The sequence below is a fragment of the Cynocephalus volans genome, chromosome 3, assembly GCF_027409185.1.
Source record: "Cynocephalus volans isolate mCynVol1 chromosome 3, mCynVol1.pri, whole genome shotgun sequence".
Lineage (NCBI taxonomy): Eukaryota > Metazoa > Chordata > Mammalia > Dermoptera > Cynocephalidae > Cynocephalus > Cynocephalus volans.
This window is the reverse complement of record NC_084462.1, coordinates 21,261,059-21,320,321: the sequence shown is the minus strand read 5'-3', so window position 1 is coordinate 21,320,321 and position 59,263 is coordinate 21,261,059. Positions and strand designations below refer to the sequence as shown.

At 40.6% G+C, this 59,263-nt stretch overlaps 2 protein-coding genes and 1 long non-coding RNA gene across 3 annotated transcripts; 1 reads left to right on the top strand and 2 right to left on the bottom strand.

Moving 5' to 3' along the window:
- Positions 1-21,000: 21,000 nt before the first annotated feature.
- Positions 21,001-22,761, bottom strand: FAM220A (family with sequence similarity 220 member A). The gene has a single exon (XM_063090556.1). The coding sequence runs from the start codon at positions 22,759-22,761 to the stop codon at positions 22,027-22,029; it is 735 nt and encodes a 244-aa protein (XP_062946626.1). The 3' UTR covers positions 21,001-22,026.
- On the bottom strand, positions 22,752-37,808 carry LOC134373085 (small integral membrane protein 10-like protein 2A). Its single transcript, XM_063090557.1, has 2 exons — positions 37,414-37,808; positions 22,752-22,841 (listed from the first exon to the last, which is right to left on the bottom strand). The coding sequence occupies exons 1-2, from the start codon at positions 37,597-37,599 to the stop codon at positions 22,821-22,823; spliced, it is 207 nt and encodes a 68-aa protein (XP_062946627.1). The 5' UTR covers positions 37,600-37,808; the 3' UTR covers positions 22,752-22,820.
- A 105-nt stretch (positions 37,809-37,913) lies between these two features.
- On the top strand, positions 37,914-58,570 carry LOC134371567 (uncharacterized). The gene is made up of 3 exons (XR_010022863.1): positions 37,914-38,051; positions 46,396-46,465; positions 58,329-58,570. It is a non-coding gene; the product is annotated as an uncharacterized LOC134371567 (long non-coding RNA).
- The last annotated feature ends 693 nt before the right edge of the window (positions 58,571-59,263 follow it).

Genomic DNA, 59,263 nt, shown 5'->3' with positions numbered 1-59,263 from the left:
CTTGCACATGCTCAGTTTGTCCCCTTTTGGAGCATGTTCATTGGTCAAACCCTGTCACATGCACCAGACATATTCAAGAATATTCTGTGCTCTCTAGCACCTCTAGTGGAAGGTCATTCAACTACCAGGGTTATATAATCCTTCTCTACTGAGCATGCCCAGACACTGCATTTGCACAGGCCAGCCCCTTGGGGTTTCATTTTCCCCCTGTTGGTGCTGAAAATAGGTCTAACTGGCAACAGTAGCTTTCCTCTAGGGGAGATGCCAGAGGGATTTGAGACCTTGGAGAATGGCTATAACCCAGGGATGTGTCCTGAAACCTGAGCCCAAGGAAACTGAGCACCTTCTATACCTATAGGATAGTGGTATATACAATACCACTGTCTTACTTGACAAATATACTATACTTAAAGTATATATTTAATCTTTGTCTTCTTTTTTAGAGAAGTGACTAGGAGCAAAACTTGAAGAGGGTGGGAGTGGGCCACATGGGCTTCTGTGGAAAAGCAGCCCAAAGAGAGAGTCACAGGGCAAAGCTCTCGGCCAGCAGCTCACCTGGGCTTCCGGAAGGGCTCAGAGGCCTGGAGGTTGGTATGGCTAAAGCCAGTAAAAGAGGGAGGCAGGAGAGAAGGTCACAGAGTAGGGCATAGATGTCACTGGGCTGGAGGCACTGTTAGGACTTTGATTTTTAACCTGAGTCACAAGGGCAGCCAGGAATTTTTGTGCAGAACTTCAGATCAATTTCAACAAAGTAGCAAAGAAAAGATCCCAGATCTCTGTTCTCAAGGTTGATGGTAGCTTGAAACCAGGAGCTGTTTTCTTTTCTGTTTAATTTACACCAGGAATAAGAGGCTCCTGGAAAAAAAAACTGGGGGGAGGAGGGGTTATAGGCTATTAAGAAAACTCTGTAAAAACTTAATAGGTCATTAGCCCACATTACTAATTTCTCAGTTAAAGCATGAGTTCAATTAAACTTAGGAGTTGTCTTGGCTGCTAAGATACTGAACAACCATATACTTAAGGAGGATCTATACCAAACATAAATGAAGCATAAAATACGCTGGGAACTTGCCTGCCTTTTCAAGTGAAGGCTTTCATGGTGGTGCCAAAGTCTTGTATGTATAATTGAACTATTATGCATATATTAAAAAAGTATGAGATAGATCTCTAACAACACACATGATTCATGATACATTGTGAAACTTTTTTAAAAAGCAAGTTTAGGACTGGCAAATTAGCTCAGTTTGTTAGAGTGTAGTATTATAACACTGAGGTCAAGGTACTGGCCAGCCACCAAAATCAACAAATTAATTAATTAAAATAAAATAAAATGAAAATAGGCAAAAGACATGCACAGATATGTCACCAAAGACAATATGGGGATGTCAAATAGGCACATGAAAAGATGTTCAACATCATTAGCCATTAAAGGAAATGCAAATGAAGACCACAATGAGCTATCACTATCCATCTATCAGAATGGCTAAAATAAAAAATAATTCATAGCAGCATCATTCACAATAGCTAAGAAGTGGAAGCAACCCAAATATCCACCTATGGATGAATAAACAAAATGTGGTATATCCACCCAATGGAATATTAATCAGCCTTAAAAAGGAGGGAAATTCTGACTCATGCTACAACATCGAAGAACTTTGAGGACATTATGTTAAGTAAAATGAGCCAGTCACAAAAAGACAAATACTGCATCATTCCACTTACATAAAATATCTAAAGTAGTCAAATTCATATAAACAGAAACTAGAATGGTGGTTACCAGGAGCTGAGGGAGGAAGAATGAGGAGTCGTTCAACGGATAGAGAGTTTCGGTTTTGCAAGACAGAGAAATTCTGGAAATTGGATACACAACAATGTGAATATACTTAACACTACTGAACTATACACCTGAAAATGTTTAAGATATTAAATTTTCTGTTATGTGTTTTTTACCACAATTAAAAGGAAACATATGGGGGTAGGTGTAAATGTCCTCAGAATTAAGAAAACCTACCTTCTTCAAATTTTTAAAATATTTCTTTCATTTCACTCAACATACATTTTATGGTGATGTGATCTTTGGGATTTTAGTGAATAATTTTCAACATATCTTTCAGCTTTTTATGTCCTCCCCCCGCCCCCGCAAAAAAAAGAATCTCCGTCGTCCTATCTGATAGACTTATTAGATGACTCACGATACCATTACAAATACTACTGAGCCATAAAAAAGAATGAAATTCTGCTATTTGCAGCAGCATGAATGAGCTTGGAGAAAATTATGTTAACTGGAATAAACCAGGCACAGAAAGAGAAATACCACATGTTCTCACTCATAAATGAGAGCTAATAAATAAGTTTTTTTTTAAGAAGAAAGCAATAATAATCACAATAATACCTTGAACTTTCTTTCAGAAGCAGAAAACAGAACTGTGGTTAATAAAAGTGGAGAAGGGGGAATGGAAGAGGGTTTGCGAGAAATTGGTTAAAGGACACAATGAACAATTACGTTGTGTAATGATGAGTATGCTGATGACTCTGATTTGATCATTATACATTTTACACAGGTATTGATAATCACCTCTTTACCCCACAAATATGTATAATCAATTACATTTCAATTTAAAAAAAGACATCAGTATATACCACTGTTTCACCAAGTGTAGTCTATAATCCACCTGGGGTGCCTGAAAAGATGCAGATTCCTAGAGCCAACCAGCCTTTCTAAATCAGGCAATCTGGGGAGCGGACTTGGCTATCTGTGCTTTTGTTAAGTATTTCCAGTGATTCTTATGACCAGTTGAGCTTGAGAGCTACTGGTACAGTTTATACAACTGAAGTTAGAAAATGCTCCAAATAAAACAAACATTTTGCATGGTTTGGAATACAATACTAGGCGATTGACTAAAGTGACAATGACCTTATGTAATTTTCTGATGTTAAAAGAGCACAAAGTCTTCCAAATGTCAAATACAAAAATGAATCCTAAGAGACTTAAAGTCCCCACAAGATAATCATTTACAAATCCCAGACCTAAGAACTTAAGTGAAATTCATTTTCATTCACTTAATTTCACATATGATGACTATTCTGGCACATAAAGAAGAAAATGCTGGAAGATGTGGAGGCATTTCGGTTTTGATATTTGCCATTATTCCATCAGTTCCAAGGCCAATTGGGCCCATCAGTCTGTCTAGAAACAGCCCAATGTCCATGCATGGATGAATGGATAAACAAATTGTGGTACGTTTATACAATAGAATATTATTCAGCCATAAAAGGAATGAGGTACTGATACGTGCTACAACGTAGATGAAATTCAAATACATCCAAGTGAAAGAAGCCAGACACAAAAAGTCACATATTGTATGATTTCATTTATAAGAAATATCCAGAATAAGAAAATCTATAGAAGAAGAATGCAGATTGGTGGTTACCAGTGGGGCAGGGGTGATGGAGGTTTACTGCTTAATGGGTATAAATTTCCTTTTAGGGTGATAAATATTTTGGAACTAGATAGGCATAGTGTTTGCACAACATTGTGAATGTACTGAATTCCACTAAACTGTTTACTTTTAAGTGGTTAATTTATGTTACGCGATTTTACATCAATAAAGAAATGTTTAAAAACAATGTAAGGGAAAATACTGTGGTACACAAATTAATCTGAGTATCGTGATCAATTGAAAAGATGTGTTGTGAACTGGGGAAAAGCAATTTGTTTAAGGAAGGCATATGCTCACACCTCAAACTCCTCAGACTGAAATTAAACACATGCCTTAGCCCTAAATAATTCTATCAGACGTTAAAGCTTAATTAAAATTAATTTCTCCCAACTTCTACTAGTTTTATTGGAAATGCAAAATGGAAATAGTGACAGACCCATCATGCTGATAGCTTATTAAACGTTGAGTTCCGTTTGCAAACGTAGCTGGTCAAATCAAGAAAGTTGATTTACTTGTCAATCATACCTCCATAGAGCTAGAGAATAAAAGAAAGAAAGTCAAACCAAGGTCAAGGGTTTGGATCCCTGTATTGGCCAGTTGCCAAAAAGAAAAAGAAAGCTGAAGGATACAATTCCAGTAAGCACGGACACTAATAACTTGGCCAAGAACACAAATGTCACATTAAGCAGTTTTGGAGTCTCATAGCAGGCCTCAAAGCTACTGTCCAAATAAATTCAGTGACCTTCTTCAAGCCCATTAATGAGTTGTCCAAGATCTTCAGCACCACAGTGGGCCATGGCTGGTGAGGGGTAGAGCTGGGCCTGTCACCCAGGTGGAGAGAGAACTCACACACTCAAGTTGTACTAAGGCACTCAGACACTGCTGGTCGACCAACTACATGAGCTTTTTATTTTTACCTTTGAAATCTTTATAAACACATATAAACAGCATATTTATTTCACCTACTTCAGATTCTCGTCCTTGACTACTCATCATGAATCTTCCCCTCATAGTATTTTGTGTTTTAACCACCAGTGCCGATGCTGATGACAATAACCAGATCTGGACTTTAGCCATCCAACAGCACTTCCCACCGTCCACAACGTACACACTCAGTAGTTAAGACATGCCCGCATTGGGGATTAGCAATCATGAGACTGAAAATCAGTCCTTAATCTTAATTTTAACCAGACTGTTAACTAGAAAGTTAAAAAAAAAAAAAAAAAAGAAGTCTTAACATTATTAGAGCTAGTTATTATTTCTAAACTGCTATTAACTAGTATCTCAATGAATTTAAGTTCTCATTAGGCAATGATTACACTGTCGATAGTGTATAGCATCTGTTGGGTGCCTACCATGTGCCAGGCATACATAAGCACCTGTGATCCTCCACTCTAGCCCTGATGACATAGATGTTAGGAAAACTGTTTTATAAAGAGGGCAGCTGAGGATCAGAGAGGGTTCAATGCCTGGCTGTGGTCACAGGAAGTGGTAGAGGCAGGATTCAAAGCCTTGCTACTGAGCCCTGCCCTTAGTGTCATACTGGCTAATGGTGTGTGTGTGTGTGTGTGTGTGTGTGTGCGTGCGTGCGTGCGTGCGTGCGTGCGTGCGTGCGTGTGTGTGTGTGTGTGTGTGAATTTTTTTATCATGATAAAATACACATGACCTAAATTTACCATCTTAACCATTTTTAGATGTACAGTTCCGTGGCATTAAGCACATTCACATCATTGCGAAGTCATCACCACGATCCATCTCCAGAACTTTTTCATTTTCCCAGATTGAAACTCTAAACCCATCCCCCTGCAACCACCATTCTGCTTTCTGTCTTTATGAATTTGGCCACTCTATGTACCTCATGTTAAGTGGAATCATACAGTATTTGTCCTTTTGTGTCTGGCTTATTTCACTCAGCATAATGTGTTCAATGGTGCATTTGTATTCTAAGTTAAAAAGCAACTTGGTGCACTTCCCAAGAGGAAATACTCTGTTTACTTGTAACCTTTGAAGACAAAGCTCACTCTGGGCCTATGGCTGCTGGGATTGAGGGAGGCTGAGCCCTGCTCTTTTCAATCTGTGCGGAGAGCCCTGGGACTGAATGATTCCCAAAGACCCCAAATGGGATCAACCCTACTGAGTTCAACCAGCCTATGTACAGGGTTGACCCAAAAGTTAAAGGACTGTTTCTTAATATAACTTAAATTTCGGCAGATACAGTTTTGGATCAGGTATATGCTATTTATCACTGATGAAGGTAAACTTTCTGGCTAAAAAAAAAAAGAAAAATCTTGATTCCAGTAAGGAATTCACCATTCATAAACGAATTCTCTTTTTCCTTCTTTCCTTCTCTCACCCTGAGAGGCTCACTAAACAGAGTGTATTGCCTGTGTTTCCCAGATTTGAGCTATTCAACAGTGGTTATTTTTGCTAATCTTTTGGATTAATCTTTATAACTGTCAGAAAAACACCACCTTAAAAAGGAAATGTTTCTGCCATAGAACTTCTACTCAGTTGAAAATAGTCACCATCGGTTAAAAAAATAACACTGCGTAAGTTCCCAAACAATTTACCTCGAAACTGGTTCCAGAGGGCTAAAAATAACCTCTAAACAAATAGCAAAACCTGAGCCTGGCCCAGTGTAAGAAACCAGGGCCAATGGAATCTTTGAGAGGTAGGGAACCCCTGGGCTGAAGGGCAGATCAGCTTTTAGCTTAGTTTGATCTGGTGCAAGGATCAAAGCTGATGCAGAGATTTATTCCCATGGTTGCCAAAGTGCAACAGAGCTTTTCAAGCCTTGCGTAGCAAAGCACTAAGATGCATGTCTCCCCGGGCAGTGTTTTCATATAAGGGAGGGGTTAGGAAATGGGGTGCTCTTAGGTGGGGCAATTCTTTTTTTTTTGGCAGCTGGCCAGTAAACCCTTGACCTTGGTGTTGTCAGCACCACGCGCTACCAAGTGAGCTAATGGGCCAGCCTTAGGTGGGGCAATTCTTAGTGTGCAAGACTGACTTGGGCTTTGTAGGATGTTTAGTTTCCCCAGCTATCATCCCCTAAATGCTGACAGCCCTTCCCAGCCGTGACTCAACCAAAAAACACCCACACATATTTCCAAATGCCCCTGCGAGTCAGTACAGTCAACCCCCACTAAGAACCACTGAGTATAACACGTCTGCACGCAACTCAGCCTGGCCTAACTCCCATCCCATGTACTCCCTTTATTTCTCCTTTAGCAGGCTACAGCATGGAATTACTGGAATATACTTAAATAGCTTTGTTGAAATATAATTTACATACTGATATGGATTGTGTCCCCAAGTTTTATGTATTACTAGCTTGATCCCCACTGTGATTGTTAAAAGGGTGGGAAATCCTATTATGGTAATTGAAAGGTGAGGACTTGAAGAAGCGATTAGATTCTGAGGACCACGCCCTAGTAAACGGATTAAAAATGATGGTCAGGGGCATGGTTCTGAGGACTTTAAAAGAAGAGCACATGAGAGGTTAGGCTCTCTCTGCTCCACCATTTTCTGTCATGTGAGACCCGTGTTGCTGTAAAGCCACCACCAAAGAAGGCCCTCACCATAAGTGTTCCCTGGACTTTGGACTTCCCAGCCTCCAAAACTGTAAGCAACAAATTTTGTTTTCTTATAAATCACTCAGTTCCAGGTATTTTGTTATAAGTAACAGAAATGGACTAATACACACACCATACAATTCATCCATTTAAAATGCCCAAATTGATGGCTTTAGTATATTCAGAGTTGTGCAAATATCACCACAATCAATTTTAAAACTTTTTCATCGCCCCGAAAAGAAACTCCTACCCCTTAGCCATCATTCCCTCAGTCCTCCCATCTCCACCCCAGCCCCTGGCAACCACTAATTTATTTTTTTGTTTCTATAGATTTGCCTATTCTGGACAGTTCATATAAATGCAATCATACAGTCACGTGGTCTTTTGTGACTGGCTTCTTTCATTTCGCACAATGTTTTCAAGGTTCATCTGGGCCATAGGGTACTCATACATCAGTAATTCGTTCCTTTTTATTGCCGAATGTCTTAGCTTGGGCTGCTATAACAAATTACCATAGACTGGGTGGCTTAACCAACAATCACTTCTGTCCCATAGTTCTGGAGTCTGAAAGTCCAAGGTCAGGGTGGCAGCATGGTCTGGTTCTGATGAAGGCCCTCCTCATTCACAGATGGCCATCTTCTCATTGTACCCTCACATGGCAGAGAGAAAAGTCATCTCTGCGGCCTCTTTTGTGAGGGCAGTACTCATCTCCCGAAGGCCTCACCTCCTAATACCATCACACTGGGAGTTAGGATTTCAACCTATGAATTTTGCAGGGGCACAATTAGCTCATAACACTGAGTAATATTCAATTGTATGGATAACACCACATTTTTTTTTTATCTGTTCATCAGTTGATGGACATTGGAGTTGTTTCTACTTTTTGGCTAGTGTGAGTGATGCTGCTATGAACATTCATTTACACGTTTTTGTGTAGAAATATGCTTTCGATTCTCTTGGGTATACTGTACTCCTAGGAGTGCAATTGCTGGTCAGATAGTAACACTTACGTTTAACTGTTTGAGAAACTGCCAAACACTTTCCCAAAGTAGCTGTGCCATGTTGCATTCCCACCAGCAGTTTCTGGGGTTCTAGTTTCTCTACCTCCTCACCAACACTTGTTGCTATGTCTTGCTGATTACAGCCATCCTAGTGAGTGTGATTTGTATTCCCCTAATGGCTAATGATGATAAGCATCTTTTCATGTGAGTTTGTTATATATTTGACTAGTTTTTGTTCCTTATTCTTACTGAAAAAGTAAATGAGTACAATAGTCAACATTTCCTCTCCCTGAAGGCTCTGCGCTCATATATACTTAAAAATGTTGTCTTGTCCCTCAAGGTTAGGGAAGGGAAGAAACTAAATTGGTCTGGCATCCATTAGGTAGATGTCACTCAATCCTCTCACTTAATCTTTCCAACAAGTCTTGGAGGAAGAAGGTATAGTCTGGATTTTGCAAATAAAAAAACCAGGGCCAGATCATTTAAGTGTCTGCCAGTGAGTGCTCAGCTGACATTTAAACCATGTCTATGTGACAGTGTTTTCCTTGTGATCCTTCCCCATGGTCCTCTGCAGCAACAAGGTAGGAGGCGATAGTCTTGGCCCTTTTGCGGTACACTCTCTAAGAAGCACAAAATAGTCCTTCAGGTACCCTTTCCTCTGAGAACCAGAGGGCTCAGAAACAGGAGCCCCAGTTCTGCAGACATTCTTATGAGTGAATTACCCATTGGGTCTGAATATATCTTAGTCAGCTTGGGCTGCTATAACAAAATACCATAGACTGGGGGGCTTAAACAGCAGACACATTTCTCAGTTTCCTGTGATCCCCAAAGAGGAGGCTAGAGGCTGGAAAGTCCAAGATCAAGGTGCTGGTGCTGGCTGATTCAGTTCCAAAGTGAGGGCTCTCTTCTTGGCTTGCAGATGGCTACCTTCTGCTGAGTCCTCATACGACAGAGAGAGCAAGCTTCAGTCTCTTCCTCTTCTTCTAAGTACACAAATCCCATCATGGGGGCCCTACCCTCATGGCCTCATCTCCCAAAGGCCCCATCTCCAAATATCTTCACCTTGGGGGTTAGGGCTTCAACATAAGAATTTTGGGGGATACAAATATTCAGTGCAGAGTTAAGGTCTATAGCTGGGGAAAAAGAGAGTGGGAAGAGCTTTGAGACACCCCTACCCTCAGGAATAAGGGAGAGACAGAGAAAGAGAGTGAGAGAGACAGACACAGAGGGCTAAAAGGTCTTCCTATAACCAAGTCATAAAGGAAGCTAGATCTAGATACACTTCATCTAGATACACCTCAAAGACCCCAGAACATTTGTTATTTCTCCTTTAAATTTAAAAAAAAAAAATATTTTTTGGTAAAATACATGTAACATAAAATTTACTATTTTAACCATTTTTAAGTGTACAGTGGCATTAAGTACATTCACACTGCTGTGCAACCACCACCACTATCCATCTTCAGTGTGTCTTCACCTTCCCCATCTGAAACTGTCCCTATTAAACACCAGCTCCTCGTTCCCCCATTTATTATTTCTTGCTATCTCTTGTTCTTCGTTCTCCTCATAGTAATTACAATGAAATCTTTAATAGGATGAGCACGTGTTATTCGGGATCACAAAAAAACCTGGGGAAACTGTGCCTGCTCTGAAGAAGGGGGCTCAAGAAATGAGAGTTGGTGCTGGCAGCTTGGAAAGTAAAGGAAAAGTAGACTAAATCCCAACACGCCTGGAAGGAAGAAAGGGAGGAAAAAACGGGCCTGTCTGCAACCAGGCAGAGGACTGAGAGCCCCATGGAGCCAGACCAGCTGTAGGGCCTGGGAAGCCTCCGGGAAAAGCCTCAGGGCTGCAGCTTCCAGGGGGAGCCAGAGCATTGAATGGTCCCTGCCACCACTGCCGAGGACACTTTCATTTTCACTCTAAACGTTCCCAGTAATTTGCTGTTCCATTTGGTAGAAATACACCCACTTACTAGCAAATCCAATTAACATGGATTTTCCCCATTTGTCTTCTTAAGTAACTGGGGTTTTGCTTGCATTAGAACTTAGACGATAAATTACTTCAAGCAGCAAAGCAAACTCTGACTCTAATTTCTTATTCCACATCCGTTTCTGCATCTCATTTGTTTTAAACAATTGGGTTGTGATGATAAGGTTCTTTCTTGGGCAAGGACCAAAAATGGAGGGGAAAGCCCACTGCTCATACTATGGGCTGCGATAGGAGCTGGACCATCGGCCACAGAGGAGAGGGCTTGGTCTTTGACAATGTGGTGAGGGGCTGTAAGACACTGGGAGAGGACAGTGGCTACTAGTCAAGACCTGCGACAGTACCAGACTTCCAGTCTGTCCGCTGCTTACAGGGAAGAGATGAGGAATGGTTGGATATATTGGAGACTGGAGGGCTTCTGAGCCTGTGAGTTGGAAGGACAAGGGGTTCAGAGGTTCTGAGGTCTCTGCCCAGCCAGCGAAACCCCATTTCTCCAGTCCAGGAACTGGATCTCAAATGTTTATTTCATAAACTGCAGCTCCGGTGCAGGGCTGGCTGGCACACTGTTGCTACTCAGCTAAACTTAGTGAACCAGTTAGGTAGGGCCAACATGGGGCTCCTGGGATAGAAGCTTCCACCCGAGGAGCCAGAAGTGGAGTCTGAGAGCCACTTTCAACACCTGTCTCAGTACTTACATGCAGCTGCACGTTAATGACTGGTTTGGGGTCACTTACCTCTCCCATCTGGGGGTGGGCTTCTGTCTTGCTCACCTGTTTATCTTTAGAGCCTGGCACACCATCACAATGAAATAAAGACATTCAGTTCTTACTGCAAATCCTGGAAAACCAAAATTACTGTTGCCGAACATCTCGAGCCTTGCCTGCCTGCCGTGGTCTGTTGTACAATTCTCAATCACACGTGAGGTCCGCGAGCCAAATTCTGTTGCCTGCTCTAATCATTTGAAGGAAATGAATGTGTTTCTCTAATGAGACAACTTCACTGCTTTTATGAGGCCCACGGAGAGAGCCCAGGACAGCATCCAAGTGGATGGAGGGCATCGTTAATATTTGACCTCGGGTTAGCTCAGTTGGTTAGAGTGTGGTGTTATAACACTGAGATCAAGGGTTCGGATCCCCATACTGGCCAGTCACCAAAAAATAAATATATATATTCTTTAAGTTAATGTATACATAATGTAAACATATACATTATAAGTTCTTCTTCTTTTTTTTTTTTTTTTTGGTGGCTGGACAGTATGGGGATTCAAACCCTTGACCTTAGCAATACAAGGCTTGTGTTTTAACCAACTGAGCCAACCAGCCAGCCCAATATTGCAAGTTCTAACACAAACTTTGACCAAACTTAGTTTATGAAGCAGAAACAGCCAAGAGCATCCAAATCTAGCCAGTCTAACCTCTTTGGCTGCATCATTTGGAAGAGCACACTGTGCTTTCAGACTGAAGAAAATCACCTTATAAGTGTGCTGATATTCTACTGTGAAATAGGACAGAGAAGGAATACCCTTCCCAGTCCATCTCCGGGGACTTCACAGGCCTGGCAGGAAAATATCCACTTCCTGCCTGTGACTGTAACATGCATTATGCCACACGGGAAATAAGTTTCAAATCCTATTTTTGGAAAAGGAGGTAACGTTGGAGGTAACGAGGGGAAGGCTAAGCCCAGCCTCGAGCTGGAAAGAGCTCAAGGGGTCCTCAGTAAGCCCACAGTTGTCTGGGGACAAATGCTTTCAAAACCCCCCTCCATTCCTCAGGCAGTTCCGCTCTCACGTTTCCAGGCCCCCAGTGGTTCTAGAGGGAGGGGGAGGTACAGGATGTTCTCATGAATCATCTCAAGTTCAATGAACTGTCTTGTTACCACAGCCAAGGTCAAGCTTTAAACCTGCATGTGTATTTCCTCTGGAGTGTGCTAAAGGGTAACACACTCTCCTCTCCTACAAATCGCACACTAGGGCTACAGCCTAAAATAGAACACAAAATGTTTCAAAAGATGTTTGACTGAAAGACTTCCAAACCAATTACTATTGTACAACAAAATGCTTAGAATTCAAAAGGTTATACATTTTTAAATATACAAAATCATGGCAAAGAGCCTGCCACTCACTGAAGACCTACTAGGTACCTGGCACTGTGCTAAATGTTCACATCCTTTACTCAGAGGCTATGTTCACAATAGCCAAGATATGCAACCAACCTAATGTCCACCAACAGATAATGGGATAAAGAAAATGTGGTATATACGCAAATGAAATACTACTCAGCCATTAAAAAGAATGAAATTCTAGGGCCAGCCCGTGGCTCACTTAGGAGAGCGTGGTGCTGACAACACCAAGCCAAGGGTTAAGATCCCCTTACCGGTCATCTTTAAAAAAAAAAAAAAAAGAAAGAATAAAATTCTGCCGTTTGCAGCAACACGGATGAACTTGGAGAAAATTATGATAAGTGAAATAAGCCAGGCACAGAAAGAGAAATACCACATGTTCTCACTCATATGTGGAAGCTAAAAAAGTTGATCCCATAGAAGTAGAGAGTAGAATAGTGGTTACTAGAGATCGGTGGGGACATGGGAAGAGGGGGATGGGGAGAGGGTGGTCAACAGATACAAAATATTAGAGAGATAGAAGAATGGGATCTAGGGTTCTATAGTAATACAGGGAGACTACAGTTAACAACAAAGTACTGTTGTGTATCTCTGAATAGCTAGTCGAGATGATGTTGAATGTTCCTAACACAAAGAAGTGACAAATGTTTGACTGATGGCTATACTAAGCACCCTGATATGATCTCTGCACACGGTATGAATGTATCCAAATATCACATTGTACTCCATAAATATATACAGTTATCATGGGTCAATTAAGAAAAATAAATTAAAAAGAGGGAAAAAAGAAATAGAGAGTAGAATAGTAGAACAGAGGCAGGGAAAGCAGGAGGCGAGGGGTGGGGAAGGTTGGTAGACTGGTACAAAGTTACGAAGATACAGTTAGGTAGGAAGAATAAATTCTGGGGCCCTGGGGTGACAAGAGCTAATACTATTGCATTGTATATTTCAAGATAGCTAGAAAAGAGGATCTTGAGTGTTATAACGACACACAAACGATAAATGTTTAGGTGATAGATATGCTAACTATTCTGACTGGATCATTAACAATATATGCATAAAGCATAAAAACACATACAATGAAAAAAATAAATTAAAACTAAACAAAAAAACAAATAAAAAATAGAAGGTACAGTAGCACCATACATCATTTTCAAATTGTGTTTGTATGACCCACGTGTTTTTTTTTTAATAAAATGTCTACTGGACAATCAGAAAATCAGAAAAAAAAAAGAGACTGAGAACTATGCAATACCTCGTGAAGAAGATAAAAAGTGAGAAGCAAAGACAATCCTTTTCTGTGGAGCAAAAGCTTACAGAAAATCATGTGCTAACTCATGATCTCTTTCCCCTACACTTTAAGAGAATGGTGTTTCTGTCTTGTGTTGATGGGAAGGGTGGTTAAAAGTAAAAAAAAATAAATCACATATGTTCAAGTAAGATCTTCATATCCTAAAGAGGCAAAATTGTCACAAAGATGTTCACAAGAGGTTAACACAGTGTCCAACAGAACGTTCTGTGATGATGGAAACGTTCTTTATCTGCACTGTCCAATACAGCAACCACTGGCCACATACAGCTATTGAGTGAAAGGTGGCTAGTGAGTGAGGAACCGAATTTTAAATATTATTTAATTAAAATTTAAGTTATTGTACATCATAAGTATATACAATTTTTATTTGTCAATTAAAACATAAAATGAAATAAAATTTAAGCCATCACATGTGGTTAGAAGCTACTGTATTGGACAGTACAGGGATACCAGCTTTAGATTCATTAAAGATCATCATTTCTTTTGAATCTGGGACCCTGGGTGGAAAAGTCTGAGGTGGATGTGGCCAAGACAGCCTGAGGTTAGTGAAGACTCAAACATGAAATGGAAGATACAACTTTTGTCCTTGAAGTCCCCATTCAAAAGTTAACGGCGTTGTCCTCTCTAGATCAAACTTCAATTCTTTGACATCACATTTATCATTTCACAACCAGAAAATTAAATAGCAGTATTCCACTATTTTTGTAACAGCAAAGATCATTCTATTTCTCCATTTGTGCTCCCTATACCTTGACCTTGAATATGTTAAGTTCATATCTTACTTAACAAGAAGCACATATGAATGGCTGAGCTCTGCGAAGGCAGGGGGCGTGATTTTATTTACTGCTCTATCTGGCAGCACTTGCTGGGGTGCCTAGTATACAGTAGGCACCCAGTACGTATTCGCTGGTTGTTGAATGACTATCTTGAAAGGAGGTGACAAGGAACATGGCATGAAGAATGAACTGTGTTCACCAAGCCATTCAAATCTCGGCTCTGTTCCAAGCTATGGGACCCTTGCCTCTGTGTCCTCAGCAGCAAAACGAGAACCGCTGTTTTTGGGGATTGTTCTGAAGATGATGATAGTGTTACCCCCTTACAGCTTCACCGCCTCTTCACACCTGGGGGTGGGAGCTCAATGAAAGGCTGCTGTTAGCTGTTAATAAGACAATCAGTTGCCTGATGGCAGATGAAATGTTTTTAGGAGCTATGCCATTATTGTCGGTTTCTCTTTTAATGAAACATCTTCAGAGGACAGTACATACTGAGGAGAACCATATGCATAAAGATATGAACTTTATAACATAAAGATGAGTTTTCTAATAAGCTCATACCAGGTTTTGGGTCTCACAAAATGTATCGGAGGAGCTTTGAATATTATATGTCTGACCTAAGCAGGAGAGAGGGTGCACCATCCCAGCAATTTTTCCACAACAGACCAAAACAGAAATATCTAACAAAGAGAAAGCCTGGAGTATGTTCAAACAAACTGCTTTATTTTAATAAGTCCTGAGTGGTACTCAAAACATTTTTAAGACATTAAATTGCTTGCAAGCTATTTATATGTATACTCTCAGGCCGGCCCGTGGCTCACTCGGTAGAGTGCGGTGCTGATAACACCAAGGCCACGGGTTTGGATCCTATATAGGGATGGCCGGTTTGCTCACTGGCTGAGCGTGGTGCTGACAACACCAAGCCAAGGGTTGAGATCCCCTTACCGGTCATCTTTAAAAAAAAAAAAAAAAAAATATATATATATATATATATATATATATATATATATATATATATATATATATATATGTATGTATACTCTCTTATCTCAATGTATCCTTTAAAAAAATTTTTCCCTGATAGATCTTTTACAAAAATGTGTTGGAAAGAGCAATAATTCATTGATGTTATGGAACAATAGCAGTCAATGTTTTAATAGATTCCTCCATTTTAAGAATATTTCACTGCAAGCCCCGAAAGAAATTTAAAAATGTCATTTCCGTAGTGAAAAATTAACTTGTTCTGTGTGGCAAGGTTCCCTTAAAGGGTCTCCAAGAGACTCTCACACCAAAGAACAGCCTCAGGAGGAGCCCTCTATGGACCCCCTGAATCAGTGCAAGCCCACCCTGGTGCTGAAGGGGCCCTTTGCAGCTCACAACCCTGGGAGACTATGGACAGCCTCGGGCAGAAGGGAAAACTCTACAGGCCCGCTCTGAGTAAAACTACTGCTCTCCTAGATGCAGTGTGAAAATGTGGTTCGTTACAGAAAGTCACTCTCCAAAATAAAACATAAACACAAAAACCCCACAACATTTAATTTTTCTAACGCATTTATCTTCTTGCTTTCAAGCACCATCTCTGGGTATTGAATTAAAGAATTACAATCTCGTAAGGTGTGATACGTTACACTCACTGAGGTTAACAAACCACGCTGAATTGAATTAAATCCAGTATTTTTACGTTAATTCTTTTTTCTTAGCCAGTACAGGGATCAAACCGCGGACTTTGGTGTCATCAGCACCACGCTCTAACCAACTGAGCTAACCGGCTAGGCTTTTTAATGTTAATTTTTGCTTAAAAATTTGGAGAAACAAAATAACCAGGAAAAAATACTGCGCCTTCCTGAAGCAGCACGCTCCCTCAGTGGACACGTGGCTCCCTCTTGTGGCGAATGTGAGCCTCACGTGGACAGACGCAGGGGCTTGTTTCCTAACCTCACCCATTCCCCCCAATTAAGCAGCTACATAATTACTCTGAGATTCACTAAACACACACTGTTGGGGCCGGTCGCATCCCACCCCCGGGAGCCTGCTTCTGTGATCACCTTCAGAGGGAGGTGGGAGTTTTCCACATTTTCATACTACACTTGACCTCATCTGCCAATTTAAGATGAAATATGTACATGCCCCAATAGCTTCAAAAATAAGTTACCTTTTTAAAAAAGCCCTATACTGATTTTAATAGATATTAAGAGAAAAACCAGATTTCTTCATGTTAATAGCAGTATCAACATATATAAACTATGAAAAAGGTAATGCATTTTTCCCACTGGGAAAGACGGGCGCCTTGACAGGATTTAAGCCCTAGTTTTAAGCATCACTTTTTCCAGATCCCCTACAACAAACCAAAACCAAAACCACCTTTTCCAACTGGTTATGAATGATTATTAAAGGGCAAAATTCACACATCATCCAGGTCAGATCTGAAAGCTGAATCCTACTGCTTTTGTGGTCAAAAGACAAACTTGTTGCTCCCCACAGGAAGCTGGCAGAAAAATAAAGTAATTTTTGGTATAATATTCACCACGTAAATGATGCAAATCTTAACATGGCTGATTCTGATCTCCCAGACTGCTTTTTAGAGGCAGGACAACAGTGACAGAGTCTCTAATATGTTCAATTCAAATGCACAGTTTTAACATGGAACCAAAGTGAGGGGTCTGGTCAAGATATTCCTGTTATAGAATCCCTAGTATAGGAAAAAAGCTGATTTTCATGGAAATTCCAAATGTTTAAACATTTTAAAATTCATATAGCTGGTCAGTTGGTTCAGTTAGATAGAGCGCAGCCTTGTAGCACCAAGGTCAAGGGTTTGGATCCCCAGGCTGGCCAGCTGCCATAAATCCACATATTTGGGCTGGCCGGTTAGTTCAGGTGCTGATAACACCAAGATCCCTGTACTAGCCAGAGATGAAGAAAAAAAGGAAAATAAATTCATGTATTTGCCAAACCTTGCTTTTACACAGTGTAGTAGGAAATGTGATTATTAACAATGAACCCTGCCTGCCATTCACCTGGATATAGCAACAGATGCAAAATCTACCTCGACCTACTCTTCCAAAGGTACCACAGCACAAGGCTGGAAATTCATTTATTTCTAAATGAATTCAGACATGTATATGTTTGGTCCTACCACATATAGCACAAAGTGTCTGCATTTAAAATAAACCAACCCCCACTTTTCTCAGCTCACCCTCGTACAATAGGTTTTCTGGAACAGGTATGAGTCTTTATCAAGTGTTAGGGAGGGGGGCCATGACAAGGAACAGTGCTTTCCCTACACTGAATCATATGTATGTACTTATGTCCTAGGTATGATATCCCCTTAGATGTCCTACAAAGTTCCAGAATTTTCAAGACATCTGAGAACTCCGCTGAAAAGAGGCAGCTATGCGACTTCAGCCAAAGGAACATAGACATGAGGCTTTTTCCAAGGCATCTGAAATAAGCAACAGCAGAGTGTTGTAAACTTGCTGTAACAAAAGATACGCTTTCAGAGTTAGAATACAGAGCCTACTTCCCAATCTTCAAACAAATTACTCATTTGTTTTCTGATAGAAGAATCAGAACTTGTAGTAGGCAGACAGGGGAAAGGAAAACAGGCTAAGTCTGCTTCCTTAAAAAAACTAAAAGCATTGAACAGTTAATTGGAGAATTCCATTCTGCTTATACTGCGGTGAGGCACAGCTACCCTAGAAAAATTCTTATATTGCTATATACCTAAGCAATTAAAAAGATTAGCTATAAAGAATCTACTCAAAAAATACAACCAAAGCAAAACTGCAGCAATGTCTGCTCTTGCTCCCTTACATAACTGATGTTTAATGGAAGAAAACACAGTGCTTAAAGACTCCTCAGACCCAACAAGCCATGCTATGAAGATGACCACATGCACACCTGGCTTAGCAGGGCACTGACACGCCCTCCCACCTCAACCAAAACACTTTTGTTAAAACAAAGTCTTGATATGGCTTAATAAAGCAAGACCATTTGTTTCACAAAAAGGAAGTTTATCCTATAAAGTTTAAGCACCTTTGAAAACAAACCTTTTCCAAATTTTTGCCACACAAATATGTAGCACTCAATGAGTAGTTTGCAGAGTTAGAAGTGCAACTGAAAGTAAACAGCTGTTTTTAAAAATTAATCTGATTGACTCTTGATAAGAATATTGTATTTGGGGGAAAGAAGAGATAACATTTCGGAAGCAAACGGGGGCCAAATAGAAGCAGTCATTAAATTCATCTAGTAAGAATTAAATCTTAGTCTTCTGATTTCAAATTTTTACATTGTACATATATCATTTGGATAAGACGTATTTCAAAACTTCCATAAGCAGTTTCCAGCTCTGAGTTCATAAACACCATCCAGGAGGTTCTTAATTCTATTTCTTGTGCTCGGAAAGTTTTAAAAGGAGAAACTAAAAATTATCTATGAAATATGTAGAGAGAATTCTACCCCACATTTCTTAGTTTGTGTGAAATTATAGCATAGTAAACGGCCTATATGAATTTTTAAACACAGAGATTTACACTAAGCTCTATAATGCCTATCTTGCATTCTATTATAAAATCAAGTCATATGCGAATGACCTATTTAAAAATGCAAGTTTTTATTTTTATTTTTTAATTTGTTTTAAAAAGATGACCGGTAAAGGAATCTTAACCCTTGGCTTGGTGTTGTCAGCACCACGGTCAGCCAGGGAGCAACCGTCCATCCCTATATAGGATCTTTTTTTTTTTTTTTTTTTTTTTTAAAAGATGACCGGTAAGGGGATCTCAACCCTTGACTTGGTATTGTCAGCACCACGCTCAGCCAGTGAGCAAACCGGCCATCCGTATATGGGATCCGAACCCGTGGCCTTGGTGTTATCAGCACCGCACTCTCCCGAGTGAGCCACAGGCCAGCCCTAAAATGCAAGTTTTTAAAAATTTTTTATTTATATTTATTTTTGTGGGGGAGTGTGTTGTTTCAATATATGCATATACTGCACAATGATTCACTTAACGGTAGATAGCATAGTTTTGCCCCCATTAGTTCACCTCCCCCTCCCCCCACCCTTGCCCCTCCCAGCCTCTAGTAACCATTATTCTACTTTTTTTCTTTATACACACAAAGATTAACATCCTTATTGCAAAAAAAAACCTCTTAAAAATGAGTTAGAAAAATCTAAGTAGAAATTTGGTGAAGGATATGAGCAGATAAGTCACACATCCCAAATACACACACGTGGTAAGTACTTCCTAAGATCTGGTTGTGGGAGGGGGCGGGGCTAAGGCCCATGGCCACCATCTCAGGACCCCTCCCCAACTGCATCAGCTGGCTCTGTTGCTTGCCTGGATGTGGGGCTGGGGTGGTGGCGGGGCTAAGGCCCATGGCCCCTTCTCAGGGACCCTGACCCTGCATCAGCTGGCTCCATCCCTTGCCTGGATGTGGCCAGAAATTTCTCTAGAGGGTAGCTGGCAACATTGTTGCTATAGTTGAACCTCAGGTTTGGTGTTGATATTCCAGGTTTGCTCCAAACCAGTATAGAAGATAATACCAAAAGTCATCCCCAATAAATTTTTTGACTCATGAAGTGAGAGGAAAGTTGCCTCATTTCATGCTTTGAAGTAATTCGTTTCTTAATTTACTTTTTATTCTTTATTGGCTTGCAACTTCATCATATCAAGACCTCACCATTTATCACAAATTCAGAGAAAAAAAAAAAAAGGGAAATTTGATTTCCAAATGTGAATAACCAAGTCCTATTTTGCACTATGCATTGTTTCTAAATTTAAAATAATTGTGTTGTTCAACCCTAAGAGCAGAATCCAGAAAGGCAAAAAGAAAATGCATGTAAAGAACTGCAGTTCTTTTAAAACAAGCTTCCCTTGGTTTTCATTGCCAAAATAATACAAAATACTATTTCAAATGAGTGATCCCTTTTATAATTCAATCATAAAAATGTAATTTATCTGAAATAGCTCATTTCTGTACTAATTGCCTCAAAAATAAAAATGTTTGTAGAAAGCCTTCTTTTGCAGTCATGAAACTTTATATGGTACATTTATCATCAGTTTCTTCTGGGCTGTCACCTCTCTTTCCCAGGACTTTCCACAGGAGAGGGCATCTTCAGACAGGAACACAGCACAGTACACCAAAGGGAAAAATTACACTGAAGTATATGTGTATACAAATATTAATGTGAAGAAACTGATTGTGAACTTTTCCTCAAACCTGCTTTTAGAAAAGGCACCATATAACATTTCCAATGTATTAATTTAGCATTTGATGCTAAGTAGGGGATTCTGTACTTTTTCTTTCCAACAGTTTGAACATTTATATACTTGCAATTTACAAAACAAAGGAAACAAAACAGTTGATGAGTCATGGAAAGTTCCATCTCAAAGGAATAAACTTAGTTTTTTTAAAAAAGGGGGTTTGACAAGAAAACAGTTCCCATTTTAAAAAGTGTCTCCATCTCATTTCACAATCCATCAGTGACACCAAAAGGGAGTGTCTGTTCACTTTAATTGCTCAATCGTGTCATTTAGACTGGTTGGAGACGGTTTGTTTTGCAGCCTCAGACTGAGGAACTCTATGAGCTCCATCCACCGCAAAGGATCACAACACACTACTTCATTTTATCTTGGGAGGAAAGCAAGAGTTGGGTTCCGATCTAGCTTTACATTTTGTTTTTCAAGCTCTGCTTCTAGTTTTCTGCATCAGAAACCTACTTTGGTGCTACAAGATTTTGAAGTATTTGGAAGACAGCAGCATTAATAAAAAGACAAGGAAAAGCAAGACTACACACATAAAATAAGACATGTTTATTATGCTAAAGAACAGATTATTCATTTTCCCAAAGCACTAAAATAGCACATGGCATAGTAATTTAGCACACAATATTAACTGATATATACAATCAATAATCCCCCAAAATGGCTATTTTAAGTCTCACTTTGGGAGTCCTTAAAAACTTACTCTTAAATGACCTTTATCTTTATTAAAGTTATCAACAAACAATAAAAAGGAGTTACCTCAGAAAAATCTTGGTGTAAAAGAAACAATCCCTAGACCTGGGAGATTTTATAAGGGAAATACTTGAATTGCTTCTTTGTAACTGAGCTACCTCAAATAGTCTCAAGTTCATTTTTATTTAAGGTAACACTACTAGTGTTCCTAGTTTGAGAAAGGATTATTCTAAAGGTAAGTTTAATATTGCAACTTTCACCATAGGGCCTCCATCTAAATCACATCTCAAGTGGAAGGAAAGGGGTGTAAGAAAACAAATTTTGCTGCACACCAAAATTATTCTACAAAATGCAGAAATGGCAACAGTTCTCTGTAAACTCAGCAAGGCTTCATAAAAGTACAGCAGGGTTGACTTTACAAATATTCACTTCCATTAGGTGATCAGAGACAAGCTGAAGAGACAGACAGTATCTGGGACAGTAGCCCTTTAAAATGGGTATTGAACTTCATGTTAAATCGTTACATTCTAATTGGATATTTATACAGGATATATCAGTATTCTCCTAAAAAGGTTTCCCAATTCTGAATGTCTTTCAAGCACAATTTAAAACATGCTCAAAAATTTCCTTCCACATCAACCAGTTTTTTCTGAGTTTAAACTCGACTTAAATTTGTCTGGTCATACAAACCAAAGCAGAGACTTAGCAGCTGCATTGGAAATTGGGACTTGCATCTAGGTTTAATGTGAAAGAAATTATTCTAAGATAATTTTAAAAATTAATCTATTTTTATTATTCTGCTTGTACCTTAACTATGGCATAACAGATTTGCTAATTTAAAAGGTCATAGAACCAGTAACCCCAGTTTTATCTACAGACCATTTGAGGTACTTTTTATACTTGAAAGCATTTTCTTGTATTCTGTTCTTTGCTCTGAAAACATGGGCTTTAACCAGTCAAGGGAAACACATTTGGTCTCATCATTCAGGAGTACTTCTGGATGTGTGTGCAGCATTGCAAACAGGACAGAACGCAGGCAAGACAGTTCCAACTCAGAGCCTCGCCCCTCAAGAAAAGGACTTAGTGGTCCATCCTTTAAAATCCCCATTTCCAACAGTTTTTGGTGATATGGCAGTCCAAACACCCAAGGTTCTCCTTCAGCGCGCTGTCCTCTGTGGCTGTCTGAGGCCTTGGGCCCTCTTCCCAGACAGTCCCTCCATAGAGCTTCCCCGACACTGAAGGGCACCCCAGCAAAATGCTCTTCTGCAGGAGCAGAGAACAGACCCACAGCTTTGCTCAGAGTGGCTGCTGAAGCTGAATTTCTTCTTATTGATTCTTTCAAATATGGGCGCACTTTGCTGCCATTGTGAAGCAAGAGGTCAGCCTCATTCAGATCATCTTTCGTTTCCAATGATAGCACCTCATTGTGTGAATCTCCATTTACATCATTCACAGGCTTATTCATCCAGGAAGGTTTATCAGGTGAACAAGGGCTCCCCTTCTGTGTTCTTTTCTTAAGGCTACAGGATAATGTGTCCAAGTCTTCTCCTCTGTCATCCTTCACTTTTGCCAGGCAGGTGCCAAGAGCCCCTCTCCCTTCCCTCATGCTTTGTGTCTTTGAGTAAGGAGCCTGAGGTCACACCTTTGCCAGTCAGGGGAGGACCTTCAATGGATCTCAATATGAACCTGGAAAAGATAATCAAAGTTTTACAATGAAGGTATAAGGTATTAAGAGCATCTACACACACCAAATATTCCCTAATAATAAGATCACTTGAACAACCTCTGGTACGAATGATTCCTACAAAATGAGAGAAAAAAGAATAATAACCTATCCATCAGTGATCATAACAACAAAAAACCCCACTACTTTATTATTGCAGTATTTCCTAAAAATACTTAAAAATAGGGCCAGCCCGTGGCTCACTCGGGAGAGTGTGGTTTTGATAACACCAAGGCCACAGGTCCGGATCCCATATAGGGATGGCCGGTTACCTCAATGAGTGAGCATGGTGCTGACAACACCAAGTCAAGGGTTAAGATCCCCTTACTAGTCATCTTTTAAAAAATAAATAATTAATTAATTAAAAATAAGAGAAGCATAAATTCCAAGGCTCTGTCCTTTCCACATTGATATGGTTCATTGTATAGGTTCAATAAAAATCTGTTCTTGCTTTAATTTAACCAGGACATAATTGGATGACTTGATTATGCAACCAAGGCCTTAACTGAAGTGTCTTGTTTGAGAATGATTCTCAGTGACTCAGATATTATGAGCCACTTTCAGGGAATGAAGGTTGACCTTACTTATGGATCCGATATCTACAAGGCCCTCCCAGGAAAACCAGCCTGGAGGGGTCCCAGCAGACAAGATCCCAGCCCTCAGGTGGTTCTGAGGAACACCACTTCCTGGCAGGCCAGGAACCTCAGCAAATTGGAGTCTCCATAAGAAAAGGGCATGGTGGTGATAACACCGAGGTCCAAAATTCAATCCTTACGCTGGCCAGAAAAAAAAAAAAAAAAGGATAAGAAAAGAATCCACCTAGACTTATAGGTATTGCAGGTAAAAATATGGTGGAAATGTTTTCCCACCCTCAGATTAACAAATAGTAGAAGCTTTTAAAAGTCCAATTAGAGATTCTTCATGAAATCTTCTGGACAGCTTTTTTGCAACCCTAGCAGCTGTTCAATACTGTATGGCTCTAGATTGCAAAAGCAAACTCAAGGTGGCCTAGATGGTTAATCAACACTCTTGCTGCATGTATAAACCTAAAGAGAACAGCCTTTTAAGTGATCAAGAATAATGTCTTTGGCAGAAGCCAAGGGCTGCCCCAACTGCCCAGAAGCAGGCAAGAAACAGAGCACACCTGTGGTCCTGAGGCAGGAGCTGAGGGCAGCAACTCCCTCCCAGAAGCAGGCAAGAAACAACGCAGGCCAAAAACACCACTTCCATGCAGGTGGCCCACCACAACCATAGCCATAGCCACAGCTGCCACAAAAGCAGCTTAATGCCACAGCAGTAGCCACAGCCACCATGCAGGTGGCCCACCACTCGACTGCACTGACACAAGGAGAGTCACAAAAAAAAGAGCAAAAAAAGAGTATGTCTCTCTCCTCAAAGCCCACTCCAGAGTAATGGAAGAAGCAACTGCTCTACCAGATGACCAGACATCAACATAGAAATACAAAAAACAAAGAAAATATGACACCATCAAATGAATACAGTAATTCCCAAATACCAGACCCTATAGAGAAGGAAACCCTTGAAACGACTGAAAAGGAATGCCAAGCAACAATCTTCAAGAAACTCACTGAGAAACAGGAAGACTCAGACAACACGATGAAATGAGAAAAAAAATCCAGGGTACGAAGGATGAAATTTACAAAAAGATTAATACCTTAAAAAAGAATGTAACAAAACTCATGGAACTGAAAGGTTCACTCAACAAAATAAAAAGCACAACTGACAGCTTAAGCAGCAGGCTAGAATAAGCAGAAGAATTTCTGATCTTAAAGACAGTCTTTTAGAAATAACCCAGTCAGACCAAAAAAAAAGAGGAAAAAAGTATTTTAAAAAATGAAGAAAATCTAAGAGAGCTAGCAGACAACCTTAAGCACACAAACATTTGAATCATAGGTGTTCCAGAAAGGGAGGAAAAAGGAAAAGTCATGGAAAACCTATTCAATGAAATAACAGAAAACTTATCAGGTATAGGGAGAGACATTGACCTTCAGATCCAGGAGGCTCAAAGGTCCCCAAACAGTTCAACCCAAAAAGATCCTCTCCAAGACACATTACAGTCAAACTGGTAAAGCTCAAAGACAAAGAGAGAATCTTAAAAGTTACTGCAAGAGAAAAGTGTCAAATCACCTACAAAGGAACCCCATCAGACTAACAGCAGACTTCTCAACAGAAGAAAGAAGAAAATGGGATAATACATTCAAAATACTAAAAGAAAAAAAACTGCCAGCCAAGAATACTTATACCCAACAAGGTTATCCTTCAGAAATAAGGGAGAAATAGTGTGTTGTCTAGACAAAGAGAAACTGTGGGAGTTCACCATCACATGACCAGCCCTACAGAAATCCTCAAGAAAGTCCTGAATTTGGAATCCGAAAAACAATAATCACTACCATGAATACACAAGAAAGAACAAAATCTATAGGTAGAACAAAAATGCACATGAGAATAAGAAAGTAAATCTTACCACCACAAAAAACCATAATGACAATGTAATAATGCCCCTGCTTTTATTTTAGTAATTTCAGTCTTTTTTTCTTGGTCAATCTAGCTAAAGGTTTGCAAATTTTGTTGATCTTTTTAAAGAAATCAAATTTGGTTTTGTTGGCTTTCTCTATTGTTTTTTAATTCCCTATTTCATATATTTCTGAAGTAATCTTTGTTATTTCCTACTTATGTTTTTGGTTTGGTTTATTCTTTTTCTATTTTCTTAAGGTAGAAGTTTACATTACAGATTTGAGATTTTTTCTTACTTGTAATCTAGGTGTTTACAAGGATAAATTTTCCTCTAAGCACTGCATGAGCCCTGCCTCCTATAAATTTTGAAACGTTGCACTTTGATTTTTATCTCAAAGTACTAATTTCCCTGTGATTTTTCTTTTTACCCATTGTTTACTTAGGAGAGTGTTGCTTAATTTCCACACATTTGTGAATTTTCTAAATTTCCTTCTGTTTTTGTGGTCAGAGAACAAATTTTCTATGATCTTAGTCTTTTTAAATGTATTAAGACTTGTTTTATAGCCAAAAATAAAAAATCAATAACATGGCCGGCCCATGGCTCACTGTGAGTGTGGTGCTGATAATACCAAGGCCACGGATTTGGATCCCTATATAGGGATGGCCAGTTAGCTCACTTGGGAGAGCGTGGTGCTGACAACACCAAGTCAAAGGTTAAGATCCCCTTATCGGGGACAAAAAAACACAATGCTTACAAAGTTCATCAAGTGAAACTTAATTAACTTCTCTCAAATTAACTTTCCAGAGCATATTATTTCTTTTTTTGTTTGTCTTTTAATTTATTTACTTATTATGGGAGTCTGGGGGTTTTCCAGTGGTGACCTGATTGTCACTGGACTGGATGTGAAAGTTGGGGGCTATGGCTGAGGCCCTTGGCACCCCCACCCTACTCGTGGGCCTGTGGGACTTCTGGCAGTGCGTTGGTCATCACTGGGTTAGATGCAGATGTCAGGGGGGCATAGCTGAGGCCCTCAGCCTTCCCACCCTGACTCAAGATCCCAGGGGCTTCTGTGGCAGCTTGGCTGTCATTGGGCTGAACGTGGATGCCAGGGGGACATGGCTGAGGCCTTCATATCCCACCCCAACCCACCCTGGTTAGGGAGCCCAGGGGCTTCTGGTGGCAGCTCAGTCATCGCTGGGGTGTGTGGCTGAGGCCCTGAGGCTACCCTTACCCTAGCTCAGAAGACTGGGAGGCTTCCGGCTCTTTCAGGTTTTATAGGTGTTCTTTGGTGGTGTTAGACCTTTTCTGGTTAATATCAGAACTTTGTCTCTGATCTGCGGGTGTTTTGTGTTTTCTTTCACTTCTGTGTTGGATTATTAGCTACTCACATCACTTAAACTCTGCACCGGAACTAATTTGTTGTCCTGTGCTTACTTTTAAAATGGGGGAACTTGGGGCTGGCCGGTGGCTCAGTTGGGAGAGTGTGGTGCTGGTAACAACAAGGCCACGGGTTTGGATCCCTATATAGGGATGGCTGGTTAGCTCAATTGGCAGAGCATGGTGCTGACAACACCAAGTCAAGGGTAAAGATCCCCTTACCGGTCATCTTTTTAAAAAATTAAAATTAAAATTAAAAAATAAAATTAAATAAAATGGGGAAACTTCCTGTGGGGACCAGCACTTGAGCCCTGTGGTTGAACTAAATTGCTGCTTTGCTGCTGATTCCCTGGGGAAGGTTTTTTGTGCAGCTCAGGTTTTAATTGTTGACCTTTTAAGTACTTCTGGGTCTTGTGAGGATGATATACCTGGGTTGTGTGGAAACTCTAGTCTGGGCCTGAGTCTTTTCAGCAAACTGCACCCCCTGCAGTTCCATATTCCTGACCAGTATCCACTGAGTGGTCCTATGCTGATTGGGGAGCTGATCAACTGTCCATGCTGTGCCCCAACATTTCCCCAGTGGGCCCATCTCCCCCACCTCCCACACTCCAAACACTTCCTACAGGGTAGGCTGTATGCAGGTCCCTTGCGATGACTCACACCCTCTGAGTGGCTACTTTTTTCAGTTGTCTGAGGTCCCTCACTCTTATGTGGGTCCACGGGAACCCTACCAGTGGTCTTGTTGGCCTGCAAGTCACCAAGGCCCTCCTCTCTCCTGCAGCCTGCAAGCAACTTCACACAAAGGGCACAGCTGTGATTTTCACCAGCTCTTGCTCCGTGTGCTCACTAGGGCCAGCTTTGAAATAGAAGTCCCTTCTTTCTCTCATCACAGCTTCTCCCACCATAGGTCTCTCCTCTTCCCCCAAGCTCTAGCAGCCCCAGCTTGGCAGTCGTTGCTTTTAACAGTTGTAAATTGGTGGACTGTGGGAGAGGGTGACGCTGGGGACCATCTATTTCCCCATCTTGATTCTCTCCCCAGAGCATATTATTTCGAAACTTATATTTACTTTACTGATAAAATGTATTAAGAACGAACATTCTCCTAAAATGGAAGTATTCCTAAATATATTTTAATACATATTAAAATAGGGTTTGTTTTTTTTAAAATTCTTAAGAAAAACAGGTCATTTAATATGGGACAGCTCTCAGGAAAATTAGCTTCTAACCACTTTTATTATGTCCTTGTACAGGATTTATTAATGTTCAGAAAGATGAAATATTTCCAGACTTGTGTTAACATATCTTAAATAAGGTGCCATTAATATATTTAATTATAAAGTAATCATGTATTTTATCATGATAGAATAAATTGTTCACCAAAGTTCTTCTTATTCTTTAGTAAATTCAGTAAAAAAAAAACTATGTATTTAATTATCTTACCAAAATACTTAAATAAGTTACCGAATACATTTTGGCTCAGAGCCCTCAACTAACTTATTCTCATTTTAGACTGTTACATACAGTACTTATATTTTGAGAGCCTGAAATAACTCCCAAATAATTCCTACACATATTTAATAGTCATCTGTGAATTACTTTTTTGTAGTTTATTCTCACTAAAGTAGGACTATAGTGTACCAAGTAAAGTCTGCATGAGTGTATATGCAATGAACTCTCCTTGGCCCAGGCCTCCTCACCCTCCACCCCCACATTAAGTCTACAAAATAATAAACAGTATAAATTATGGCAAACAAACTTATCCACCAAAACTGAGACCACCAGAATAAGGGAAGGAGTCTATTTTGAAATTTCAGAAAGCATGATTCAGGAAAAATTAAGTGCAGTGCTGGGAGTAAGTTCTTCAACTTATACCTCCCCGACCCTCCATTAAAGATGACAAAGGCTGAAAATCAAACTGTGCAGGACAGAGGGGGTGACGTGCTCAGGGAAACGAGATTGCCCAGGTATGCCCATAGTCCTCAGTGCAGACAGAAGAAATCATCTTCCACACAAATCCCTGCCTCTGTTAGAGGTAGGTGACCTGCTGAGTGACAATAGGCCTGACCCAATTAGGCAGCTGCTGCCCTCATAGATTTCTGTAGAATTCTGTCCCCTTATCTTCCCTAACCCGAGCTATTAAAGGCCTCTGGGACCTACCAGTCCCGAGTAACACTGCTTTGTAAACTAAAAATATCCTAGCCTCGATGCTTCTGAAGGCAAGCTGGCAAGGCTAGTCCCAAAGGGGACAGGAGAAGACACAGCTAAACGAGCAGAGCTACAGTGGGCCTCGAGCAGGATCCTGCACCTTACAATGGATCCACACATGCTCCAAGATGATCTGGCTTCACCCAGCCTTGAGGTGTGAACACTCGAATATCTTAATATCACTGTGCTTGTAGCCAAAACAATCAGATGGGGGAGGTGGCTGAAACAATCCCCCCAAATTTCTATACAGCTTCGAGAATGAGAAATAGGAATGAGCCCATCATTTCTAAATTAAGCTGAATCATAACCAGAGGGAACACACTAATATCACTTAGTCCTGCAACTAATCACTCGGAACATCTAAAACACATCCGCCCTTACAAAGCCAGATGTGTACCTCTCTCTAGCCACCACCCTCTTTCTTTCTTTGGGTCACCTGGATGCTCAAAGGTGTGCTCACGAGCTGAGGACGGTGTGCAGAGGCTGGCTGTGCTCCTCAGGGTGAATCATACATACTGAAAAGCACCACCATCTTCTCTGACTAGCATCCCATGGGTATCTGATAAACAGCAGCTATTACGATGAATATCATCATCGAGAGTGTTTCAGGGAATGAATGACAGAAAGCTGCTGAGAGGTCCGGTAAAGTGGAGGACATAGAAGTGACCTCTGGACCTGGCAACATGGAAAGGCCTCAACACAGACAAGTACATTTCAGTAGAGGGGCAGAGGCTGTAGCCCAGGCTAGAGTGGACTGAAGAGCGAATGGAGACCATCCAAGGCACTCCCTGCATTGGTGGTGAGGTATACAGTGGAGCTGCCCCAATGGAGGGCAAGTTGACAGTAACTTTGAAAATTACAAATGCTTATCATCTTTGGTTCAGGATTCTACTCTTAGGAATTTTGCCACATTCAATCAGCAAACGTTCATTGAACCCCTACCCTAAGTTAGGCGCTGTTCTAGGTAATGGTACTAGGATAGCATACCAAGCAAATAAAAAGGACTGTCTTCTTAAAGCTTACTTTCTAGTGAAACAATATAAAAGGACAAAAATACCACGTGCACAAGGTTTTTCACTGCAATATTGTTTGGAGAAAGGTCAATTTGGACCCATATCGCCCACAATATACTAGGATAAACTCTAAATGCATCATATTTAAAGGTAAAAAATGAAAAAACAGTATCAGAATAAAATATAGGTGCATTCCTTATATCCTTAGAGTTGGGAAGGCCTTTCTAACAATGACAAAATCCAAAAGCCAGAAAAGATTGTTAAGCTTTTACTACATAAAAATAAACTTCAGGGCCAGCCCGTGGCGCACTCGGGAGAGTGCGGCGCTGGGAGCGCGGCGACGCTCCACCGCGGGTTCGGATCCTATATAGGAATGGCCGGTGCACTCACTGGCTGAGTGCCAGTCACGAAAAAGACAAAATAAATAAATAAATAGATAGATAGATAAATAGATAAATAAATAAATAAATAAATAAATAAATAAATAAATAAACTTCAGTATGGTAAAAACATACCATAGAGAAGTCAAAACATAACAAGCTAGAAAAAATTTTTTCAACTCTTATCTGACAGACTTAAACTCCAAGAAATTAAGAAAAAGACCAACAACCCAACAGAAAAAGGGGCAAAGAATACGAACAGTTCACAGAAAAAAGAAAAGCAAATAGGTCTTTCTGTCACACACTGCCTTGTCCTTCCAGAAAGGGAGGACTTGTTGGCTATAACACCGAAATACAGAAATATATCCACGATGCAACCACCTCCCCCGCTACCGCTCCAAACCACCATCATTTCTCACCCAGATTACTGTAAGTCTCCCTGCTTCTACCCTCAACTCTTAGAGTGTATTAAGAGTGATCCTTTTGAAATGGTTAAAGATAAAGCTATTTACGACCCAGCAATTCCACTCCTAGATATATGTTCAAGAGAAATGAAAACATATTGCAACACGAAACTCATACAAAAATGTTTATAGTAGCATTATTCATAATAGCCAAAAACTGGGAACAACCTAAATGTCCAACTGATGGGTATAAAAGAAAAAGATCAAGGAAATGTCAGCAATTAGAGGAGACTATCAGGAGACATGGCAACTAAATGCAAAGTGGGATTCTGGAACCAAAAATGGACATTAGTGGGAAAAATTGGTGAAATCCAAATAGTACTAAACCAATGTTAACATCTTAGCTTTGATCATTACAACATAGTTATGTAAGATGTTCACATCAGAGGAAGCTGGGTTAAGGGTCTACAGGAACTCTCTACTATTTGTGCAACTTTTCTGTAAGTTCAATTATTTCAAAATAAAAAGTTTTAAAAAAATCATCCTCCCTGGGACTTATTTCAAATTCTCCAGTGTGCGGTGGAGATATGGAGAAAGTAGAGGTTTGGGGAGAGGAGATAAAACAAGATTGGCAAAGAGTTGATCTTTATTGAAAAGGGGTGATGGATAAAAAGGTTCATTATACATCCCATTTTTGTGTATATTTGAATACTCCCATCACAAAGCATTAAAAAAAAAAGATCCTTTAAATAGTAGTAAATCAGATTATGTCACACACCTCAGCTCAAAAATCTTGTTTCCCATTGTACTCAAAGTATAAGCCAAAGTCCTTAAAAAGAAACAGGCAATTGCCCCCCACCCCTGTACTTTTCTGGGCTGCTCCTGTCTGGGCTCCTGATCTCTCCCTGGCCCACTCTCGCTTCGCTCCCGCCCCACTGGTCTCCCTGCTGCTGTTTCTTTAATGCAGTTGTACTCAGAGTGATCAGTAGACCGCCAGTTTGTTAGCGGGACCTACACAACAACAGGAATTGGGACCTACAAATTAAGACTAGGCACTTAGAAACATTTATGGCAACTTACCACGACAACATGCAAGAGCATAATCACTTTTCTAGTAATTACTCTTAAAAATTGCAGTAAGATATACATAAAATTTACCGTTGTAATTTAAAAAGATCTTACCATCTTAACCATCTTTAAACGTACAGCTCATTGGCATTAAGTACACTGACAGTGTTGTGCAACCACCAACACCATCCATCTCCTGAATGTTCATCTTCCCAAACTGAAACTCTGTCCTCATTAAACACTAAATTCCCATATTTTCCCCTCCCACCCCAGCCTCTGAAAACTACCCTTCTATTCTCTGTCTCTGTAAAGACAGAATTTCCTTCCTTTTTAAAGCTTAATAACACTCCATTGTATGTATATACTACATTTTGTTTATCCATTCACCTGTTGATGGACACTAGGATTGCTTCTACCTTTTGGCTATTGGGAAAAATGCTGCTATGAACATTGGAGTACAAGTATTTGAGTCCCTGTTTTCAAACCTTTTAGGTATACTCATATACTAACTTTTAACTATTTGAAGAGCCACCAAACTCTTTTTCACAACAGCTGTACCATTTTACATTCCCACCAGCAATGCACAAGGTTTCCAATTTCCTTACATCCTCACCAACACACCATCCTAGTAGGTGTTAAGTGTTATTTCATTGTGGCTTTGATTTGCATTTCCCTAATGACTAATGATGTTGAGTATCTTTTCGTGGATTTACTGGCCATTTGCATATCTTCCTTGGAGAAATGTCTATTCAAGTCCTTTGCCAATTTTTGAATTGGGTTGTTTTTTGTTGAGTTACAGGAGTTCTTTATATATTCTGGATATCAATCTTTTGTCAAATACATGACTTGCAGATACTTTCTTCCATCTGTGGGTTGTCTTTTTCACTCTCTTAATAGTGTCCTTTGATAGACAAAAGTTTTTAAATTTGATGAAGTCAAATTTATCTATTTTTTATTTTGTTGCCTTTGCTTTTAGTGTCATATTTTACAAAATCATTGCTAAATCCAATATCATGATGAATTTCTCCTGTTTTCTTCTAAGAGTTAAAAACTTGAGTCAAGAATATAGGTGTTTACTGTACCATTCTTTCAAATTTTATATAGGCTTAAAATTTTTCAAACCAAAAAGTTTCTAAGAAACCATAATTAAATTATTCACTTGAAAGAAAACATTCCACAGCATTTCTCTTTCTCATATGTTTAGTAATTATCATCTAAAGTATGCAGCTGTTCAATATCTCAGAAGCCAGGACAAACTCCTAAGTTTAACTGAGTTCTTTTGACTTGGCCTATTAAGTGCTTTTGACTTAAACTACTAAGCTTTCACAAAGCTTGTAAGATTTTATAAAGTTCTCTTAATAGTCTATAATTTCCCCCAATTTTCCTTTAGGAGCCTGATATAAATTAAGCAACAGAGTAAAACTCATTTCAAGCTGCAATCAAGCCTGGGAACAGGGTCTTGGGATCTTTATTACTTTTTTAAATTGATCGGACACAAGTAAGGTCATTTCAATCAGAGTCAAAGCCAAAGTCCTTTCAATGCCTTCAAGACAACGACGATGCTGCCCTTAAACTTGTCAGTCCAAATCTTCTACCACCTTAGTCCTTGCTGACTGCTCCAGCTCCACTAGCCTCCAGCTGTTCCTGGAACATGCTATGTTTGCCCTAGCTGCTCCCTCTGCCCAAAACTCAACACTCTTCCAACCCAGATACCCCTGTGGCTAAAGCCCTCACCTCCTCAAAGGTTTTGCTCGAGTATCACCTTCTCAGCGAGGCCCACTCTGACTGCTCTATTAAGAATGGCAGCCAAGGGCTGGCCAGTTATCTCATTGGTTAGAGTGTAGCCTTATAACACCAAGATCATGGGTTTGAATCCCTGTACTAGTCAGCCCGCCAAAAAAAAGAACGACAGTCAGTTCCCCGCAAAGCCTCTGCATTCTTGAACTCTTTTTACTTGCTTGGGATGAATGAATGAAGAATTCCAAATGATAAGTGAACACTGAAACATGGAGGTATGGATTTAGAAAGTCATTCAGAGGGAGAAGACTAAGAAAGAGCACTTAGGAACACAGAATGAGGAAGGAGGCAGCAGCCTCAGAAAGATTCGCAGGCCTGGTCAGCACAGGTTTGTGCAGTGGACAGGTGCAGGTAAAACAACGACACTGCTTGATTTGACAACTATCATCAACCTTCAAGATATCTTCTTTTCTCTTTTTTTAGACTTTCTCTTTTAGCAGTTATAAGAATCTAGGTGGGTTGGCCAGTTAGCTCACTTGGGAGAGCATGGTGTTAATAACACCAAGGTCAAGGGTTTAGATACCCTTAACTGGCCAGCTGCCAAAAAAAAAAAAAAAAGAATCTAGGTAACCCGGGACTAAGATATTTGATTCTTCCCACAGGCCATATAACTGAAAAGTTGTAGACATGACATGTTAAATTATAGCAGGTTCACAGTACCATCTTTTATCTTGCTTTTCCTATTTAGTATTTGTTATGGATTCTCATTTTTTTACTGCCATGTATTTCAGATTCTGTATAAATAAGCAGGATGCTATTAACTCTTGGAGATTAAGGTTTGCTTGCAAAAAGTATTTTTAAATCATAACCATTCTCAGTGTACAAAGCCCTTTTGCATCTATTTTCTCATTTAATCGTCTTTCATACTAAAGAGGTGGCTCACTGACCACCTCTTCAGGATGGCTCACTGACCTACAAATGAGAGATCTGGGGGTCCTAAGTAAACATGTGGAAAATGGAGTCTTTTATGTCTTATTACTTGTGAAACAGATTCCAGCACTCCTGCAACAAAAAGGATGGATACAGTGTGTTCTAAGAAAGAAAAAAAAAAAAAAATGCAGCAAACCGTGGCTGTCCCACTTACTCAGATTCTATTTCCTGGTGCATTTCCCTTTACTAGAAGGCCAGAATAATTGAACTCTCAAATTAGGTGGTTTTTCACAAATCAACAAAAACTCTAAACCTCCAGGGGAGTTTGAAATAGTAGATGTAAATATTACAGTACATAAGAAAGACACCTAACCACCTACCCCCAGGATGTGAAATGGCTGCTTGTTACACTTGGTCAAGCCTAAGATCAAGCCTAAAATCCTCATGCTATTCTTAGAAGGCCCTTCGCCAAGGTAACTGGTGACTACCTTGTCTGTGCACCCACACCCACCCCCCACTCACTTGCACCTGAACTAAGAGCCCACTTTCAGCTCCCCGGATTCTCAAAAGCTGTGCTATACCTGGACTATCATTTGATATCAAGCCCACCAAGTCACCCTTTATGGGCTTTTGGAACTGGTGCATCTAGCTCTCCTGACTGCCCATATCACTCTTATTACAGATTCAATTTCCCCCTTCCAAAATGTACTTACCCTCAATTGTTACAGTACAGACTCCTTGTTATAATATTTATATTTGAATAACCTTTCCAGAGATTCTCTTACCGCCCTACACACAAATGAATGACCTGGAAACCCAAAGCATCATATTGAAAATGGAGTCCTTTACTCTTTATTGCTTATGAAACAAATGAGCCTTCAGCACTCCTGCAATGAAGAAAGCAGGTGCAAGATCATGTAGATATGGTGATCGCAAAAGTCCTCTCTGAAATGAGAATGTACCAGCATTCAAAGAACAAGGGAAGAGCAGTCAAGGTTAAAAGAACAGCCTGTGCAAATGCCCAGGGGAAGTAAGGGGCTTGGAGCAAGTATAGTGAGCAAGGTGCAAGCCAGGTGAAATGTTAATGAGGTGAGCAGAAGCCAGATCTACAGGGTAAAAACATGTGAACTGCACACTGTGTGCAGTTTTTTGTTTTAGGAATGATACGATCTGATTTTTGTTTTTAAAATGATACGATCTGATTTTTGTTTTTAAAACACTTCTCTAACTGCTAAGTGGATAGTACATGGAGGATACTACAACAGTCCAGGTGAATGGTTACAGCAGCCTGCACTACAGAGGTGGTCATAAATAAAGAAGTGGGTATGTGAGAGAGGTGATTTTTTAAAATGGTACGAAACATGATAATTTTCAACATAACAGCCTTATGTAGTAGGTTTTCTCTTTCAGTCGTCCTTGTGATTTTATAAATGATTGCAAATTATATGTAACTCTAGAAAAGAGGCTCCAAAGTGGGAGGATGGGGGTCAAATTGCCTGCTTTCTGTTTTGCCCACGAAGTTTTTCTAAATAATCTGAGTTAATATGCTATCTAAAAATCAAGATTTCTGATTCCTCTTGGAGGTAACTAGATCTGGCAAACACCGAGCTCACATTTCCACGGGGAGGTAACTGGCTAGAGCACAGGCTTTTTCGTTTACCACAGCTCTCTCACTCAGCACCCTTTACTCATTTATACCACCTGCTGGAAAGATAAGCGTTTTCTACTCCTCTGGTCTGGTACCATTTAAAGATGCCACATGCTGCTGGTCACATAAAAGTATCTCAACTTGGACCTTAAAAGAGAGAGAAAGGTTCATCTTGACTCGCCTTAACGCAATTTTCATCAACAGTTGCCTTTTATTTATTTATTTATTTTGTGACCAGCCGCACCGCGCTCAGCCAGTGAGCGCACCGGCCATCCCTATATAGGATCCGAACCCGCGGCGGGAGCGCAGCTGCGCTCGCAGCGCCGCACTCTCCCGAGTGCGCCATGGGGTCGGCCCAACAGTTGCCCTTTAGTTTCAGGACGCCTACCATGACTTGTGTCAGGCACCAAAAACCTTAATATACACACACACTGATACCACCAAACCAAAGGCAAAAAAGGGAAAACACGCGATGTCTCACCACTGCATAGTACTACTACTGCTCAGACTGGCTCATTTTGCACTGTCAGACTATAAGCTCCATGAGGGTAGGGACCCAGAGGAAAACAAATCCAAGAAGAACTCAGTATTTGGCCATCTTTCTTTGAGAAAGGATTCTCAAATCAACAAATTTCCCTTGCAGTAGAAAAACGCATCTGTAATTCAGGAGATGTAGAAATATCAGTCATTTTTATAGCAAAGTTGGTCTCCAGGGTGCTGGTGTGTGTGTGCGCACTATTATTTCACACCTGGATTGTTCTGTGCCTCTGAAACCTTTTACGCCTCTGCCATCTCATTTTCCCTCATCTTCACCCCCACCTCACTTCTACCTCCAGCCAAGATAAATAAATTACACTGACCAAAAACACCATTAACTTACAATCCATCTTAAGCTTGAAGAATAATATAAAAAGGCTTCGCAAAGTTTGGGAGCTAGAAAATTCGCCCATAAACTCACCACTGGAACCCAACAAGTTGTAATTTTCAGGGCAAAAAGTCCTCTTCAGGACCCTTTCCAGCCTGTGCCATCTCCTCGGACCCCGCCCCCCCACTTCCCGCTGTGGGACCTGCCCCCTGTGCCTCGTTTGCAGGACGGGGATACCACCTCAGTGGCTTTTTCTCATGTGGGGTTGCATGAGAAAATGCACAGTGCTTGGCATACACTCGGCATCCAACTAATGGCAGCTATTGTCGGCATCTGCACCCTCCTGGGCGAGGTGGGACAGGTCGCTCTGGGCCGTCCGGCACTCGGAGAGGGTCGGGGAGCTCAGGGGCCGGGCAGGCGCGTTTCACCCACCTGCAAGCGCACGTTCAGCATCATGGAAGCCACGATGTAGAGGTAGGGGAAGTTGATGCGCAGCCTCCAGGCTAGGTCGAAGAAGATGAGCAGCGTGCGGGTCAGCCCCTTGCAGAAGACCCCATAGGAGCGGGCGGCAGCCGAGCGCGAGAGCCGGACAGCCAGGCCCGACAGAGCCGCCGCCATATAGAGACCGACGCTCTCACTGCCCGCCCGCCCGCCCTCTCCGCCCCGCGTCGCCCCGGGCCTCCGCTCCGGCCTCTGGCCAGCGCTCGGCGCGCTCAGGGAGCGAGGGAGGTGGCGGCGAGGCCGGCGGGCGGGCGGGCCTCGGGGGAGCAGAGTCCTCGCGTCAAGCTCGAGCTAGCGCCTCCACCAGCCGCCGCCTGGTCCCAGCCCGGCCGCGCGGCCTTGCGTCACAAAGTCCGCCCCGCGCCTGCGCAGCCCTTGGCCCCACCCCGCCCTTTTCTGTAGGTGAGGCGCGCATGCGTGGGCGAGGGGGCGTGGGGGAGCAAGGCTCATGCGTTGTCTCCATTCGCCCCCTAATGGTGAGCCTGAAAGCCAAAACGGAGGACGTGAACAGTGTGACAGCGACAAAACAATGTGTGTGAATGTGCTGAATGCTGCTGAACTGTACAGAGGTAAGTAGTTACAGTGGTAAATTTCGTTATGTATATTTTACCACAATTAAAAACAAAAACGAAAGGATGTTTTTGGGGGCCAATGGGTAGCACACTCTTGCCATGTGGATTGTATGTGGTCCCCAACCATTCTTGTTCAGTGTCAAATTATATAGTTTAATCTTTTAATAATTATGATATTAATTAAAGCTCCTCATGCAAAAAGTAAAACTACTTAAACTTCCAAAACTTCAAGTGTTCTGGGTTTTTTTTTTTTTTTGATAATGAGTTTTTACATTCCTACTCAAGCATCTAGTTTTCTATTAAAAGTTTGCCATAGTGTGAAGATACAATTACATACCTTCTCTCTAGTTTCAGAACAAATATCACATGTCTTATTACTTCTTCCCACCAAGGAGAAAGTCTGGGGATTTGATACAGGTGGGAAAAAACGTTTCATTGATGAAATGAAAAGCAAGTCGTAAGTCCTTTAGGAAAGGGACAGTCAAAAACAACCGTGTAAAAATTAATTTATTTTAGAGCCGGCCCGTGGCTCACTTTGGAGTGCGTGGTGCTGACAACACCAAGTCAAGGGTTAAGATCCCCTTACCCGTCATCTTTAGGAAAAAAAAGAACAGTGAATTTATTTCGTGTTGAAGTCCTTTGCCCCAAAATGGATTCTCAGTAGTAATCATTTTTAAAAATCATTTAAAAAATAAAAAGAAAAAAAGGAAAGAGGTCAAGGGCTGGCTGGTTAGCTCAGTCGGTTAGAGCGTGGTGCTGATAACACCAAGGTCCAGGGTTCTATCCCTGTACCCACCAGCCGTCAAAAAATTTTTTTAAATTTAAAAATCATTTTGAAATACTTTGCCATGAAATGGACTCACATTCAAAATCATTTTTTAAAATTTTTCATTTTATTTTTCTATAATCCAAGGAGAAAGATTGTAAATCACAGAGTGTTTCCACTGTTGTCATTATGACTATTATTTAACGTTATCATTTTTCCTTAAATGTTTACTGTATAAAAAGAATCATACTTTCTGATGCTCAGAAATACTATATTTACTATCCATTGTGTTTCAGGGCAAAATCACATCGAATAGATATTTTAGAGTTTTTAACTTTTGGCTAGCTTTATTATTATTATTATTAAAATAATGTTTTTCAAAGAATTTTCACAAACCTTTAGCTTCCCTTATTTTTGTAGTATTATATTTTGCCACATTTATCATTGACATTTAAAAGCTCACTTTAAAAAAAAACAAAACACATTCATTCTTTTTTTTTTTTTTAAAGATGACTGGTAAGGGGATCTTAACCCTTGAGTTGGTGTTGTCAGCACCACACTCTCCCAAGTGAGCAAACCGGCCATCCCTATATAGGGATCTGAACCCGGGGCCTTAGGTGTTATCAGCACCACACTCTCCCAAGTGAACCACGGGATGGCCCCTATTCATTATTTGATCAAACTATTACATTTAGCAATCAACAGCATGGATGCAAAAAAAAAAAAAAGCTGCATTAAAACCCTTTGTTGGAATGCTTCACACCTTCCACAGAACAGAAACTTAAATAACCTGTTATACAATTAATCACAAATATAGTCCTTGAGTTTTTGGCCCATACACATGAGTATTGTGTAAAACATGTTTTCTTTGTAGCAGCTGGGCCCTGTTTACCACTGTGCTTGGCTGAGTTCACAAATCTGTTGTAACCTGTAACTTCCCTATCATTTCTCTGGCTCTTCTCTTCTGCCAAGCTTTGTTTCCTGGCAGTTAATTAGGACCTCCTGCCACTGCCATAGCCACCTTGGTTTCATGATTTGGCAAAGTATTGGCCTCTCCCACCACAGGGGCCAGAGCTTCTGCCTCCAAATTTCCTCCTTTCATAGGTCCAAAATTTGAAGATTGATTGTTTTTTTTCGTTTATTTTTTTATTTTCTAAAAAGATGACCGGTAAGGGGTCTTAACCCTTGGCTTGGTGTTGTCAGCACCACGCTCTCCTAAGTGAGCTAACCGGCCATCCCTATATAGGGATCCGAACCCATGGCCTTGGTGTTATTGGCACCACACTCTCCCAAGTGAGCCACGGGCCAGCCCTTGAAGATTGATTGTTTTAATTGCCAAAATTATTGTAGATTACCCCAACTCCAAAATTGCTTCCATCATTACCAAATCTATTATAGCCATCCCCACTGTCGCCATATCCACCACCACCACCACGGCTGCCACCAAAGCCACCACAGCCACTGAAATTTCCTCCACAACCAAAGTTGTCATTCCCACCAAAACCTCCTCCATGACCACCACCAAAGTTTCTACAACCACTTCGACCTCTTTGGCTGGATGAAGCCATTTTTTGCTTCAACAGGGCTTTCCTTACTTTACAGTTGTGGCCATTCACAGTACAGTATTTCTGAATGACAGTCTTATCCACAGAGTCATGGTCATCGAAAGTTACAAAAGCAAAGTCCCTCTTCTTGCCACTGCCTCAGTCAGTCATGATTTCAATGACTTCGATTTCCCCATACTGTGCAAAATAATCTCTTAGGTGAGGTTCTTCAGTGTCTTCTTTAATGACAGCAACAAAGGTCTTTTTCACAGTTACGTGGGCACCTGATCTTGGAGATTCCTCTCTTGAGACAGCCATCTTTGTTCCACAACTCTTCCATCCACCTTGTGGGGCCTTGCATTCATGACTGTATCCCCCTCCTCCACAGCAGTATAGGTGACAAACCCAAAGTCCCCGGAGCGCTTGTTGTGGGTCTCTTAGTACCACATAGTCCGTGAGCACTCCCCAATGCTCTCATCGGCTGTTTCAAAGCTCAACCCTCTGAGGAAGACCTTCCGCAGCTGTATGGGCTCTTTAGGAGACCTGTCTTAGACATGAGAGTAGTGGGAAGAGAGACTTTAACGCTGCTTCCTTGCTGGCATCCCTTGCTCCTTTTTTTGTAGAATATCTTTTTCTTTCAGTGCACATTGGATGCTATCTTTGAGCACTGCAACTTTTTTTTTTTTTTGTCTTTTTCGTGACCGGCACTCAGCCAGTGAGTGCACCGGCCATTCCTATATAGGATCCGAACCCACAGCAGCGGGAGCGTCGCTGCGCTCCCAGCGCTGCACTCTCCCGAGTGCGCCATGGGCTCGGCCCGAGCACTGCAACTTTGAAGGGGCTGATGAATTATCATTGTGTTCTAAGCGATCCCCTCCAAATAAAGAAAAAAAAAAAGAAAGTATCTCTATGCAGTATTTAGGAAAATAATTTAAAAATTTCAAAAGCTAAAGTGTTCAATGAGAAATTTGCCCAAATCAGTCTGGCAATGTGTAAACAGGTTTGAAGATCAGCTGAATTTATTCTCATGCCTGTAAAGATTTTCACTGGTGGAAAATCAGCAGTCCTGTTCATTTGAACTATGTTGAAAGATCAAATGAACTGTGGCAATATGAGAGATATATGAGGGGTCTTCAAAAAGTTCACGGAAAGATTTGTATTATCTTTTAGTTCTATTTTTTTCTGCCAATTTTTGGAAGTACCCTTTTTATGCATGCACACACAAATACACATATACTCGTATATCCTCCCTGGTTACTCATTTCTGCCTCTAAATGCCATTGAGGCAATGAGGCATCTTAACAAGTCACTTAATTGCCATAAACAAAATTACCACAAAGCTAAACCCAGCAGGGTAAGAAGTCTGTTATAATGAGACATAATGAGAGGTCAAAGGAACGCAACGCAAAGCTAACAAGATTTGAGGTTTAATATGTATCAGGTTACCTAGGTTACCTAGTTCCAAGCTACACCACAGGCTGGTAAATTGGTCTAGGCTCTTGTTCAACTCAGCCCCAATTCACTGAGCATCTTTGAGAAGACAGTTTGCTAATTATAATTTAAGAAACAAACACAGACAGGGTGAAAAATGTTTTCATAGAGGGACAAACGGTTATGAGAAGAGAGGAGAGAAGAGGCTGAGGCAAATAGGAAAATAGTTTTATTAACAATCGATCAGCAGGACCCATGTGTTCTGCCTACAGTCTTCTCTCCTGCTGTCAGAGCTGTGTTTCAGGTGGGGGAAACAGTAAAGACGTTTTTCTGTTCAGCATAATCTGGTGAGAGAAGCACAGAGAAGCCAAGTTCCAGATTTAGCAATTTCTTGGTGCCCCTGGAACAGTAAAATGACAATAAGAACACCCATTCTACAGGGTATTTGTGAGAAATAAATGAGATCTGGTATGCACAGCATCAGGCACAGACCCGGAGAGGTAGTGGGCACCCAGAAAGTTATAGCTATTTTCATGCCCAGAGCCCAGAGTCCATAGACAAGATGCAAGTTTAAGTGAATCCATTATTCATTAATCCATGAATAATGTTTAACTACAGGTCACAAGCAACCTGAAGAGGGACATAGCTTGATTTTGCTGCTGGAAGACAGGATAGACACAAATGACCCAAAATGTTGGCCAGAAATCATTTATATTCCTTTGCTCACTCCTGTGGAGACCTGGGAGGGTGAGGTGGGTTTAAACATGTGAGTTTAATTGTCATTTGGAGAAAATGCAAGTTTTCGGTCTCCCACTGAAGGGCTCTTTCTGGGCACACTGACACATTACAGATCATGGTCAGTGTGAACTGTTGACACAGTACTAGTATGGAAGTGGTGCATAATGTTAAGTGAAAAAAGTAAGGGGAGACAAGTGTGTATAGACTGCCACTCTATCTAAGAAATGGAAGGGGATACAAATACATACATACACACACACACACATAGATTACATTTGTTATACATATATGGAAATACATACATACACACATATTTATGTTTTTGTTTGTTTATCCTTAGAATGAAAGCATAAACTATAAATTTGCTTTAAAGTGGTTACCTGTAGGCAGAGGGAAGGAACAGGATAAAAGATACAGAGATAAAAGTTACACTTCTTTGAATATACCTTGTTTTGTAGAATTTGTCTTTGGAACCATGTAAATATTTTACACAATTATAAAGCAAAATTAATTTTCTTTTTTGGGTGACTGACAGGTATAAGGATCTGAACCTTCAACTAAAAATCCCTAAAAGTCAAAAGTGAAATAAAACAGATGAAACCTGTGTATCCGGGTAGTGGCGTAAACACGCACAGAAAGGAACTATTCCAAGAATCATTAAAACCGTAGTTTGTGCAGAAAAAAAAAAACTGCAATAAACTCCTAAATTGTTTTTAGTAATCATATTTTTGGTGGTGGCGTCGGTATTGTTATTCTGAAACTGTAGTGTGCTTGTATTGAAACGAGTAATTATGTGAGCGTTGTTGAGAACAAGGATTTTTGGCATGGGAGAAGGGAGTTACTGATATGAGTTCGACGAGATTAAATAAAAATGCTGTAATCCTAAATTTGAATTGGAGTTATGAACTCACATGTATTTACCTTAAAAATATGTGAGACAGAGAGTTTCCTAGCTCAATTCAGTGAACATCAATAAGGATAATAACTACAACAGAATGAAACACACCAAACATGTGCAAATCACTGAGTTCATTATGGTATTTGCATTAGCCTCCTGTGGCTGCTATAACACATCACCACAAAGCAGGTGGCTTAAAATAACAGATTTGTTCTCTCATAGTTCTGTAGGCTACAAGTCTGAAATCATGGTGTTGACAGGGCCATGTTCCTCCAAGGGCTCTTCAGCTTCTAGTAGCTTCTGGCAATCCTTGGCATCTCTTGGTTTATACCTGCTTCAGTCCAAACTCTGGCTGTCTTCACGTGACCAACTTCCCTGTGTGTGTCCTCACATGCATACGTCTGTGTGTCCTTTCCTCTTAGGACACCAGCCATTGGATTGAGGGCCAAGCTTACTCCAGTAGGACCTTTCCTTAATTACATCTGCAAACACCCTCTTTCCAAATAAGGTCATTCTTAGATTCCAGGTGAACATGAATTTGGGGGGAATACTATTCAATCAATACAGTACCCAATAACAAAAAACCAAACCAAACAAAATGAAATTTTCTGGGTCACCTTTGGAAAATACTTGGAGACATACTCATTTTCGTAAACTAGTAAAGAAAAGGAAAGAATGAAGCATTTATCCTACTTTGCCTGCATGAACCATACCTCAGGGTAAGCAAGTAGTTGATAAGGGTACATTTCTCTTTATAGATGGGTCCAGCTAATAAATAAAACAGGAATGTTAGAGTTAGAATATCATCATTTTTCAGCTCTTAATGAATTAATGAATCTAAGCAATGATCATCAATGGCTGCTAACATCATGAAAAGACAGTCACAGAAAAGTCACAACTAGACATGACTCCTGATGAAATATTATTGGAAAAAAAGATTGAAGCTGAATCTGTCATGTTTCTAGACCTAATTACCAGAGGAGCATATGGAATGTTCACAGTGAGGAAGTGAGCACAAGCAAGGTTGTGGCCTTTAAAACATGGCACTTAAAAAAGGAAGAGAGAGAGTGGAGAGGAACCCAGAAATTAAGAGACTTGAGATTTAATTTAAAAGAGGGAGAGAGAGAGAGAGAATGATTTGAGAGATTGATCTACTGAGTCCACCATCTGGGCTTTATTTCAAAAAAGTCAACTGTTTAAACAAAAGGGCAATTGGGAAAAATTGAAAATTGATGATCTTAAGAAATTAATATTGTTTTAGGTGTGAAGATGGAATTATCATTAACTTTGTAAAAATAGTTTATTTTTTAATGAGTAGAATACATACAGAATACATCTATTAATGGATGTAATGTATGATGTGTGGAATTTACTTCCAAACAATGAGGATGGAAGAGAGTGGGTATAGATGACCCAAGATTGCCCATAAATTGAGAACTATTAAATCAGATATGCATATGTAGAAATTCACTCTACTATTCTGTCTGCATTTGCATGCACTTAAAATTCTCCATAATAAAGAAAAAGTTTTAAAAAGTTATTTTTGAGATAATCAGGGAAATTTGACCATGAATGAAGTATCTCTAATATTAAAGGTGTGTAATGTAATTACAGCTATTTTATTAAGTCTTTATCCTAGAGATTTATGGTGAAGTAATTATGAACAAAATTATATGATGAAGAGAATTAGCTTTAAAGTTCTCCAGTGTGGAGGGTGCGGAAACAGATGAAATGAGATTGGCCATAATGGTTGAAGTTGAGTGATAGGTATCTAAGAGTTCATTATACTCTTCTATTTTTGTATATATTTAAAATATATACTTAATAAAGAATTAAAATAAAAATAAAACAAAAAATAAGAAACAAAATGTTTGTTAAGCTACAAAGTATCAGTTTTCCTTAGCCAAAAAATGGTTTTCATTGTTATCAGTATCAATTAATGTTTATGATACGCAGCAGATGAACGATAAACATTTTTTGAGTAAAAAAAAAATCTCTGTAAGGATGTGTCAGAATCTAATGCATGACATTCAAATGACATGGGTCATTTAGGTCAATTCAGATTATTCTCTTTGATGTTGAGCGTCATGAAATAAATGGCAAAATGAAATTATTTTGTGTACATGAAATACCTAAAATATTATTCAGTTTAACAGGAAAGCTAAGAATGATGCAAATTGCAAATTACTTTTTAGGAATTGGTATGTTGGTTCTCTAGAGTTTTATTTCAAATTTTTTTGACCAGAAGAATTGTCCCTGTGATGCCTTATTTATGGGTCCTGCTGCTTGTAGACAAAAGTAGTAGACATTGAATAACCAACAGTATTCCTTTCTGCTTGATAATTTAATGATCTCCCACTGCAGTGGACAGCTATGATGAGTGTGTGTGTTTGTGGCCACCTTCCCAGATCCACAGGACGATGTAGAAGGGGCCACGGTCATACCACATAACCCTACTCTCTGTTTATTGTTGTTTTAAAGCCTCTAAGTTTGGGGGTATTTCATTACTCATAAGTAGAAAACTGACACATCAGGGATAAAGGCTTAAAAGCATGCCAGAATCCCTGCACAGGCAGGACCACCAAGGACTCAGACCTTTCAAGAATGAAGTTTTGGGCCGGCCTGTGGCTCACTTGGGAGAGTGTGGTGTGGATAACACCAAGGCCACAGGTTCGGATCCTAAAAAAAAAAAGAATGAAGTTTTGGGTCACCCTACTGAGCAAAGAATATCAACTAACTTGATACTAGCCTAAGGCAAAGGGATCTTAGAAAGGGGAGTGAAAAGAAGAAGTGTTACAGGCTTGTGACTGTAGAAATAGGGACTGTAAATAGTGTCCATCTGCTTTTCTATGCTTCCTGCATCATATTATTATTTAAAAAAATTTTTTTCTATCTCTTTCCTCCTCCTTTCCTCATTATATATAAAGTAAGCCAGTGCTGGTTAAGCTTCTGTTTGGTCCACAGGTTGCAAAATGTTGGGATGGGACTGAAGAAAGAGGACATTCCCCAGAGGTCCTGGACCTGGAGTATTGTGGTACGAGCACCTGACTCTTTCTTGTCTCTGTTGAGGAGGGGATGAGTGTGTTCTTGGTTGACTGTGCAATTATAGTAGTTACATTATCTTGGTTGAGTGTGAGATTATAGTAGTTACATTATGATTGGCCAGAGCATTCAAAAATGTTAAATGTGGGGCCAGCCCATGGCTCACTTGGGAGAGTGTGGTGCTGATAGCACCAAGGCCATGGGTTCGGATCCCTATATAGGGATGGCTGGTTAGCTCACTTGGGAGAGTGTGGTGCTGACAACACCAAGTCAAGGGTTAAGATCCCCTTACCCTTACCAGTCATCTTTATTAAAAAAAAAAAAAAATTAAATGTGTGGAAAGATATGTGTGTGAGTAGTGGGTAGCCAGACGGCACATGGTGGATATGGCAGGAACTGGTCATTGTCCTCTAGGATCCATTCTTCTCTTCTTTAGGTGTAATAGAATTTTTAGAAGGGCCTATATTTCCCAGCCTGCACTGCAGCTTGGTGTAGTCATGTGACTAGGTTCTGGTCAATGGGATGTCAGAAGTATGGCAGCTTCCCAGAATCCTCCGGAAGAGACAATAGGCACATTCTCCTTGCCTCCTTTCCTCTCTGTTTCTCCATCCTGTGCTTGAAACTTAGGTGTGCCGACCAAAACTCTTTCTTGGCCCATGAGGGAGGAGCCTGAGACTTCATGGATAAGAACCATGTACCACCTTGAACCACTTACCTCTGTATTTTTACACATGAGAGAAATAAACTTTGATCTTGTTTAAGTCTGTCTGAAGGTGGACCCAAGTCAAAATGTCCACCAAACTGAGAAGGTATCTTAAGACCAAAAACGATGCAGGCAAATACGTGTTTTATTATTAAAAGTTTATTGAAGAGTAAATTATAGACGGAAAGGATCAGGTGGGCAGCTTACAGCTGAGATGGTTAATTTTAGGTGTCAACTTAACTAGATCAAGGAATACCTAGAAACCTGGTTAAGCATCATTTTTGGGTGTGTCTGTGAGGGTGTTTCCACAGGAGATTAGCATGTGAGCCTGAGTGGACGAGGAGGGGAAGATCCACCCTCAATGAAGTAAATGTAAAATCAAAGAAGTTGGTTTACATTTAAGAGAGACTTAGGAGATAGGACGAATGGTAGAATTGCTGGGGGCCCAGAGGAAACAAAAGCAGAGGAAGAAGAATCCCTATGTCTTTCCACTGGAGCTGGGAGACACTCTTCTTTCCTGTCTGTGGGAATCAGAACTCAAGACACTTCAGCCTTTGGGTTCTGGACTTACACCAATGGCTCCTCTGGGCTCTCAGGCCTTTAGCCTAAGACTGAGAATTACACCATTGGCTTCCCTGGTTCTGACGCTTTTGATCTTGTTCTGAGCCATGCTGCCAGCATCCAATTTGCAGACAGCGTATTGTGGGACTTCTCAGCCTTCATAATCTCATGTGCACCAATTCCCCTAATAAATCCCCTCTCTTATATTTATATACATATGCTATTGGTTCTGTCTTTCTGGAGAACCCTAACTAATACAGATTTGGTTCTAGAGAAACAGAATTTTAAAGACAAATTTCTTTCATTGTTTTCAGGGTTTTAGACCTAAAAGTGCTAGCTTGACTTCAAATAATACAGAGATATGCTTATAATGACCGGTGTGAACCATTTGTAGAGATCTGCAAAGTAAATGTATTTGATACTCTTAATTCACCACTTGCAAGAGCAAAGGATTCAAAGGCTTGAGGAGATTGAAATGCTAGAGTGCATTTGTCATGTAAAACCTATTCACCCATATTAAGAGGCTCCAGAAGACATACCTTTCACCAATAACCTTGAGAAATAGATTTCTGAGGCGAGCTCCAGCATCATCGAAGAGCTCTGTGATTGCTCTTCTCTTTAAGACTGGACCTTACAGTAAGAACCACAGTAACTCAATTAGAAAACTTAAAAGCAATCAGAATAATTGGATCCTGGGATGGCAGGGACAAAGTGGCAGCGCTCACCCAACAAAGGCAAGGTAGGTTTAGTTACCATAGTGGACAGCAGAGAGAAAGCAAAATCAGAATCATCTGACTCATAAAGATCTACGGTGTTGTCTAGTTAATCATGGTGTTCCTAGAAGTCAAATAGATAGGAAGCCTACTAAATTTTTACTTGATCTGTATAAGCAGAAAACTTCTAGGTCAAGCGAACAAAGCCTAACTTGAATCTTTTTTTTTTTTTTTTTCAAAAGATGACCGGTAAGGGGATCTTAACCCTTGACTTGGTGTTGTCAGCACCACGCTCTCCCAAGTGAGCCATGGGCCAACCCTTAGAGAACAAGTTTTTAAATTCAAAGGCTTAACAAAACAGAGTCACTTCTGTTCAGGCTATTATACATGGTGAGGGTTTAGAAGATAAAAAACCAGGGAAAGTTTGGAAGGTCTTAGAGACTGATTAAGTGGTGGTGACCAGAATGCTGATTGAAATATGGACAATAAAGGCCATTCCGAGGTGGCCTCAGATGGAAATGAAGAAGGGCTTATTGGAAGCTGGAGAAAAATTTACACTTGTTATGAACTGGCAAAGAACTTGACTGGATTGTATCCATACCCAAGAATTTTATGGAATGTGGAACTTTCCATAAGGTGCTGACCCAGGGTATTTGGTGGAAGAAATTTCTCAGCAGCAAAGCATTTAGGCAGCTGCATGGCTACTTGTAGCAGCCTACATTGAGTTATGGCAGCAAAGGTATGAGGTAAAGCCAGAATTTATAATTAAAAGGGAAGCAGAGCGTAAAAAGTTGGAAAACTCTCAGCCTGGCCACGTAAAGAATGAAAGAGTGTGTTCAGGAAAGAAAACCAAGGGTGTAGTTCAGCAACAGTCAGCTAAGTATGTTAGTACAGAAAGAAGGGATCATCAAGAGAATGGAAGAAAGACCCTGAAGGCATCTCAGAGATCTTTGAGGCTGCCCCACCCAACACAGTTCCAGAGGCCTAGGAAGACAATGGTTTTGGGAAATAGGCTTGGGGTGCCCTCCACAGGCTCAGCTCCCCAGGGCCACCTTGGGAAGCTCCTCCCTGGATTCTAGCACAGTGCTCCTTGGCTGCCCCAGCTGTAGCTAACTTGGTCCCAGGTGCTGCTGAACTCACCACTTTGGAAGAAACAAGCTGGAAGCCTTGCTGGTGTCCATGTGGTGTTAAATCCACAGGTTCACAGAATTCCAGAGCTGTGGAGGCATGGCAGCCTGCACCTCGATTTCAAAGGATGTATGGAAAAGCCTGGGGATCCAGAAAGAGATTTGTCATGGGGCAGAGTCACCACAGAGAACCTTCTCTAGAGAAATGCCTAGTGGAAATGTGGGTTTGAAGTTGCAGCAGAGGGGCCGGCCCGTGGCTCACTCGCGAGAGTGAGGTGCTGATGACACCAAGGCCATGGGTTCAGATCCCATATAGGGATGGCCGGTTGGCTCACTGGGTGAGCGTGGTGCTGACAATGCCAAGCCAAGGGTTAAGATCCCCTTACTGGTCATCCTAAAAAAAAAAAAAAGTTGCAGCAGAGAACACCCACCAGGGCCAGGCCTAGTTGAGATGTGAGAGTGTGACTGCCACCAGTACCCCAGAACTATAGAACTACCAGCATGCAACACCAGCCTGAGAGAGCTAAAGCATGCCCTGAAACCAGGAAAGCCACAAGAGCAGTGCTGCCCACAGACTTGGAGACCCAACCCTCACACCAGTGTGCAGAGGATGTTGAACATGAAGTCAAGGGAGATTTTTCTTCAGCTTTGAGATTTGATGCCTGCCCTGCTGGGATTCAGATTGTTTGGGACCTGTTATCCCTTCCTTTTGGCTTATTTCTTCATTTTGTTATGAGAATTTCTGGCTTATACCTATTTCACCATTGTATCTTGGAAGCAGAAAACTTGTTTTAATTTCATAGTTGGAACTTTAAACCATTTTGAGTTGATACTAGAATGAGTTAAGACTTTGGGGCTATGAGGATGAAATGAATGTATTTGTATGTGAGAAGGACATCAGCTTCAGGGGGCCAGGGGCAGAATGCTGTGATTTAAATGCTCCCCAAGCTCATGTTGGAACTTAACCCCCAATATGGTGGTAGAGGGTGGGGTCTTTAAGATGTGATTGGATTGCAAGGACTGTGCTCCCATGAATTGACTGATCCATTCATGGAGTAATGAGTTGATGGTTAATGGGTTGCCATGAGTATTGTTCTGATGGCTTTATAAGGAGACCAAGTGAAAAATTAGTTCTCTTGCTCATGTCATCCTTGCCATGTGATAGCCTGTGTCACCATGGGACCCTATAGAAAGTCACCACCAAGAAGAAGGCCCTCACAAGATGTGTTCCCTGGACCTTGGACTTCCCAGCCTCCAAAACTGTAAAATATAAATTCTGGTTTTTTGTAAATTACCCAGTTGCCTCCAGTCCAATCCTCTCCATCTGTGAGTTATCCTTCAACAAACATGTAATAATAATGAAATATGGAGTTGCCTGCTTTTTTTTCGATCTCAAGATACCTTCCCATTTTGGTAGACATTTTGACTTGGGTCCACCTAATGTCATTGTCATTATAGGTCTCTGTCATTTGCACTGGAACCTAATCCTCATGAATAAGGTGGATGTCTTTTGTTTTTGCCTGCCCAGCCACAACTTCTCATTCTTTTGGAGGGACTACCTCTACCACATTCCTTGTGGTTCTGGTGGACTGTGAGTCACTGGGTCCCTCTCTTTTCCTCAGTGGGTGGTCATGTGACCAAACCAGACCAACCAAGACTCGCCCTCTCCCCCTCATCAGAAATAGAAACCTGGGTGGAGTGGCACAGGAGCCCTGAGGTGGGTGGGTCTAAGTTATTGTGACATCAGTGCCCTAAAATTACAGTCCTTAAGGGCCCCAGGGTGGCCCTTGATTCTATCCTTTCTGAGTCCTCATTCCTCAACTTTTCCTTTGGTTTTCCTTTGATCCTGTGACCTGCCTAGTATTCTTCCCATTAGTATCATTTTTTTTTGTCTTAATCCACAGTGGCTCTTTCTGTTGCCTGCAACCCAGAACCCACAGCTGATGTTCTTCCACTGTCTTAGTCCTTTTGTGCTGCTATAACAAAATACCACAGACTAGGTAATTTATAAATAATAAGAATTTATCTCTAATGCTTCTGGAGGTTGGGAAGTCTAAGATTAAATCCCCCGCAGCTTTCACTTTTGCTTAGACCTAAAAGATGGTCCTCGTGAAGGTGATGTAGTGGGCAGGATGACCGATAACATCCCAACAATGGAGAAAAAAACAAACAGAAGGAGCTTTCCCATGGACATTTCTGATGGTCCCTCCAAGCAGGGGTCTCTCTACAGCACTGGCATCCCCATCCACTAAACCTGCTCTGTCCATTATGGTAGTAGCTACATGTGGCTGCTGAGCTTTTGAAATGTGGCAACTACAACTAAGAAACTGAATTTTAAATTTCATTCAATTTAAATGTACAAACTGGTACTCAATTTAGTTACTAGAAAACTCGTATGTTTAGGGCTGGCCACTTAGCTCAGTTGGCTAGAGCGTGGTGCTAACACCAAGGTCAAGGGCTTAGATCCCCATATCAGCCAGCCAAAAAAAGAAAAGAAAAGAAATCTTGTATGTTTAGACCAACTTGGGTATGGGGGGTCTCCTTTTTCAAAAGTAAATTTTACTAAATCTAAATACAAATCAAATATTTCCGATGAACATTTAGCTTCTGAATCAAGATGTGCTATAGGTGGAAAGTACCAAGTTTCAAAGACTTAGTATGAAAAGAAGAATGTAGAATAATAATAATAATTTTTTATTTTGATTCCGTGTTGAAATGATAATATTTTAGCTATATCGGGTTGAAGAAAATATATCATTAACATTAATTGTATTTGTTTCCTCTTAATCTTGTCAATATTGCTACCAGAACATTTATAAGTGTGATTTGCATTACATTTCTGTTGGGCATTTCCAGGGAGAGAAGCCTAGAAACCTTAGGGAGCAAAGGAGTAACCAGAAGCCTGGCTTGGGATCTGGAAGGGTCAGAGACAATCCTCGGTCCTCTCCCACCCCCATTCTGGGCAGGACTGTCACCCTCAGGCATCCTCCCGTGTCCTGACTCCAGGGACAGAAGCAGTGAATCAGCAGTAAGGACAGGGCCCAAGCAAACAGTCTGCCCTTGGATCAGAAGGCACAAACCCTTCAATTAAAGGCTGCCTTGGTCACTCTTAGACAGCCCAGGCCCTGCTGGTCTGGCTGAACCTACGTGCAGTTATCCTACTGTTACATAGGAGGATCCAGGAGACAGGGGGTGGAGCAAAGAAGAGATGGATTATACGTTATTTAAAGTTTCAACGATAACCAAGAGAAGAACTAAAATAGTGAGACATACAGTCATGGGGGGAATGGTGGTATCAGTGAGATAAATCTTCATTTATCACAGCAGAAAGCCAAGAGGTAATGTTTATAGTTGATCAAGCAAGAAATAGCAGTAAAAGCTTGTTATTGGGAGATACAGAAAAAGTCACTGCAAGAAAACTGATGTGGTTAAAAGTGATTACCCCTAGACTGTAGATTTAGGTTTTATGCCCTTTTAGTCAATTTGGTTATATTTCACAATTTTTGAAAAAATGTGGTTACCCCTTGGGGATGGAGAGACCCAAGGAGAGATTGAGCAGGGGATTGAGGCCTTTAGTATGAGCTCTCCCATGCTAGTTGATATTTTAACAATGTGCACGTATGACTTTGATTCAAAAAAATCAAATAAAGTAATGTTGGCACCGGTTTGTTCCTTCCCATCTTTACAGCCCTTGCTGGACTTGTGGACCTGTAGAATTGAGAGCACAAAGTTCATTCTCCTCATTGTACAGACGAGCAAAAAAGACTTAGTGAGGGGCTGGCCAGTTAGCTCAGTTGGTTAAAGCACCATGTTATAGTACCAAGGTCAAGGGTTTGGATCTCCCTACTGGCCAGCTGCCAAAAAAGAAAAAAGAAAGGCTTAGTGACAGCAAAGTCACCGAGTCCATTGGTAGCAAAGCAGGTGCCAGGCTGGCAGCAGCAGAGGGTAGTGCGTGGGCTCCTACCCCAGTGTTCCTTCCACCGTGCCATGCTTCCAATCTAAAATGTCAACAAGGCTTACATAATTAAGAGAAGGCAGTCATTTTCTTCGGGCCTCCAGGCACCCATATTTGAAGGAATCCAGAGCATACAGACCCTGTGAGGGTTTATGACCACAAAATTTTCCTGCTCCAGCGTGGGCTGGTCATACAACAGTCACCATGACCTGGGAGGGGGGGATTCTTCTCCCTTCTGCTGTGTTGGATTTCCAGCTTCTGCATCTCATAGCTTCTCTTGGTTTATTGGGTTTTGATTTTTTCACCAAGATAACAAAATACATTCACATACTGTGGATCTTTTTTTATTTCTTTCTTGAAATTTATTACAGTGAGCTTAATTTTTTTATTCAGATTTTGGACAGATAATACATGCACATAGCATAAAATTTGAAAAGAACAAAAGGGTAAATAAACAATGAAAAGTCTCCCTCACACCCTTCTCTCCCAGGGACCAAGTCTCTCTCTCTTAAAGCCCTTACTATTGCCAGTTTCCTGTGCCTCCTTCAGAGATATTCTATACATCCATAAGCAGGTATATACAACAGAGAATTTTTCTTATTTGGGCAGATTTGTACATAAGATTTGTTCTTATCATCTTTACTTATAATAGCGCAAGTTGGAGACACCCTAAGTGTTTATGGACAGGGAACTGATAAACCGTAATATATCCTACAATAAATTACTACTCAACAATAAGAAAGAATGAACTTTTGATACATACAACAACATGAATGAACCTAAAAAACATCATGCTGAGAGGAAGAAGTCAGACCCAAAAGAGTACATACGGTATGATTATGTTTGTATGAAGTTCTAGAACAGGCAAAACTAACCTATAAAAAAAGATCACAGTGGTTGCTTTTGGGAGGGACAGAGATTGAATAGGAAGAGACATCCTGGGAGAAGGTAATGTTTGATGTCTTCATGGGGTTTTGCTAGTACAAAGTGGGATCACAGGTGTAGATATTTGTTAAAACTCAGCGAATGGTTAACTTAAGATATGTACATTTAATTGTAATTTTTAAAGAGGGAAGAAACTATAAACGTGTTGAACTCTAATCAACGCTATGCATACTGAAGTGTTTATGGGTGAAATGTACTGATTTCTGTAATTCCTTTTTTTTTTTTTTTTTGGTGGCTGGCCAGTACCCAAACCCTTGACGTTGGTATTATAACATTATGCTCTAACCAACTGAGCTAACTGGCCAGCCCCCTAATGATTTCTATAACTTCTTTTGAAATTTATCAAAAAATGAGATGAATTGTTGAGTGCATAAGTGAATAGAATGGTGATAAAGCAAGTATAGTGAAATGTTCATTGTAGAAATTAGGTGGAGATATGGGTATTCACTGTATATTTCTTTCAACATTTCTGTGTGTTCAAAAATTTTTATAATAAAATGTTGGAGGAAAAATAGAGAAAAGAGAGGTAGATACAGGTGTGGTATAACCACTCATATCAAGAACACACTTCTCTTCTGTCTTGTCTTTATCTTCTCATTGTCACATCAGTGGCCTGTCATTCAAACCGAGCTGGTCAACAAAAGTGCTGGTTTGTCTTTCACTATCTCTAGCTATTCACCCTGGAAGGAAGTGGCCACATACAGACTTTGTGAGGGTTTATGACCACAAAATTTCCCTGCTCCAGCGTGGGCTGGTCATACAACAGTCACCATGACCTGGGACGGGGGGATTCTTCTCCCTTCTGCTGTGTTGGATTTCCAGCTTCTGCATCTCATAGCTTCTCTTGGTTTATTTCCTCCTCCTGGAGGAACATATGTTTCAGTAGCTTCCTGGGATATGGTACGTGGGAGGTAAAACTTTTCTGAAGACTTACGTGTCTGAAAATGTTCTCATTTTACCCACCCACTTGATCAGTAGTTTGGCTATGAGTAGAATTCTTGTTTGAAAATCGTTTTCCTTCAGAATTTTGAAGGCAATGCCTCACCATTGCAACTGTTGGGAAACCTGAGCCATTCTATTTGCTGTTTGCTTAAGACTTGTGTTTTCTCTCTGGAAGCTTGTAGGATCTTATCGGTCTCATTGTTCTGAAGTTTCACAGACTACTCTGGGGTCGGTCTATTTTCATTCACTGAGTTAGCGGTTTCCATCTGTAAACTCATGTCCTTCAGGTCTGGGAAATTTCCTTTGAAAATTGTGGGGAATGTTTTCCTCCATTGCTTTTCCCTTGTTCTTTCTTTCTTTTCAGGCTTTTTAAATTTTGTCTTTTCTGTGTTCTTTCTTTCCTATTATAGGATATCTTTAGGATGGTTGGACCTGCTGAACTGGTTCTCTGATGTTTTCACTATTTCCAATTTTCTGTCTATCCGTGTCTTTTGGGTCTTCTCAGAGATTTCCTCAACTTGATGTTCCAACTTTTCTATTGAGTTTTTTACTTCTGCTAGGTTGCTTTTAATTTCTAATAATTAAAAAAAAAAAAAAAACATTTTGAATGGTCCTTTTTTATACAATCCCCCTTTTATTCGTGGATGAACTATGGTATCTTATCTGGAAATTTTGACAGCCTTTTAAGAAAACGTTTCCTTCTCCATGCCTTGATTTTGTTTTCCCCACATTTATTTATTTTGATTATTTTGATTTCTAGCTACCATTCTGGAGGTTTTCCTCATATATCGTTTAATCCTTGGTTGTCTGTTGCTGATCAAGGGTAAGAAACTGAAAGTTAATGGGAGGCTCTGAAGGGGCGGGAGGATTCCTGGAGACCCCTCCCCATGTTGATATCTGTTTGGTCTTTCCTCCTGGACTAGACAAGTTCCCCAGAGAAGAACCCTCCACCCTCCACACTCCTACCCCCCAGGGAAACTATGAATAAGAGGGTTGGCGAAGTTCAAGATTCAGCTTCCTTCCACTAAATCCCTGTTTTAGTTTTGTTTTACAAGCACGGTGCCTGGTCCCACAGTTCAAGTACCCTCTGGTTCACTCTCTCTAGAGAGAAAACTGCAGTTTTTTGTAGAGGGAGGGGAGGGCGGCCACCTTGCTTAGTGAATGATAGGAGGCAATGCTGCTGCTTCTCAGTTTTCATCCCACCCTCCTCATCCTATTCCCTCTTTACCCCCAGTTCCATAGGGCCCAGGTGCTGCCAGTTTCCAGAACTTAGGTGATACTTTGGTGTAGATCTGGTGTTGATCTGCTTTTCCCACTGCCAGTCCAGGTGGCTAAATTTGTTACAATCACTCTGTTCACTTACCGCAGCTTCCAACATCTGTTGTCTCCTTCCCTACTCTCTCTATTTGAAAATTATGTCTTTTTTTTAAATCCTTTTTTGGAATTTCTAGTGGGATTTTGGGTACAAGTGAAATTAGACACTTGCATCCAATCCATCATCTTTTTTTTTTTTGTGGCTGGCCAATACAGGGATCCAAACCCGTGACCTTGGTGTTATAAGGCTGCACTCGAACCAGCTGAGCTAACTGGCCAGCCCCAATCCGTCATCTAAACCTGGAAATTAATATCATATGTTCATTTGTCTATTATGTGTCTAACCCACTAGAATGTAGGTTCCCTGAAGGCAGGGATCTGTTTTGTTCACTTGACACTTCCAGCACCTAGACAGAGACTGGAGAAAAAAATGAATAACCTTGAATGAAGGACCTAAGAAGCTTATATAATTGCATACATGATAGGCATTTGATAAATAAGTACATAGTACATTCAGAAACACCCATGGTCTAATAGAATGTTTGCTTTTATTAAATTTAACTTTTAGACTATTTGTTGCCATGGAGAACGTTCCAAGTAGATACTGAAGGCCAAACTTGGAGAAATGTAATCACTCAGTTTTAAATTAAGGTTGATTTTCACGTGTGGGTTGTACATTAATTTCGTTATTTTATAGTCACAGTTGAACTTTTTGTATAGTGGACTTTCACTTTATCAATCTAGAGAAATAATGATCTGAATGTGGTTGCGTCATATATTGGCTCAAAGACTCAAGTCATATCAGAATAAAGTCCATATGTAAGGCAGTCCATAATCCAGCCATCTATGACCTCTCTGGGTTCTAGACCTGGAGTAGCTTAAACACCTGGCTCCCTCTGTGTGGAAGGCCCACTTTTCTGCTTGCCTTGCAGCCTCTGACTTCCAGGACTTTGTTCTTTCTGTAGAAAACTCTATTAAAAAATCTACAACAAATCTAGTTTTGTAGATCTTAATTGGCTTTGTGATTCTAGAATCCACAGCAGTCCAGACCAAAAAAGGTTCAGAATGCTCCACCCCACTACATGTGCAGGTCATATTTATAGCCAGAGAAAAGGAAGAATATACTCTTAAATTAGATTGCAATTTGTTTAAATACTAAGCTAGGTTGCAGTTTTCTATATACAGAGGCAACTTTAGGCCAAATTTAATTTAACAACTCTTTCCTTCTCACTCCATCAATACCCACCAAAAATCCTACCCAGACCCATCTTTCAACTCTCATCTCTTTGACGAAAGCCTTTTTATTAGCATGAATATCGGTTTTTTTGCCTCCTGATAAGTACCATATTTGTAACCCACTTATAGCATTAAGTACAGAGGGCCTGGCATTGTGTCAACCATCTCCCTGTCTTGTTCATTTACTGCCAATCCATCATGCTACAGCAGCACTCAAATGTTTGTTCAACTGAATTAGATTATTGAACTGAGGTTCCACCCTTTTCTTTGCTCCCGGTCAAAAGACATGAAGGTAGTTATATGTAGCTTAGGTCTGTCATAGATTCTCCGGAAATATTTTTATTTTTATTTTTTTGCAGCTGTCTGGTACGGGGATCTGAACCCTTGACGTTGGTGTTATAACATCGCACTCTAACCAACTGAGCTAACCGGCCAGCCCCTTCTCTGGACATTTTTATCAGCAGTGACAGCAAAGAGGATGCTTTTGCTCTACCACCTTTGATATTTCAACTATTCTTCAGGAGAGGTCTTTATGAACAGAACAAAAAGAAGCTGTCCTTTGCCCTGGGAACATAATTATGTTGACATAATTAAAAGACAAAAATGGTTTTAAAAAGCTTGTGTAGAAAAGGCCTGATTTCAGAAACCTGAGTGAGTTATGGGAAGGGAGGGCCTACAAGATGAAAATATCATCAGAAATCAACTCCCCTAGAGGGTTCATTGTCAAACAGGGTTCATGGGATATCACCTTCCGGGAAGGCAATGCCACAACTTGTAGCAAAGCTTTGAAAGTCTTCATCCCTATGGACCCAGTAACCCCATTCTGGGGGATGTAGACTATGGATAAAGATTTTTGCACTAATAGGTTCATCTCAGTCAGCACTGTTCATCATAAAGATCAGAGACAACCCAAATAAGTGTCCAATAATAGGAGAGTTAGTTAAATTAAGGTACATGTATACAATGCAATAGTAAGCAGTCACTAAAAATGTTGTAGCAAGAATTCAGTATGATCTCTTAATTTTGTTTTAACGTGTTTGTTATATATATCAAGAAATAACTTGAGGAAATACACCAAAGCATTCACACTTCTACTCTCACTGTCTGCTAACAGACCGTATCTCCAGGACTTGGCACCAAGTGATAAGACATAGTAAGCTCTCAACGCGTTAAAAACAATGAACACAAAATGCAAACACAAAGAAGAACGTTCGGCACATTTTGGCTCAGGAACACTGGTTTTCGCTGAATAATGACCTGGTGCATGGTTTTTTCTTACAATTTTAGATTCCGA

What these genes read in the sequence shown, in the direction of transcription:
- LOC134373085 (XM_063090557.1), bottom strand. Translation starts at nt 37,599, where the DNA reads ATGGCGGCGGCTCTGTCGGGCCTGGCTGTCCGGCTCTCGCGCTCGGCT. An exon ending in TGCTGAACGTGCGCTTGCAG is followed by an intron (nt 22,842 to 37,413) that starts GTGGGTGAAACG and finishes TATCTTTTCCAG; the next exon opens with GTTCATATTGAGATCCATTG.
- FAM220A (XM_063090556.1), bottom strand. Translation starts at nt 22,761, where the DNA reads ATGAGGGAAGGGAGAGGGGCTCTTGGCACCTGCCTGGCAAAAGTGAAG.